The sequence below is a fragment of the Melanotaenia boesemani genome, chromosome 8 (assembly GCF_017639745.1).
Source record: "Melanotaenia boesemani isolate fMelBoe1 chromosome 8, fMelBoe1.pri, whole genome shotgun sequence".
NCBI lineage: Eukaryota > Metazoa > Chordata > Actinopteri > Atheriniformes > Melanotaeniidae > Melanotaenia > Melanotaenia boesemani.
In genome coordinates, this window is record NC_055689.1 from 23,622,015 (window position 1) to 23,694,103 (window position 72,089).

Here is a 72,089-nt window from a genome sequence, read left to right on the forward strand (position 1 = left end):
GATTAAAATGAGGGTAAAACATGGTTTTAAGAGATGTTAATAATAAATCTGGTAATAATAGATCTTCAACCTTGTCAGTACACAATCTTTCCATTCATATGGACCAGTACACAACTGCTGTACCAACCAGTTCATACACTGTATACCTATGTTGACACGTCACCAAAGCAACAACAAAATAGCAGACTGTGATGTAACCACAGAGTTGACATGATGGGATCTTTTCCTAACCTTAACAAGGTAGGTTTAATTTCTGCAAATAGGTGACAATACAAAGGTGGTACTACAGCAGAGAGGATACCTGCTGGCTCATATGTATGGGAAGAATATGCCTTAATAACCCCTATACAGTGGTATGATAAGTTTAATACATAATGTGTTACCCTCAAAATTAAAAAAGGCAGATGTAAAATCCATCATACCCTTTTTCTTCAGCAAAGTCTTTATTTGCCATCAGAGCAATTAAATGTTTTGAACTAAGAACCGGTTTTCTCTTGAGCAGTGATTTGCAGGTTTTCTTTGCCTCTGGTTTTTAGCTTCTGTAAGGAAAACTCCCCCCTCACATTGCTATATGCTCTAATCAGAGCAAGACAAACAATCTCCTTTAGAAATAAACTCAGTATTTTCTGAGGTCACTCAGCAGTGTGTGAACAAACATACAGAGTGGGACAATAAGAAAAGCCAGAGCCTTGCCACAAATTCACCTTGCTACATTATTTACAGCACTATTTTTATTTGATCTTGACATGGTGGGCAGACATTTTAAGCAGAAGATGCCAAACACTCTTCCTCCCAGGCATCGCATTGTAAAAAACCAAGTGCTGTTTGGTTGATCATGAGTCCAAAAAAAAAGCTATTTGATATGATTTTCTGGATTAGAAAAAATAAACATAAGAGACTAACATGTAAAAACATTATCTAACCGGAAATACCTCAAGAATGACAACATATCGACTATTTACAAAAACATCCATATAATATTTATATATATCTTTATATTTCTTATCTTCTATACCCACTAAAATATACCAATGAAGCAGCTATTGGTCAATCTGATGAACCTGTTTGCCAACATGTTTCTGAAAACAGTTTAAATATCCTTCAGCTGTAAATGTGAAAAAAAAGAAAAGGGATAGCAAAGAGAGGAACAGAAAAAAAACCAAGTAAATAAAAAAAAAAAAAAAATGTAACCCATTAAAAGTCCCGTGTTTATCCTGTGTGCCATTCTGGAATACTGCAGTGTGAGGAGGTTAGCCACTTCAATCAGCTTCTCCAGTGGATAAGAGTTTGTTCAAGGATGGACGTGTCTGACCATCCAACAGAGTTCTGTCTATTTTTTTTTTTTTTCATTTTCATCCACTAGTGTACAAAGATTTAAACACAGTTCCAAGACAACTGGTGTAGGCCACAGAAAAGAGAGAAGGGCACTTTTTTTTTTGTTGTTGTTTTTCAAAACGTAGGAACCCAGGGATGAAATCTTGATGAATTCAGGGGAAAGGGACATGGCCTGGACCTGGGGAGGGACAGTGGGTTTAGCAGCCTTCTTGTTTATCAAGAGTTTGTTTCACAGATGAATCCAATATCCACCCAGTCAAGCACAAACTTGGCAATATATATATTATATACAGTATATAAACTACAATCATGAACAACAGAGATGCAGGAGACTTGTCCTCAAATACAAAAAGTGTCTTGTGTCGTCCGTATGTGGACTTACTGTAGTGTGTGTTTGTGGCATTTGGAGAGAAAAATAAGGTCCTGAGATATGCATTGAAGGGCTTCCAAGTGATAAAAGTGTGATCTATATAAAATGACAAAAACAAAAAACAAAAATAGAATTATATCTATCTCATCACTGGGTTTATGAGTCCCATATGTTAGGAGGGGCTGGACCGTGGCAGGGCAAGTATTCGTCCATTCGTCTTTCCTCCGTTCATGTGTGTGAACGGGATGTGGTGCTCCTCGTAACTGCCTCTCAGGCCCATGGAGGAGGACTCATCCCTGTCCAAACACTGCTCCCTCTGGGAGTATGACGAAGGGTCCAGCGGGATGCTCTCCATGTTTTCCATGTCCAGGTCAAAATCCTCGCTCTCTGGCGGCTTGTTTTCCTCACTGTAGAAGAAAGAGACCTCCTGGAAGGTGGGATGCAGGTCCTCCCGAAGCATCTCGATGATCTCCTGGAAGGTGGGACGCAACTTGGGATTGTACTGCCAGCACATCTGCATGAGGTTGTGTCTGAGTGAAGAGATGGGAAGATAAAAAAACTCAGTGAAACCTCAGATATAAATTATTTCTTTTCTTCACAGTCTACTGAAATTTGGTTATCTTCTATTAAATTCTATTTAATAATAATTCAATTTAAATTGATCAATAATCAGTTTAATATGAATGAAATAATAATTTAAATGGGCAATAAGTGGAAATTCATCATTTCTAGATTGAAGGAATTAAAATATGGCTATGTGAAGAACTAGTTGTGTAATTTCATCTAGACCAGAGGTCACTAACAAGCGGACCGCGATCCGGACCCAGACCCAGAACCTGTACCTTATGGACCCGGACCTAAATTCTAAAATCTGGCGGGGTGCTTTTATTTTAACTGCTGCAACTTTTGCAGTCTTCACGGTAGTGGTCATGAAACATGCAGACCAATTGCATGTAACTTAAGCTATCCCACATGATACACTTAGCCAATTAAGTCTGTGAGGCTCCCGGCAGCAAACTTTACGGCACGAAAGCTTAGACAGACGAGAGTTTAAGAGGCAGGTAACAAGTCGGCAGGAGAAAGAAAGCCAGCTACATAAAACAAAGGGAGAGATATAAACGAGTACGCCAGAGAAAAGCAGCAGCGTTGCTAAGTCTTCCTGTTATAAGCAACATTGGGGTTGTTTTTCTGTGAAGTTGCTTGCATTTATCGTCAGTGGCAGGTTTTTGGGCTTGTTTTCCTGAGTGTAGTTGCTCCTGATTAAAATAAGACATAGGCTACTCCTGATTTTCTTACAGCTTTCCACAATGAATTAAACGGGAAACATGAGTAGTCTCTCTTTTTTGTTTTTTCTTTCTTCATGAAGTAGTGTCAACAGCCGTTTAATTGGTACCGTGGCCATCCGAATAATAAAGAGTATGAAAGAGGGTGTCATACAGCCCCTCAAAAAAAAAACTTCTTATCTGTGAGGCTGATGGACATCAGTTTCACTGTCTCATAACAACATGAGGAGGAGACAGTTTCTATTTGTTTTAGGTTTTACCCCAAGTCTTTTTGAGTTGAGTCATGTATGTCTTATTTTAATTAAAGTTTAAAAGTAAATACAGAAAATAGTTATTATGATCTCCTGGACCTTGGCTCCAAAGATTTTTCTCTAACTGGACCTCTTTAAACTTTAGTTGAACACTTCTGATCTAGAGTACACCATGACATGACACCCTGTCTCTTGATGTCTAGCCCCGTGTTTACCAGCCGGTCCGGCTGCATATTCATGTACGTTCATGTGAATTGCCGCCTCCTCTCTCCTCTCGGAGCCCTCTGCCCTCCCTCACTATAAAAAGGCTACAGCCAGCAAGGAATGGCAGCAAGTATTTTTTAAGCAAAATGGTGGAGAGTGGAACAAAACATTCACCTGAGGACATCCAGGGTCTGACATTACCACTTAAGAAACTACTGTCTTTGCCGAAGAAGTTGTTGGATTAAGAAAGGGACATAACTCTAATTAACACTGGCCATGTACTTCCAAGGAGGAGAGCATTGCGATAGCTAAAGAGGCTACAGTTTGACTTGGCTCGAGCTCTTCTCCTGTACGGGTAAGTAACAGCATGAAAGTTAGAAGTTACTTTAACATGTTACACAAAATGTTGATATTGTTTTGCTCAGTGTGTTTGCACTTTGCACATTCATTCGCAGATGAGGCGAGTAGGGGGTGGTGGTGGGGGGATTTTGCTTTTTGCCCCTTTAAATCGTGAGCTTAACAAAACTGATCCAGCTATCTCGTATAGAGTGAAGGTATGGATCTATATTAGTGTTTCAGTGTAGCCGAATGGAACAAGACACAGATTCATGGGTTTGTAATAGTTATTTTTTTTCTTTGTGATCAGCTATTTATTATCATCATTAACCAGCAAACTGGTCAATAAGTTTTCAGAAATGTGCAATGAAAACTAAATGAGAGGCCTTTACATGTCTTGTTTTGTCTGGCAAATGCAGTAAAACTCAAAGACCTTCAGTTAATAAGCAGAACATGTAAATAGATGTAATAGAACTTATTACACAAACAGTTTCAAATCCTGCCCCTTTTAGTCACATCTCATTTTTGGTTCATATCCAAAACAGCCCTTATACTTACAGTCTGTCTGCACAGTTGTCAGGCCGATCCAGGTAGCCTCCGTCCATTACAAACTTGAGGACTTGCTCGTTGGACAGGCCCTGGTATGGCTGCTCGGCCAGGGTGCTGATCTCCCACAGCACAACCCCAAATGACCTGGTAAACAGAAAGGTAGAATGAGGACATGCCAATTAGACACCTGACAGAGTAAATCTGTAAACACCCCGGCAGTGAGCAGGGAGGCTGAGGACAGAGGCACCGATGATGCTGACAATGACGTCAGGTGAAAAAGCTCATCCCTAATATGTTTACTGTTTATTATTCTGGTCTGTTTTCATGGGCCCTGCTGTGCCACAAATGACCTGAAAAAACATCCAAGTTGAAAACAAGAGGTATCTTTTTTTCTTTTTTTTTATTTGACAAGAACATATTTATATATATATATATATATATATATATATATATATATATATATATATATATATATATATATATATATATATATAAAACAAAAAACAAAAGAACACTTCTAAATTTGCCAGATTTAGCCAAAGGGCTAATTTTCACTGACCAGCAGTCTGAATGTGCAGTGAAGACGCCGTCCTTCAAGGACTCAGGTGCCATCCACCTGACAGGCAGCAGGCCTTTCCCTCCCTTCCTGTAGTAGTCGGTCTCATAGATATCTCTGGTCATGCCAAAGTCTGGAAGGGAACATGACCATCATTATTTAATTACAGCAAAGCTTGCACAGATATTTTTTACCTGGACTTCATCCACTTTACACCAACGTTTTTCAAATTCACTTGTGTTTCATGTACTCATTAAACTTTCTGTTGCTATATTTAGCACCTATAAATTAGTTTTTATAGGGGCATCTACTAAAACAGTGCACAGAAATAAGCACAAATTAAACTTCTTCCATTTCTGTGGCTCCTTGATTACTTGCCAATCAAGGCCCGTCACTGATTAATGAAAGAATCTGTTATAACTGGCCACAGATATCCAGTAGCTCAGTTCTCACCTAAAACTTTAAATTAACATACAATCAAATAATAAACTTACAAAGTACAACAACAATAGCAATACCCTAAAAAGAGATTACTTTTAGGGCCCAAAAAATGGAAGTCTGGGCAGCTCTAGTAAATAGTTGTTCAAAATTAGATGGTGTCCTCATGTGACCTCCAGGGGGAGACAAAGTCAAAATATTTCTAATTGTGCATACGCACTTCAACCTAATACTAAACTCTTTAGTGACTTGATCTGGTTCATGAAAACTTACCCCCTATTTTGACCGTCAGATCGTGAGCTACCATGCAGTTTCTGGCTGCCAGGTCCCTGTGGACAAACTTCTTGGCGTTAAGGTAAGCCATGCCATCTGCAATCTCAACGGCCATTTGGATCATCTCCTTCAGAGTGGGCGGTGGACGTCCGGGGTTATTCTGACGGACACAGGACAAATTTTTCATTTCTAATGTGCTAATGCAGAATTCCATCCATGATTACTTATGATTTAGTGGTGATTTTGATTGACTGTATTTGAATAGTGCCATGTTTTTAGTTGGCTTTAGCGCTGACTGCTTAAACTGTCTTCAAACATCCAGCAGCTCAGTCCTTGTTCCAATCAAAGTCTGAATGTTTACTCCAAAAGGTAACACATGTAGGTAATCTCTGCATATTTACACAGTAAACCACAGGAAAAGGTAAAGGAGCTTGGATAGTGGGGTGACATTAATCTAACAGATCCACAGAGCTCTTTGTCTAGTGAAATCACATTTAGTAGATATAATTTAGTCCAGACCTCAACAATCTAGCTGGGAAAAAAACAGATGGAGAGAAAGGGTACATCAGAAAAGCCCCTATGTTTCCTTATTGTTTTATCATCTGAATTTGAACATCTGTGGTGTATCTGCACATGCACTGTACATGCAAACCAGACCGCAGGCCCCAAATGATCAAATCACAGCCTAATTTGTTAATAAAGTCAGTAAATGCTGCTAGTTTAGTAAAAAAAAAAAGTGCAGTCAATAAAGGGTGGACCAATTCCCTTCAATAAAAGCAGAAGTGAAAAGAAGAAAAGAAAAACAGAAGTTCACTTCAAGCTAAAACAGGTGTAAATTTGATTTAAACAAATCTCAATACCTCAGCGTCAGGCCGTAGCGAGCGCAGGTAGCTCTTTAGGTCTCCGTGGGTCATCAGCTCCATCACCACCAGTGTGGGCTGACCCTTCGACACAACGCCGAGCAGACGCACCTGAGACACAAAATCAAAGGGATTCAGGATCCGTACATGAGCATTATTTCTCCGAGTATTTCTCATTCTAAATTAATTCTAAATAACAACAAAGAGCAGCTCAAGCAAATGGTTGTGGTCCACTGATTAAAACCCCACCCTGCATTTTTACCCATCAGCAGTAACCAAATACCACAATATCCTCAGTTTATCTACAAGACAGGAAAAAAAGGAATCTCCCTTTACCACATGGTGACAGCTGAAGGCCTTCATGACCGAGGCCTCGTTCAGGAACTCAATTCTCTCCCTTAGGCTGGCTGACTCATTCACCGTCTTCACAGCTACACGTGTTTCCCCTTCGCCCTTTATGATGTCCTTAGCGATGCCTTCGTAGACCATGCCAAAGGAGCCCTGACCCAGTTCCCTCAAAATGCTGATCTTGTCCCGGGGCACCTCCCACTCGTCCTCTTCATACACTGCAAACATATTTTCCATTTTACAGCACTGAGTTGAGAACTCCAACATCTGAAACCCAAACTTAAATCATGGTCCAATTTTAGTTTGTTTTTTAAAAGCAAAGTGAATAACTGGATCTGTAAAAGACATGACATATACAGTATTTTAATTACAATGTTTAGGTTATTGCTGAAATCCAGAAACAGTCAGGTTCTGTAAGTTACTGATTACCAGTGGATTGCATTAAATCTTTGGCTGCTTCAGATAATACAGACAGAGCAGACCAATAACAGTTGTGGTAAGGACTATAAACCTCCTTAACTACTGTAAATGTGCTGTAGTCACAAAATTTAATGAGGTGCTATAATCCCTTCTTAAATCCAGCCTCTATGAAATTCATGAAAGGGATTAAATTCCCTGCTTACCGTCATTAGCACTGAGATACTCTGGGTTGGAAGAGGCATAGATGGGACCACTAGGCCCTTGGGTTTGACTACATGGGAAAAAAAACAATAAAATGTAATAACACTGACAGAAATGATAAGTAAGTATTTAAAAGAGTTTGATAATTGCATACTTTTTCTTGAACATGAAGAATCCCACCCCAGCCACCAACAGCAGCAGGAAAAAGCAGATGACTGGCCCGATGATGATCTTCACAACATACAGATGATCACCTGTTCAACACATTCATCCGAAGAGTGCGTCACATTTCAGGTGAAGAACAAAGATAATCTCCTAACAGCCAGCCAGTCCCCCACCCCCATCCGTACGGTGCTCAGTAAACATTATCTCTTAATAGCATCCTATGACTAAGTGATTAAAAGGTGTTTGTATGCTTCTAATGTTCTACTTTATTATATGTTATATTTTAAATTCTAGCCTGCGTCCAACAACCTTTGACAGCAACAGATCACTGTAAAAATAACTGAAATATTGTAAGATTAATTTGAGTACTGTGATTTTAAAAGTATGTAAAATCATGACTGTGCACTAATTCCAGCAGACTTTGACTGGTGGTACTACAGCAGAGAGGAATGTAGACGGCTACATTGTTAGCACCACACCTTCAAAATGCCGAGAATTTAATCGTTTCACATGGACGTCAAAATGTCTTAATTAAACCTGCGTTGCCGCCTCCAGAAGCACAGCAGCGGTGGGCTACTCTGGTGTCGGCGAGAGAGGCGGAGCCCAATTAAACTTCGTTTGTTAGACCCACAGGCAAGGTAAATTTCAAGAGTATCTGACAAGCTTATTAGTCCGGTGAGAGGGAATGTAGCTGCTGATAAGTTGCTTTAGATTTTACAAGACAAATAGATTTTGCAATACAGATATTGATGGTAAACAGCAAACACAATGCTATATAACATTAAGTAATCAGTCGTAACAATTCCGACACTGGTTAGCTTAAACAATGTAGGCTATCATCTATACACCGTAATGTAATAACCACTAGTTGCAATTTCACCAACAAAATTTTGAAGAACACTGGATGTATGATCTGGCAAACAAAAATATTGAATGGACATTTAGAAGTCTCAAAAACGTGAGTCATGAGCTATTTTCCAACTAAACCTTTTCAAAAAACCATCAGAGAGACTTACTCGCATCCTGGATGTAAAAAAATGTGGGTTCGGTCCACGATCCATTCCCAGCTAGTGAGGTTGCTCGGATCCTCACGGTGTAGTTCCCAGGATGCATCACTTTCAGCAGGCCGCCACGCTGCTCTTTGTACAGCTTCCTTGACACACAAGAGTGCAGCTCCTACAGAAAGCAAACATCAATGTTCAGTGAGTTGTTTTAATTTATTTCCAAATGTTAAAATAACATGAACATGGTTTCATCTCAAAGTGCTGAGTAGAATAAAAATTGAAAAGAATATCAGGCATCCATCATCTAGACTAAATAGATGTTTGATTGACTATGGCGATTACATAGCCCAGTGTTCAATTACTCTGTCATTAGGTTTAAGCAAGCAAATTATTGAGCAAAATTTTAAAATATAAATCCCTTAATAAGAATTGTCTCTCCGTGCAGCGCAGAATGGTCAGTTTTATGATGGACAAATTAAAGCTGCTGCTTATAAATTGCCTTTCATAAGCTGAACCAGACAGCCTTTAAAGAAAAGAAAAACAAAACCAGTACATAACATTTTCTCTCTGTATCTGTGATCCTGCAGTGAACTCTTGGCTGCAACTCAAGATTTAAATCACAACATCTACTAAATCAATAAAGCCATGATAAATAAGGTATGTGTGTTTGTGTGTGGAAGTGTGTCTTCACCTCACTGTCTCCCACTCTCTTGTAGTTCACTTCATACAGGATGATTATACCATTTGGGGCTGTAGGTTCCAGCCAGTATGCGTGCACATTATATCCTGTCACCTCATAAGTAATGGGACCCAAAATGTCATCAGCTTTATCTGTGGAGAACAAAGCAGCACACATTCATATTTCTAATAAATCTCTTGTTTGTCTGGAGTAAAACATAGGTAAGCTGCATTTAGTGTCCTAAATAAATATGAAATATAAAAAAAACTTATAATGAGAAAAGGGTTTCTTGAGGTACCCTTTTTGCAGCAATCTAAATGATAAATTATTCCAGATATTTAGAGATAAAAATAAATTCTTCTGCCTAAATTCTCCTCTTGTGGATGTCAACGGTAGTATTTTAACCCCAACCCACCCAAAGGTTTCTACTGCGATAGTGTTGATAGACACTAAAACCAATGTAGCTTCTTTACCGCCACCCTCTGGGAGCAAAAAGCAGCAAAGTTTAACCTTTCTAAATAAGTCATGGAAACATATCTAACTGAAATATCTTTTCTTAAGATTGTTTCAGATTTGCTTCAATACTGAATGGAAATCTTACTACTGTTTTTTTTAATAACTGAATTATAATGGAGTTGACCTGAGACAGGAAAATGTCATGCCATATGGGATGGAAAGGTAGTGAGAAATCCCAGCCTTTAGTGTTTTCTTACCTTCAGGCAATGTGCGGGCACTGACATATGCTGCCATGCTGCAGCGGGCTGGGTCAGTCGGGTGGTTGCAGGCATGGATCTCAATCTGGTAACTGGTGAAGTGGCGCAGGTTGGAGATGACGGCAGACTCTTTGGCATGGACTGTGACTACAGTCTTCGTGCTTTCGAAAGTTTCTTCCTCCACTTCATCGGGGATGCCTGTTCCTCCAGGCGGGCTGGGAGATGTAGTAAGGAAGAGGTGCGTTCTGTTGGCGATGCCCATCACAGAGCGCCGTTGCCTGGAGCGTCTAGACATAGCAAAGGATGCTTTAAATGTTTTACTGAATTCATAGACTGCAAATTGGATAAATTCTACCATAGGATGTATTTACATATGCATTTGGTTGTACATGAATGGTTCTTAATAAATTTTTAGCTGAATCCCTGGAACAATGCAATACAACACAATAGTAGAAACATAGTAAGATTCAAACTCTTTGTGAGAGGAATCATGAAATTTTACTGGATTGACTTCAATAATGTGAGGATGAGAAAAAAAGTCTCTCATTCGGTCCAACTCCACTTAAACTGTCAGAAATAGTTCTCCTGACAACTATGATCAGAAATAGTAGAGCACAAAAACAATTCATATTTGACCAGAGTCTCACTTTATCTCAAAGACTTCATTGTGGAGGTAATTCTCAAAGGTTTTGCGGTATTCTGAGTCCTCCTTCTCCTTCTTGAGCTCCTTGTCAGTTTTTGGGCAGGCGCAGCATCGCATCCCCTGGCCCTGCTCCTCCGTCTGGTTCCACTTCTGTTCCTCATCACTGTCCACCTGAGTGGGCACCCGTGATGGCAGCTTCATCCCTGGTGACATGGAAGCAGACATGGCAATCAAAGAAGGGGGGATGAAAAAAAGAAGGAAATGGCATGACAGGTGCAACAAACATAGATATGCTACAGACTTATACACAGGATGAAATCACACACACACGTACATATACCTGCAGGGCATGTCTGTCATTGTCATCCCCAGGTCTTCAACCCCTCTAGTGGAGATAAATTACCACTGACACAATCTCCCTGCAGATTCCCATCCCTCTAGATGTGAAGGCATTATGGGTGTTCAAAATAGGAACGTCTGATTTTGTGTTAACAATGATGGGCACTGATGGCTAGACACAGAGGCTGTGTCCAAAATAATTTAATCAAAATAAACATGTGAACTTTGCCTGAACCTGGGGCAAAAAGAAGGAAAGAGCTTGACTGTTTCAGGGCCAAGTTTCACACGCTTTCAGCTCCTCAATGCTCCCAAAGAAGAGAATTAGATTTATCTCACTTGCTCAGTGTGTAACTTTATCACTGTTACTGATAAGTTTAAATAGAGGTTATGCAGACTGCAGCACTAGTTGGTATACAGTCTTCTCAGAAACATTATGCCAACACTAGCTGCTCTCATCAACCTTTTTTAGACATGCAAAGTTAATTTTTCAATCATTTGAATGTGTCTGCTTCACCTCTTAATAAGGACTCTATTAATTTCTCTTCAAGTTCAATGTGAGACAAGTCCATACAATAAGGCAAGGATAAGTTTTGGCAATCCGACTGAGAAAATGGGCGACATGACAACACACGTTTCTAAACAGCAGTATCAAGCCTGATACCAGGGACTGGAGTTTATGTAAAATGGGATTAGTGGGATTAGTGGGTGGCCTTTTGTGTGCTTTATCTGAACGGGTGCATGAGAGAAAATGAATGACTAGGTGTTTTTTTTTTTGGTCAGGTTATATGCTTGGGTATTTGAAGGCTTATTTGTAATTTTCAATTTGATGTTGAAATTATTTTAATAGGATATCTAAAATTGTTATTGTTATGTAAAGCACTTGGTGTTGCTCTTTGGCATGAAAAGTGCTACATAAATAAAAATAGTTTTGATTAGATGAAAAGCTACTTGTGGGTTTGCAATGAATAATTACTTAGCTGAACTCCTGCAAAAAATTATCTGTAAAAATATCTGGAACGAGAAGAGAAGCAGCTTCTCTTGTTCGGCCCAACCTGGACTGCATGTCAAATAGCCGTTCACAGCTAGGAACTTCAAAGAGATTGTAATTTGCTTTTGGGATTTTCCTCTTCATGTTTTAATTTGTGAAAACATATTATTTATTGTATAGTGCTGCAGCACTTCTTGTTTTTCAACGCTTAGTTTTCACTCCGATTATCTGTTGCTTGTCTATAAAAGATCAGTCTGCTCTCATGGTTACAGCTAATAACAGTGTAGAGCGTAGGGAAGCTGCCCATTTCTTTGTGTCTACTCATCACTTGACTAAAAGTGATAATGAGTGGCTGGAAGAAGCGTATTTCTAATATGCAGGGAAACACGTTTGCCAGCTTAAAGAGGCATCACCTTAAAAACAGCCAACATTTGTGAGAGCTAAAAAGGTCTATTGTGTTTTCAACTATAATAAATGTGCCCCAAAGTAAAGAAGGACTAGAAGAAGAAATTTGCTCAGTAATGTACAACTGGAAACGATGTATTCAGCAGGGTTAATAGCTTTACTCTTTCATTTAAGACTGACTTTTGTTTGGAACCCAAAATACTCTGGTGGGCGCTGTGTGACTGGGACATTTGGCTTATGTGCTAGCTGATATGATTTTTAAATGGTCTGCAGACTTAGCCTACTCAGTGCTCCACTGATGTGTAACATGAAGAAAAACCTCTGTGCAAATAACACATTTCAACCCTTTGTACTGCTGCATGAGGCAATAACTCCTGGCAATATGAACTTCTGGCTTTATATTGCTGCAGACATTTTGTATGCATAAAAAGCTACTTGACATAATACTTATAATAGTAGATTGTCCCCAAAAATGTCTGAACATGTATGTGAACATTATGTTGGCTTGAATAACTGAATGCTGTCACTTTAACAAATTAATCCAGCAATGCCGTATCTAAAAGGCTACTTAAGGCATTTTTTAACATTTAGTTTGATTATATCAAAATGTGAAAAATATATTGTCAGAATAACATTGAACCCACTGCTCCTTTGAATAGCATCAAGAGTCAAAATAACCTAATTTTAATAAATCAGTTTTCTACAAGTAAAGAGCTGTTGAGTAAGAGAAGCTCTCAGGCTAATGCAAACATCCTAAAATAAACTTTGGCTTGCATTCGACCACTCAGACACACAAATACAGAAGCAGACACAATAAAGACAAGTCCAAACAATGTGGCTTACCCTTCTGGCAGTAGTCAAACTTATAGAGCTCGCTGGCCTCTGGCTGGCGCTGGTAGAAGACCAGGTAGTGAGTGATATTGCCGTTGGGGTCATTGGGAGGTTTCCACTTGAGAATGATGGAGGAGGAGGAGTTAGACGAGGAGATGGGGTCCAGTGGGACAGAAGGTTCTGGGGAAATATGATATAATTCTTCAGAATGAAGCAGGGTGTGCAGTGATGTATAATATGTGGCCAAAGGAGTAATGGACATGTTGATTTATCAGTTGGGGTAGTAGATCTCATGACTTCATTTTATTGGAGTCATTAAATCAACACTGTCCAAAAATAACACAATTAGGATGCTGCTGACTTGATGCACTGCACATCTTATGGGTGCAAATTAATGTGAAAAATACCATTAATGTACTAAATACATATCTTGTACAGTGTTTTGCCATGTACTAGAAGACACTTTGTTTTTGTTGCATGAAATTCTGGTTCTATTCTATTCTACAGTCTTTTGGCAGACGCTTTTCTCCCAAAAACAAAACCAAGAATTCAAACAGGATGTGACATCAAGTCAATCTGCTCTGAGTCCAGTTGGATCCAGGTGTTGCACTGCTAGAGGCAGAGCTTTTTCTTTCTTTCTCTATAATAGTCTTTTGCTTAATTACAAGGTCATCATGCAAAAGCTTTGTCCATTGCCTGTTTTTTTTTTTATAACTTAAAAGATATTTTTAGTGATTTTGTGTATTTTTTGTGTCCTCCAGCATAATCCGCATGTTTCCACAAATGAATCACTGACCTTTGCTTGTTAAATTTAACAAAGGAGAAGTGCTGTTTCTGTCCACTTTGCATGTCAGGCTGCGGTAAAACAACACAGCACAGTTGCTGTTATAAAATTGGCCTTTGACCAGCAGCTGCCTGCTCTGGGTATTCCCCAATCAGTTTTATCTTTTGGTTTTCACACTCTTTGATGCATGTAATGTGTGCAGATTGAGGAGGTGGTGTTTCTGTTTGTGGTCAGATGTAATTGTGCTACAAATGAATGAAGACCAAATGAAGAGATAAGTATACTTTCGTAGTGTCTAACACAACGAATAAAATATGTTTTTGCGTTTGTTGATTGGTACAATTATATTTTTGGTTCAGCTGTGTTTCAGTTTATAGTGATTTTCAACTACATGATGGAGTAATTGCATGGTACGGCTCCCTATTTATTTATTTATTTTCATACTGTAGGTGGTACCATGTAACTGATACTATCCTATATTTTTTGGCACCATCTCGGCTGAGGGAGCCGAGGCGATACTGAAGAGTGATGTTAAAACATTGCAGAGCGTTGATTAGTCAGAGATGTGAGTGTAAACAACTCCATAGCTGCACACACCAATACATTTCCTTGCTCCGTGAAGTTGTTTGAAAGTCCAGCAGAACACTTACAAGGTAAATTGTGGATATTTGTGGGCATGGATTACATGCTGTGAGCAAGACTAATCAAAACATGAGTGTATTTATTGACTGCAAATCTGGATTTATGGATCGATCTTTGTTTGTCCTCTGATCAAGTGAAGCTCTGCAACGCACAGAATGATCACTTCAAGCAGATATTCAACCTCCTCTGAACTAAAAAGCCTATCATTCAGTTCAATTAAGACTCAGTATTTCTCTATACGCCTTACTTTTAATTCACTTTTAATGCTTTTGCATCTGCTGAATTAATGTAATGAAATAAACACACACTAAACTTGTGTGTTATAAACACTGCACCAATGAGCTACCGAGCTTATAGTGAGAGGGTTTTAATTGAATAATCTACAAAATGTGCGTTTTTTAGGTGTTAATAACTAGTTTCTGCTTTGGTAAAGGTTTTCTATATGGCTCTTAAAAGTCACCGGGTCTGAAATAGAGCAACATTTCCAAGAATCAAAGATTCACATACACAAACTGATGGGATGTGTGTGGGAGGCAGAATATATGTGAGGAACAAGAGTGTGTGGATGTGAAATTGAACCCTAAGGCCTATGCTTCATTGTCACAGTGTGATTATGTTGTCCTTGATTCATGACGAAGCAACACACTAGTCCAACCGCATTGTCAGACCAAGTTTCACCAGCAACAGCTTATGTATAATGACAGCTTTGCCCTTCTGATGAGGTATGCTGGCAATACATGACACAAACCAGAAACCCGAAGCGGTTGCCAGACGGGTAGAAACCCCTCCCTTGACACAGCTGGTTGGCTGTCTGAAGCTGGAAGACTGTTCTGTGCGAGCGAAGGATGTTTTTTGCGGTTTATCAGAAAGGAAACATTTTTTGTCTAAAAGGAAGCCAGTTAGACAAGCCAACATGATTATGATTAACCCAAACTGCACACGACACACTCCGTAGAAGGCAGAGTACATCAAGTACTGAAAATGGCAGTGTGACTGACTGATGCAGACATCTTGCAGGGGTTGGGGTGCTGTAGGTCGGAGGTACCCAAAGGAAATCATGCCATCTGTCCTCATCTTCCCTGCTCTTGTGCCAAGGACATGTTGGCAGTGGTCAGACTGACAATCACAGCACTGACTCCGCCAGTCAATGATAGTAACACCACAGGATGACACTATAAATAGCCTAATTTCATTACAGAACGAGGCCCTGACCTTTTTCTCTATGGGAACATATTGCCCCCTAATCTGCAGCTGGGTGTAACCTAGAGTTTTTTTAGCTTCTGTAAAACTTCTTTCACCAGGTGTGAACATGGTAAACACCAGCATGATCGTTAAGGTGGCAACAGACGTTTTTCTACAAAATCATCCCTTTTGTTCTGTCTTTACAGTTTAAAAGATCAACAGGAGTGTTCCAGTAGCAGACAAATTCAATGCAGTTAAATTACTTTGTAACCTGATTTTTGCCTGGTGGTACTATAATATTCATGCACTCATAAGACCTAAAATCAGGAGATATTTTGATAATCTGAACCGATTCTTTGGATGGTCATGGATATTTTCACTTCTTTAGTAGTGCTCTTTAAATTAAATCATATCCAAGCCACACGTAGAAAAATACCAGCGAGGGCTGTTGAACCTGTAGGTTTAGCTATATTTTCTATTTTTTCTTGCTGTTTTCTTTAGTGACATTTAAAAAATCAGAGAGCACAAGACATATTTATACAACTAATAGTTGCAACAATGCATTATTTGAAATAATTTGGAGTTGGACCTGGATCTTTATCACATGAATACTCATTGACCAGTTACTGCTGGTTGCTGGACCGGTAGGTTTAACTCAATGTTTTCATAAAAGCTGCAACATGAAGATCACAGGCTACCAACATATTGGATGCATCCACATCTTTCTAGAAAAAAAAAGATAGGCTGTAATGTTCTTGTAGCTGAACATGCTCTCATCACTTGATTTAAATCTAATCCACCATTATGAATTAACACCACATTAATTGACTAGATCAAGAGATCCTTTGATAGCAGAACCAGCTAGCAATACAAATTTCCATCAGTCTTACTAGTGGCGTTTGTGCGGACATAGACGATCTTGCTCTTGGCTCCGTGGACCTGGTGCTCGTCAGATGCTGAGAGCTGGGTTTTCACCATGATGGCGTACTGTGTCCAGGGCTTCAGAGGCATGATGAGATATCCTGGTTCTATTTGCTCTTTTTCTAAGTCTGTGGCTCGACGTGGAGGGTCCACATCAGCGATCACCCAGCTGTTGGAGCCACAGGCGTCTTGCCCATCGAACTCTGTTACGTTCTGGAAAGGACTATTGTGGGGAAAAACAAGAACAATTCAGACACGAAGGAATAGAAAAAGAAAGGGAAACTGAGTTTCAGTTTAAAACATTTTCCAGATATTTATCATTTGATTTATCTAACCTGGCGGAAGAAGAAATTAGCTAAAACATTACTAAGGTTAAAAAGACTCACAGTAATGCTGGCTATGACAAAAGGAGGATGCCTCAGGATATTATCAATGATTTTAAGACTAAGTGGCTGTGAAGAAAGACTTATTTATGCTTGTTTTCTTTCAAACTTTCATTGTCACTCAAGCATCATTACTGCAATGCCAGCTTTTTGGTGTCTCACAGAGATTAGTTGTTATTTTAGTTGTAAGTAAAAAACATGTTAGTTTCAAATTAAACAAAAGGACAATGACGTTATTTACATTAAAAATGTAAACTAAAATCAATATACCAAACTCACCACACACTTAAATGCAAAAATTTTTTTTGCATTATTCCTGCATTTTTCTAAATGATAATTGAAAGTTTAGTTTTATTAATCTAAATATAAATTTCTCCAATTATACTGTGTTAAATAAGCAAATATGGCTTTGCTATCCATATATCTGGTCCATGTTTGTTGCTTATTTAGGAGACACAATTCTTAAATGGTTCTACGCAGCGATCGTTCTTGTCTTTTAAGAATCAGTGAAGCAGGAATTGATGTTACTACTGATCGATTCAGTTTTTTTTCACATCTGCAAGACAGCTAAGAAAAATATTTGTCCAGCAGAGATCCAGGTCACTTGTTTTAGATAAACTTACGCTTCTTTATAGAGCACCATGAACCCCAGCAGATCTCTGAAGTCTGGTGGCCAGAAGGGGTCCCACTTGATCATAATCTTGTCGCTGGAAGTTCGGATGTGGGTGAAATTCAATATGTGGTTCTCACCTGAATGTGCATAAGAAAAGACATGGCTCAAATAAAACAATTATATGTTGAAAAAATAAAAGAGAAAGGGAATCATTATTCAAGCTTTTAAATGTCTGTTATCAGGTGAAATCAGGGGTGGGGTTGGGGGTAGATATGAAAATATCTTTATGTCCTGAAGCAGCTGTGCTCCTTTATCTACAACACTTTGATTTAAAATCAATCAAAGTACACTTTTGCTGACACTGCAAACTATATTTCACCACTTCTTTATGGACATGTTTGTCTTTGCCTTGAGTATAATTGTACAGAATTACATAAGAGTGGTAAGAGGTGTGTCTGAATGAAGAAACAGCACAAAAGTATTTACATATGATAAAAGTCTTCCTGTAGATGTATAAGGTGCAGCTATTTTCCCTAAAGGTCCCCTATGGTTCAGCATTCTGCAACTGTGCTTTTACATGTCAATGTACATGATAGAGACACTAACAATAGAAGCTTTAATGTCTCTGTAAACAAAGACTAGCTTGGCATGCTGCATCTTGGTGGATTCATTTGCTAAGCAGTGTCCTGGTGTACAAATCTGGCTTGTGACCTTTACATTTAAAGTAATTATAGGGCAATTGGAAACATACCTGGACTAGAAATGCAAATATTAACTGAAAAATTAAACTTGTGATCCCAAAGTGACTTGAGTACCATTGGTCTCATAAAAGACCCAAAATGCACTGAGGCAACAACAATTACCAACCAATATCTATAATATATAGAATATAAAAGACATAGACAGTGGTGAAGTTCCTGAGTTTCAAGATTAAGGAACAGATACTCCGTAAAGCATGGCAGAAGAAGGGGTTCACCTGGAACGGTAAACAGATAACGTTGGATAATGACTACCCTCCCCTTATTCTGAAGAAACGAAGAGAATACGCAGAGGTGCGCAAAGTCTTAAAAGAAAACCAGATAGCGTTTCAAACACTCTTCCCGGCGAGGCTGAAAGTGAAATACTCGGATGGGGACAAAACTTACGCCACCGCGGCCGAAGCGACTGAAGATATGTCTAGAAGAGGCTACAGCGTCAAGATCATCAAACACCCCAAAACGATCCTGGAGCGACTCAAACAACAAACCTGGACGAGAGTGACCAGAAGAGGTGCCGGCAGCGCGGTGAACCCGGGAAATGACCCAGGCTACAAAGAAAAGCTCCGTGCATTCAGAAGAACTGCAGCTGAAGCTACAGGAAATTAAGGTCTTACTCCACTTGTTTTTAGAGGCTCACTTGTTTTATACTATAGACGTTTCTCTGAATATAAACAGGTAAAATATGGTCCTGAGGGATTTTTTTTTCTCCCCCAAGTGAAGCCCTAGCCATTAAGGGCCCCCCCCTTCATTGTACTGATGTGGACGCTGCCCCTGGAGGCTTCGCAGGGTCTATCTAAAAGACCCCAGCCTTGGAAGTTCTCATTTTTCAAGTTTATATATAGTCATTTTTTTCTGTTAGGTTCTACATTTGTTCTGTGTTCAGTGTTCATTGTGGAGAGTGAGGCACAAATCAAGCAGCAAAAAGTCCTATATAAATGTCTGTTGATTCAGTGAAATTGGTAACAGTTAATATTAACGGTTTGCATAACCCAGTTAAAAGATGGAAAACCCTATCTAAACTCAAAAGAGATAAAGTACAAATTGCCATGATCCAAGAAACACATCTTTCAGATGAAGAGCACTCAAAGTTGAACAAGCTTGGTTTTAAGCATGTGTTTTATTCATCCCACAGCTCAGGGAGGCGTAGAGGAGTGGCAATATTGATAGCTGGATCACTAACTTATGAACATTTATCCAAATGTGTAGACAAAGAGGGGCGATTTATAATGATCACAGGCAACCTTGAGGGTTCTCTTATAACCATACTAAATGTTTATGTTCCTCCTGGCAGCAACTGGTCCACTTATAAACAAATACTAGAAATGATGACGACTAAAAGTCAAGGAACCTTAATATGCGGTGGGGATTTCAATGTTACACTAGATGCAAGAGTAGATTCTTCTAATGGGAAAGGTGACTTAAGAAATATAGGGAAAAGGATGACCCACTTCATGGAGGAAACAGGTCTATTTGATGTGTGGAGAGATAGTAATGCAACCAAAAGAGAATACACCCATTATTCCCATGCTCATAACGTATACTCCCGTTTAGATTATTTTTTTATGTTCAAAAATGACCTGTTTAAAATTCAGAAATGTGAAATCGGACCATGTACAATCTCTGACCATAACCCTGTTTATGTGCAAGTTTCCCTTATGAAAAATAAGAGATCCACTCTTTGAAAGTTGAACACAAACATCTTAAATTATTCACCTGTGAAAGAAAACTTAGCAGTGGCTATCAGGGAATATTTTGAACACAATGATAATGATGAAGTTAACCCAGGAATCCTCTGGGATGCATTTAAGGCTGTAATCAGAGGTAAAATAATTAGTATTTCTTCCCACCAAAAAAAAGCTGCTGCTCGCAAAACTGTGAATTTAGAGGAAAAATTGTTGAAACTTGAACGAGAACATTCCAAACATATGAAAGAAGAGACTAAATCTGAAATAAAACAACTGAAAAGAGAAATAGATGACATTAACACATTGGATGTACAAAAAAAACTAATTTTTACTAAACAACTACATTATGACTCTGGAGGGAAATCTCTTAAATTACTTTCCTATAAATTAAGGAAACAACAAGCAGAAAGAACCATTCACAAAATTAAGAACCCTTTGAACAATAATGTTGAAAATGAGCATGATAAAATTAAACAGTGCTTCCAAAATTATTATCGAAACCTTTACTCTCAGACTTATATAGACAACGACCGAGACATAGACGCATTTCTCCTGCAGCTAAATTTACCGACATTGACAGATGAGCAAAACGATAAGCTCACTTCACCAATAACCAAAGAAGAAATCCATGTAGCAATTAAAAGATTGAAGAAAGGAAAGATGGCAGGAACAGATGGATTTAGCCCAGAGTGGTACAAAACAATGGAGAATTATCTGACCCCTTCCTTGCTGAAGACATTTAATTGGGTGATGGAAAAAAAAGTGGTCCCTGCCTCGTGGAGTGAAGCAATAATTTCTGTCATTCCAAAAGAAGGTAGGGACAGACTGGAATGTCACAACTATCGCCCAATCAGTGTCCTGAATATTGATTACAAATTATTTACGTCTATTATATCAAGAAGAATGGAGGCCATCTTACCATTACTGATCCATAATGACCAGACCGGATTCATTAAACAGAGGCAGACACAAGACAGTATAAGGAGGGTCCTTCATATAATGCAATATGCTACACGGGAAAAACAAGAGACCTTGATGATGAGTTTGGATGCAGAAAAGGCGTTTGACTCTGTGAGGTGGTCTTTCTTATTTAAAGTACTAAAGAAATTTGGCTTCAATGACTCTATGATAGAGGTTATTGCAGGATTATACACCAAACCAGTGGCCAGAATTAAGATTAATGGGGACCTCACTGGGCCGTTCACCCCAGAAAGAGGTGTGAGACAAGGATGCAATTTATCAGCTCTCCTTTTCGTTTTATATATTGAACCACTAAGTCAATGGATCAGGCAGAGACAAGATATTTCAGGGGTAACTATTGCTGGGAAGGAGCAGAAATTGGCCTTATTTGCTGATGATTTATTACTAACCATATCTAACCCAACTCAGACCCTACCAAAAATTATACAGCTGCTGGAGGATTACGGTTCTTTTTCAGGTTACAAAATCAATGTGAATAAAACCCAAGTACTACCTCTAAATTATGAACCCTCTCCAAATATAAGAGACCACTACAATTGGAAATGGGATGCAGACTCTATTAAATATTTGGGAGTTCTACTGCATAAAGACTTTACAAAGATGTACGATGTTAATTATGGACCATTAAATCTGAAAATCAAATCTGACATAGAGAGGTGGAAGGCCCTGCCCTTCTTAGATCTGCACTCCCGAGTTGTGTCTATTAGAATGAACATCCTTCCCCAGCTGTTATACCTATTTCAGTGTTTGCCATCTCCTATTCCCCAAAAACAATTCTCAGAATGGAATAAAACTTTTTCAAGATTTATATGGAAAGATAGTAAACCCAGAGTGAAATTCAAAACCCTACAAATAAAGAAGGAACGGGGTGGTGCAAGCCTCCCCTGCTTACGAGAATATTACTATGCTGCCCAACTGAGGCCACTGGTCTGTATGTGCTCCCCAGTCTACAAGGCTGGATGGAAGGATATTGAAGGGGAACTATTTAAAGATACACCACTTGCCGCCCTGATGGCGGATGCCAAATTGCAATCTGAGGTCAACTTTCCAACTGAATCCATAACCCACACAACTTTAATGGCTTGGCAGGAAGTAACCAAACTATTGAACTTAGAGATGGAATCTAAAGTCCTCCGTTGGTGTGCATATGACTCAGATTTCACCCCTAACAGACATGATCACCGCTTCAAAGCATGGATCTCTAAGGGATTGTTTGACTATAATTCATTTGTCCACAAGGGTGCTTTCCAAACATTTGAAGCTCTTAAACATAAACACGACCTAGACTCTCATGATTTCTTTAGATACCTGCAGATTAGACACTACTTTAATCACAACATTAAGATACTCCCATCCAACCAAGGACTAATACCAACATTTATTTTATTAACAAAATTGATGTCCCCTTCAAAAATTGTTTCTAAATTATATAACAACATGTTGCAAAATAAACAGGACAACACATATTATGTGAAAGAAAAATGGGAGAGAGAAGGAAATTTCACAATAACTGGAGATGACTGGGAATACATTTGTAAAATTCAATGGATGTCCACTGGGTCAAATACTTGGCGTGAATTCTGCTGGAAAAATATCATTAGATTTTTTATCACACCAGCCCAAAAGAAATACTGGGGATTGGGAGATACCTGTTGGAGGTGTGGTTCTGAGAGGGCAAATCATTTTCATGTTTTCTGGAGCTGCTCCACTGTTCAAAAATACTGGTTGGAGATTCATCAGCATGTACAGAATGTATTTTCTATTGTCTTCCCCTTTTCTTTTGAGACGTTATACCTCTGTAATATAGATGGACTCAACAGCAGTGACAAAAAACTGCTCTACATACTACTAGCAGCAAGCAAAAAGGCCATCACCCGAAAGTGGCTCAAACCTGAACAACCAACAAGTGAAGACTGGATAAACATTACTCAAGAAATTTTTAAAATGGAGAAAGTGTCATCTCGGTTGAAACTACTGATGGACTCATTCTATAAAACCTGGTCAAAATGGACAGAATATGTCAAACCAACAAGATCAGACTTTATATAAAGTTGTGACGTTGCCATAGAGAGAATACTAACAACGATATGATGTGAATTAGAATAGTGCCTCCTCATGCCAATTGTTCCTGTTTGTAAACTTTTATTTACTTGTTTTTCTTTTTTTTTATATATTTAAAAAAAAAAAAACTGTGAGAGAAGTGGATCTGTTTTCAAATTGTAGATTGCATTTCTTCAATAAAAAGTAAATATTAAAAAAAAAAAAAAAAAAGACATAGACAGAGCTCCCTAAAGCCCAACTGGCAAATGTATAATCACACCATCACTTTCTTTAGGCCCCGATTTGCCTGAAACATTTCAGGGAAAGATCATGTTTTTACAGTTGCTCCACTTCTTCCACAAGGAAGAAATTAAAACTGTGGTTTGATGTTGAGTGGATGATGTGCAGTGGGATTTCAGAGCAATCCTGATCTTGTAGTCATGGTGACAGTGAATCAAAATACTAAACATACAGGACAGGAAGTTAAACTTTAGCTTGAAACTTCCTTTAAAGCTCTTTAAAGGCCAAAAGAGCTGCTGATTTCAAGAATATTTCTCTAGATTTTCGTTTTTCAATTTCTCATTTGTTATTTTATCATTGTAAAAAATCGCAATTACACTACAACTATGTAAACATTTAAATAAGATCTAAAAGAAAGAGATTCCCAGTTCTTTCATTTCTTACATTAATTAATTATTCTCTACATCTTATCACTTCTTAAAACTCCCACTTTTAGATTAAAATGGAAAAAACAAATTTATCTACATCACTGTTACCATGTTTCACAGTTGTGAGAACTTTGCCCTGTTGGTTGTGCCTAGTGTAACAACAGCAGGATAAACGTCTCTAGGAAGTTATCTGCAAACACTGGACAGTAAAATGGCCATCATAACAATAACTATGACCATGTTTGCCTCCCGACTCTGTGTTGTCTGTTACCATAGTAACTCTGAAACAACTGGCATGTCTGCAGAGCTGAGGTTCTTACATGAGGCCTGGTCTCCGTTGGTCTTGGAAGCGATGTAGTTCTTTACTTGCCGGTCTTTGGTTCCTGTCACCTCCTCCATCTTGCGGATCTCAGACATGCAGAGTTTGGAGTTGTAGTGGAAAAACATGCCCCCCTGCAGGATAGTTAGCTTGTGTTTGGACCAGTCCCAGAGCTGTCGCAGATTCTGGTTATCCAGGGCATAGAAGGAGTAATTCCTGGAAAACAACACACAAGTCTGCATAAACATCTTTATGATTATATGTGACATTTGGCCACTGGCGTAAAAGGCTTCTACAGTAGTGTGTAGGAGCATGGTTAGTCTTCACTTTGAATGTATGGATTTGAATCTTTGATATTTCCAGTGTAGCCTTTTATGCAGAAAGCATCTTCCACCATGTCTGAAAGAAGCCTGGTCAGATGAACTAAAAACAGTTACCACATAAAAACCTTTTAGAAAAGGTCAGGCCTTCTGCTTTTAACTCATAATTACAGGCGGAGGAATGACAGGGAACCAAGAAGATGGAACCTTACCCATTCTCCTGCTCTTCTCCACGAATAATGCGGAGTTTGCGGAAAAATGAGAGGGACACAAGGGCGTAGGAACGTCGCACTTTAAGGTAGCCAGTGATCTCCTCCAGCTGGCCCAGGCTGGCCTCCAGTTCCGCTGCGATGTTGTCTACAGAAAACCACAAGGCAGTAGTTTTTAAAGCAATTCCTGATTCAGCAGAATCCTGAGTGAAAAGATGGTTTTCAGTTTTTCACCTCTTTTTTAAATCTTCATTCATCTAACAGCTCGTTCACAAGTTGGATGATTGTAATTTATTTTATTATGTCACACAACAATTCCATTGTTGACTTCTTTTAAAGTTTCCAGGTTTGCAAATCTTGCTTTTATATTAATGAGAGAGTCATGCTATAATGCATTTATTGAATACAAGTCTGACAACTTCTGTTTTATTTCTTTTTAAACTGGAGTTGTCTGGTTGTATGCTCTCCATTTATCGTCCTGATTTTGTGTCAAAAGCTCTTTGTTTATCATTCTGCTGATTAGTTATGCACTGTAATCTGATTTAACCACAGCTACTCACTTCCTCCTCGCAGGTTGATGACCATGCTCCCATTGAGAATGGTGCACCCTCTCAAAGCCTGGGCAGCGGTCACGGAGTCTATGGTTTTCAGACCCATACACACCCTGGGGCAAAGCCCTGCACAGGGAGTGCAGTTGAGACTATGAAACAAATGAAACAGAAACAGATTTCAGAGAAGCTCAGGATAGATCAAAATAGATTCTCAAGTTGCATTAAATCCAAAAATTTGCACTAAACCTTGAATGAAATATCTGTCACGAGTTCCTCTGTTTAATATGAATCAGCTAATCACTAATGTCGGCTGGCTTTCCTTTTGTTGTAAAACTACTTTACAGCAATAAACACCTTCAACCACAAATTAAATTTTTTTTAAAAATCACATGATATATATTTACATTCAGGTGTTGACTGCAACTGCTTTAAATTGCTTACTAGTAGCACTGAGACAAAAACGTTAGCACAAGAGTTTGTTTTTTAAAACTGAACTAATGTCAACCTTTGAATGAGACGAGCTTCAGTTGGGTTGACGATGGGCTGTTTGCACGAGGTCCCCTTCCAGAGTATGCCTTCTCATTGGCTGTTATATGAGATGAGAACAAGTTCGCTAAGCAGCAATAACTGGCTGGAAAACTCCAGAAGAGTTTGGTGTTTTTTTAATAGGACTCAGTGACAAATACTGAACTATAATTTTCATAGCTTAGACTAATCTGAAATGCACTATAAGCTGTAACTGTGGATGAGACTAACAATAGCGAAACAAGCAACTCGTGACAGAAAAATTTAAATACTCAAATGGCTGAAAAAGTGCATGCAAATAAAATGCTATGTGCATCATTTCCATACTTGGTTCAAAACTTCCCTGAACCATTTTGACCTTTTTCCCACTCTAGTGCCACATCTGCATTTTTAGCCCAGACACTCATAAGTCTGAGGAGTGCACTGCTTTTCCTAAAAGCACTTTCATTTCCACAGCTTAGTTTAAAGCCACCGATGGGAGGGAGATGCCAAAGAGAAAAGATGAGCCAAAACGGGGAACAGAGAGAGAGCCAGTGTGAAAAGCCTGAGATATGAGTACAAATGGGTTCACCATAGGTCAGCAGTTGCCTGAGGGTTTATATGCCTAGGACTGTTGATTCATTTCCCTGGCAAGATGAGATAAAATCTGAACACTGAATGACTGAAACTACAGAGCTTTTGATCTGGAAATATAACCTTCACATCTCCACATAAAGGCAAAAATAAATGAAATACATTATTATGATTCTTTAAATGTCCAAAATATAAGTATATGATAGCAATCAGCTTAAAAAAATAAACATTTCTTTGCTTTGCTAAACATACATGCTCTATTATTACTTCTTTATCCTCTTTATCTTCTTTATCTTATACATCACTTAGGACAGTATTATAAAAACGTAACTACACACTATATATATATATATATATATATATATATATATATATATATATATATATATATATATATATATATATATTGCAGCCAACACCTGAATGTAAAACTAAGAGAAAAATCAGAAGCAGGCTTCTTTTATCTTGGCCACAGTGCACCTAAGCAGTGCACCTAAGCAAGGCTCTCTACCGTGAGCTGCTCCACTAGAGCACCATCTGCTCTCTTGTAGCCTGTCAGGTGTAAATGCAGTGCATGTGACTCTATGAATGTGAAGCTGCATGTTGTTCAAATGGAGATTACGTACTTAGCAAATCCTCTGTGGATTAATAAAGGTTAAATACACATAACGCCACAAATACCACAGCAATAGCAGAACTGCTTTTCCTAGTCATAACTGTTGACAATGACAGACTGTCTGGACTCTGCTGCTGTAGTTGCACGCCAGAAAAACTCTCTTTGTTTGCAGCAGACCAGGACCAATGAGGCCCAGCACCCCAGAGAACTAGCAATCTGTGCAGAATGCCTCTCACATCTCCCCAGTTTTTAACTACTGGTCACTCCACTGGCCAGTTCTGGTGTCATATAAAAACCCTCCCCAAAGATACAACTGCATATTCAACCTCTGTCTGAGCAGAATGATCATGGCTGTCTGGACTTTGTGCTTGCAGGCACGCTCATCAACAGTCCTGTCATAGTCAGAGAAGGTATCAGAGAGGGAGGTGGTGAAGGTCACTGGCAGGTCAGGATATGGTTTTGTAAATTACACATCTAGAACAAGTGAAGGCACATTTAATGTCTGACTGCCTACATTCACCTACATTCACCAACAACACTCCCTGCAATGCAAGCTGCAGCACCTGGTGAACAACCAAGTGGCATTAAAATGTGTGACACTGAGTCAAACATAGAGCTACATATGTGCCAGGCTTCTTACTGTGCTGCGCAACTTTGACATAGCTGTCTGTGGTTTCACACACACATACACAGAGAATAAAGAGTTTTGTTTGGGCACACATACAAAGCAATGTCTGAGCTCAGCAGACCATCAGTTCCTGCGCCACCATTCTGTGCTTCAGTCACTAAGAACAGAACTGAAGCTGCAAACTATGCAAGATTCTGCATACTTCAAGACTGACTGTGCATGTTTTTAATACCCTCCTACAATTGTCTATGATCTTTTTTTTTAAGTTTTGTGTAGTTTGTTCTGTCTGCAAATTGTGTCATTAGGAGGGAAGATACCAGATTCTGGGTTGCATCTTTTTTACATATTTAACTGCTGAATCTTTCAGCTGCGACCTTGTATTGCTTGTCAATCCTTTATTATTTATCACATCCCTGAAACAACTTTCCATTTAAACCATATAAAAAGTAAATGTGCAAAACATTGTTTTAGTTGGAGTATATGCAGAACTGAGAATTCAAAGAGATTTTGTAATTGAATCAATAAATCAACAAGCTCCTGTGTAAAAAGACTGGGATTAAACCCACTGAGTGTTTTCATACTAAATATTAAGCACGCTTCACTGATCAAACATCTTCCCCGCAGGCCATCAAGAGCCCATCAGACCAACTCGAGTGTCCACTTACGAGGAGGAGCTGACGGTTGTGTAGCCAGAGGGACACTCAGGGATGCAGGCACCGTTGTGGATGACGTACTCGTGGCAGTCAGCGTTCTTGTTGCGCTCCTTCTCCCTCTTACATCTGTTGTGCAGATCCTGGCAGAAGGCAAAGGAGACGCAGCGCCAGTCCTTATAAGTGAAGTTGTTTTTTGGGCAACGTTCCACACAGTTGCCCTCATGCTGGAGGCCACGGCAGGCCACACAGTGACTGGCTGAGTTGGGCTTCAGGCAGCCACCCAGACACTGGTCGTGGCAGCACTCGCCAGCTTTAGTGCACGGCCGGTGTTTGCACTGAGCAGGGCACACTGCAGGGAAAGGAAAAGGTCAGTTTAATGACTGTAGTCGGCAGATGAAATGAAAGTGACACAAATCAATCAAAGGTTTATGTCCAGGAGGTAACAAGAACAGGGAGCAGAAGCTTTTCATCATGCAAATACCTACATATCGTTAGCCTCAAAGCCTAATTGCCTAAGTCACATTTTGACCAACTTGTGATACGTGCCCTGTACATCATTCCCTATGAAAGCTTAAAATATGACTTAGGTAATTATGCTATTAGGCTAACATTATTTATTTCAGTTTCCCAAATAATAGGTCAGGGCTTGACAAAAATTCTATTACAATATAAATCGAACAATAAAAGTGTAGTGCAATAGCAATAAAAAAGAGAGTCGATATAAAGTTCAATAGAAAAACACAGTTTCCATTCCTTTTTCATTATAGCAGATCATATAGCTTAATACTATTAGTAATTACTCCTCCCAACCAATAACAAAGGCAGACCCAGGCACGCTCTGTTAAAAAAAAAATAAAAAAGGAGAAAAATCCAGGACAAATGTCTCCTCGTCCATGATGAAACACTGAGACCGCCTGACCATTAATGACATAATGTTTAAATAACTCTGTACGGGGCTTTTATTTTGAAATTTATAGTATGTTTTATACTTTTTCCATGTCTGACTTCCTGTCTGGCTCTATCTGGACTACTGAGCTTGACGTCTTCTGGACGTGCTGAAAGTCGTAACGAAACCGTGGTGCTGCCAGAACGCGCACACACCCAGTGGAAATAATACACTACCACACTGGTAGTGTATTATAGTGTATTATTTCCACTAAAAGAATCTATTCTATTCTATTCTATTTATTTATCTATTTATTTATTATTTTAAACAAAAAGTTATTTAAATATTGCTTTATAGGATTTTCTGGTCACTTTAGTCTATGCTTTATGTTCGTCAGTAGTTACTGACGTCACTCCGGTCTCTTAGGGTGATTTCTTTTTCCTTTTTAAAAACTTTGTTATATGGTTGAATATGAATTTAGTGTTTGTGTGCTCTTTATTAAAAGTATGTCATTAAGCAATAGCATAAAATGGCCAGGACTGCACTTAAAATATATATTTTTATTTAGTTTTAGAATTATCAATAATTATCTATATCTATCATTATGATTTTTTTAATGTTGTCCAGCCCTATAACAGGTTATTTTAATCTGGACCAAATTATAGTACATCCTAATCTCTTGAATTCCTCATAAATTTGCTCTGTTCAAATGACACTGTCAGCAGGAGAGAAATCCCTCTTCACTGCCAACAGTCCAGAAGACCATATGCCACTGGCCAACAAAGTAAATGCAAACAGCAGGGGTCCAATACTGGTTGACAAAAGGCAGACAGTTACCTCCAGAAGGCCTGGTAACTGTAACACAGATGGAAATAATGGCATTTAAAAAAACAAAAGAATAAAATGCACATTTTTGTTCATATGAAGGCTTTTTAGAGTACAAGCTAATGCTGAGAAACAGCGAAATAGCAACTAATCACAGGTTTCTAAACGTTTTTTTAACCACAGCAGCTTCTTTATATGGATTATGTTATGGCATTCATCTAGCACACTTTTTTTTTTTTGTTTTTATTCCCTGCTTGATGAGACAGACAAATCTCTCCATTGTGGTTGGGACAGGTTTTTTTTTTTTTGTAACTATTTTGGAAACTGTAAACTAAAATAAAATGCTTAAATGACTTGAGAGCAGTTTAAGACAGGATTCACTTTGATTTCTTGGAAACATTCAGGTGTTTTGTAGCTACTGTCATTTGCAGATTTTAAAATATAATCTGAACAAATATGGCTTCTAGTTGAAGCTTTATGGTTCTTTAACAGATTTTACAGCACTGTGTAAAACAATTCACAGCATAAAAATAATTGAATAACATTACAATTGATGTTTTCTGTATATGCATGCATATTTAAGCTCTGAGCTGCAAAAGCCACACAAAAAATGAGCCCCAAATTATCCAAAGTGGATCAAACAAGAGGCAACTCAGTCCTGGTGAACCATCCTGGGTAATCTGACCACAAGTTAAAAAGTGCTATATATAGGTGTGAACAGGTTTGGGATGGACAGATATGCATTCAGACAATTGTATCAGCATTATTTTAGATAATCTTAAAACAGAAGTAGTATACCAACAGGATCTAAGCATGATTTTCTGGTTCCCAGAAAAAATACATTGTGCAGACTCACAGAATGAATTAACCACAGAAAGCCTCCTAATTTCTGAAGAAACAAAGGACAAAGCAGCTGCAAGCCCAGGTCCAAACCTTTAGATCTGTCCTGGTAGTCCCTTCAACCCAAACAAACTAGTTTACAGTTGGCTGTAAAGATACAGCAGTGTCAAATTAAATATAAATGATGCTCGCTATAGTTTAAAATGACTGTATGAAGAATATTTACATACAAACCAAATGTATAAGTGAGAACATTTCAAAGATAAGGCAAACTTGTGGGAATGAATTTTGGGCAAAAAGTTGTTGATATTGCAAAAATATCGACTAGTTGTTTTTATACTAAGATGATTTGCATGTAATTTATTTATTGGAGGCCCTGCCATGGACTGATGACCTGTCCAGGATGTACCCTACCTCGTGCCTAGTAGCCCATGAGAAAGGCTTTGGCAATCCTGCACTGGAATAACCAGGGATATAAAATGGATGGATAAACAATTATTTGAGCCACCTGTGGTTACCTTATCATAAAATGCTTTTCATCTAATCAATTTACAAGAATCACAGTTTTCCAACATTCGCCGCATGTGCGACTACTTATACACAACACTTGTGTGTGCACAGCTATGTTGCTGACAACATACTACTGAATGGATTGTAATGTTCCATGTAAGCCTTTGCAATTGGGATCGTTCAGGATGTATGTTAACATCAAGTGTGAAAAGCCACGGCTTTTAATGGTGCCTCACGTCTTAGCAAAACAGAAATATCAACTCTTTGATAACACATAAAAGAAATAAAACACTGAGAAATACAAAGTCCTAATCAAAAACAAGTTCAGCGATGTTCTTTAGCATGAATGCAATCAACTCCAGACAAAGACACAAATAAAAGGGTTGGGTGTTTACACATGCAACTGCAGATGCCCCTAAAATAGCTTGTTACATGGCATCAGGCTGTGCTGAATCACAGGTGTGAGTGTACCAGAGTTTATATGTATGTGTTGTTATGGCCTGAATGCAGGTGCAAGGACAAATGATGCAAACATAGATGGAAAATTCGTAGAGGTAAAAACAGCAGACTAATTTGCAAACTGAAAGCCAAATTAAAATTCAATCCCAATTTCTCCCTTTATCAAACCCCTTCATCTGTCTCTTAGCTTTTGGAAATCAAGGAGTGTCCATCTAGCCTTTCAACTATGGTGTTGGGGGATGGATGGTAAGATGACCACTACTCCTTGATTCAGAAAAAGAAAGAGGAACCCTAAATGTAAGAATAAAGAACAGAAGAGTTGGACCACGGGAAGAAATTTGGACTAACTTCATTCCACATAAGAGGCCAAAATGAGCCAGTAAGGCTGGAAAGAGCTCTCAGATTAGACCATTTTAGTGAGTATATGTCTTTTTGTAGATGGTCATAGAAACAAAATATATAGAGTAGGGAAACAGTTTGGCAAAAAATGAGTAGATGGTAGTTTTTTGCAATAATTTCCATTTAACCAAAGATTGCACAGCCTGTACCCAAAAGGACCTGGCTTCTTTAGTGTCATGCGGTCAACCATTAAATGAAGAAAACAACATGGACCCGCTGTCCTCTCACATTAACTGAGGTGAGCATGAAGTGCAAGAGGAGTGTGTGTTTGGGGAGGGCAGCAGCAATATGAGAATGGCAGTGTGAGAGGGAAGCAAAAGGGGCACAGTGCTTCAAAAATAAATGATATAACCCCCTTTCACTTGCGTCAGTACGCTGCATAAAAAGGATCATCGTAGAGAGTGATTTGTGCCGAGCAAAATGTGACACTTGCTCATATTTTCAGTGTTTAAAGCTAGTTTGACAAGCTATTTTTCAACATCAAATGCATGTTCACACACATACAGTAGACACACATGTACACAAAAGCTTTGCTTGTTGCCCTCAGTGAGTCCTGATCCTCTAGAAGGACTCCAGGCCGTATCACAGACCCAGCACCAGATCCACCCTCAGCCTTAGCCAATGTATTGGCTAGCTGCTAGAGCTAGCCATTCAACTGGCCTCTCCCATTTCCAAGGAAGACAGGCGAACAGTTTAACCCTTTGTGTCTCTCTCCTCCTTTATAGACAGACAGCAGTAAAGAGGAGGGAGGGTTTATGGAAAGAAACCGACCACGAGAGTTACACAGAAAAAAGCAAGAGAAAAGTGAGCTGCCTAGCTCCAATTTTTCTTCTCACTACTAAGATGCAGCTGCCTTTGCTAATATGAATTACAAGCTGCTCTTTTGCTAGTTTAAGATGTTTGTTAAAAAAGGCACATTAATGCTAAAAAAGAAGATAGTACTTGCTGAAACGAGGTGCATTCTGTAATACCGGGGTCGACCTCGACGGGGGTAATACTGACACAATCATGCTTTGTTAATGTGGTGCTGAACAGCCTCCAGAGATCGATCATGTCTCGTCACGTCTACCAGCCATCAGGATTTCATACAGATGCAAACTGCTTTGGAAACGCCTCCATTCACAGCAAAATATCTGAACAACTCACAGCTCTTCTTTCAGATGCAATACCCACCCAAGTGAATCCATTTTTCCTCCTGAAAAGCTGTGTTATACTTACTAAAGTCACAGCCATTTAACACACTGAATGACAACAACATTAACACGTGGTATGTCAAAACTTACAATGCACTAAAACCAGTCCTCTTAAGACATTTTGTGTATTGGAGCTGAAACATTTGTGTGGTAGATTATAAAATTATTAGCAACAAGTTTTAAAAGGATTTATCATTTCAACAAAATATAAGTTGAGACTGCAAAAATCACATTTTGCACATTTTTTAAATTAAACAACTGATAAATATATAATAAAATCAACTGTTAGTAACAGTCAAACATACCACTTCTTTACAATTTAAATTGCAGCTATAATCACTTTGTAAAATATCAAAATGCACATATTGACAACTGTTTTTCCAAATGCTTTGTGTTGGTAATTAAACATGAATTGTATTCCTCTGTCACCCACTTTCATAACTGGAAAAAAATGCAGCTTTCTTATTTGAAATCATTCCTATATACAGTTGCAAAGATGTTATCTTGGACTTGCAGAACTCTGATGAAATTAGTGAACGTTTTATTTGCTATTTATTAACAGCATTTTAACAGCTTCAAAGAAAAATAATTAATCAGAATAGTATCAAATTAGTTGAGGACCGACATCGTTCCAGTTACTTCGCCAGCAGCTGGCTTGGTTGTGGTTACTGTGTTGGGATCAGCGCTACTAACTCATACTGAATAATGATTCATATCCAGGCATCATAAAGGTTGAAAATGACAACACTGAAGGTAATAGACTTGTTTCTATTATGCCTGTCAAAAATATTTTCAAGGCTGAGAATTGGAAACCTGTGAAAGTGCAGCTCAACCACGCCACCTTTGATCTCCCAGGAAGAGGACGCCAAGGAGCCATTAGGAGTTTGTTATTCTTTCCTTAAGATATGCTAATCTCCTAACACATGCCCATTTTCTTTATCATCCCTATTATTAAGCCTCAAAGTGGAACAGTTTATGAGGAGCAGAGGTAATTATTCAGTTTAGTCTGTGTCAATCTTTTCAGTATCTTGACGCTTTGTCTTCCATTTGTATATTTGTTTAATAAATAAATGGTTTTTTTTTTAAAGAACTTAGGTCTGTTAGTAGCTAGCTACACCTTGAAAAAAAAGTCTCTGAACTCCTTTACCTATTAGTCTGCTTCCGCTGACACCGCTCAGGTCATGACTGATCTCTTGTCATGCGGTTTGTGCAAAGTACAGCAGGATCACATGAAGGCTGAAGAACAATGCTGCAGAAATGTCTGGCTCTTTATCTCATTAGCTGAGGTTTCACTCGGATGAGGGGGCAGCGCTGTACAATGAGACCCTGAATCCCTGAGGCCCAAAACAGACAGCAACAACAAACTAACACCGCTCCAGGCCCCAGTATAACTGAGATGAATAGAATCCTGTCAGGATGGTGGCAACTTGGAAAATAGAGGTGTAGAAAAAGATCTGTGCAGCGTGCCAGCCAAAACCGAGCTTCAACAATACGGGGTGTAAAAAGGGCAGAAAGAATCTCCTGCAAGGACTGACTGTCACAGTTCATAAGAGGTCCCTGCCTGCTGTCCTAAACTGCTCTGTAGCCAAATGAAAACCACATGAAGAGCTTTTTTTGTGTGGTTTCTAGCAACATTTAAATGGAGTAAACGATTAGTATTCCAATTACATAAAAATAGAGGATGATACCTGACTTCACTGCACAATAAAACACTGATTTCTGCCTAAAGGTAAAAAAGTCTGCATGCTTCATTAACCAAAAACCTCTATAAAAATAATTTTGTGGGCAGTTTTTCCAGTTTCCTTTTAGGGCAAAGATGAAACAACAGCATATTCAGGACTTCTGTGTTTAGATCACATTGGACCAGAAAACATGCCAAACAGGGACGTGGTGGTGTGCTGGTTGGTAATTAAAATTCCACGGTCATGACAAGGGTAGTATTTAGTTTCTTATGAAAGAAAGTTTTTGCTGAAGGTCCAGAAGAAAGGAGCTGAGGAAGTACAAAGTGCTTTTGAAAATGGTGATCTTATGTTTCCTGACTTCTGATCATTTAAAAACAATAGTAATAAAAGGCACGACTTCGGTAATAAAGGCATAGTAGACTGAGTTAGGTTTTAAAATATGATCAGTTTACTATTACGCACTACCTTAGGTGGCAAGACAATGAAGGAAGGTTGCTGTTAAAAAAGAAAAAAGACAATTACATGGTCTATACACAACAACTTCTATGTTGATTCAAAACATGCAAATTTAGGCTTAGCACGTTATACACCATCTATTCCTCTCTGGCCAATAAAGCCTCTTCGGCTGACCGAGCATCAAGTTTTTAAAAACTGACTTGCTGGTGCATGTCTAAACAGTACACAGGACTGTGCCTGTACTCCACTCACTGCAACCCTATCTTTGAATGTTTTCAGTTAACCATCAGAAGTAACAGCTCCTTCATTGTCCTTGCTCCTGCATGCTGTGTTTCTCTGGCATGCGGTTCTGGAAACTTAAATAAATTGAATAATGAACTTTTTGGATGTAAAATATGCATAAATAATGTGTCAAGCTGGGCATGTTTATTGGAAGTATGATACATACTGAATGAGATCCTTTGTGCAGTTTTAGTACGATAACTAAAATCAGCCTACAACACCGTCAACAAGTTCTGAAACAGAATACAACCCAGGTAGAGCCCTCAGCACATTAGATTTCACCTCACCTAAGGCAGCGATGACTGGTGTCTCTGCCCCCGATACATACTAATGGCTGTCGTTAATATAGAGTTGCCTACTTTCTTTTTTAATAGTGAAGAACAGATGTGATTGTAGTCCCCTTTCTATATTCAAACACCTCTAAAGCTATTGTAGCTCCTTCTATAGCACCAATGAGATCCTGATATAAGGATGAATATTGGAAGGAGATAAACTTAATAATTAATTGTGATATTTGAGCTTTGATGATAAAATAAAGTGCTGTAAAGAAACATTGGGTGTTCTGATAACATTTTGTTTACAACAACATGATGTCAGTCACTGGGAATCAATAGTGGGCCAGTTTGGACAGTGTAAAAAAAAAAGAACAATGAAAAGTTAAAATAGTCTAAAAATGATTGATTTATAACCTATTTGCCCATTTAGTAGTAAACATTACAATACTAAAGATCAACAAATGAGATTTTTTTTAACCAGAGCAGAAACATGAATAAACCCTTAAAATCCTGTAATTTTTTACCTAAAATGGATTTCTATGAATAAAAGACTTGTTGTGGACCAACTATTTTACTGGGCTACTTCTACTGGACCCTTGCTGATGTAACTGGAGCATTTTTGTTGCAGTATCATCTGCTACTGCAGTAAAGTATGGCTTTAAAAACGGTTTTGCATTTTCAACTGGTCTGAAATAAGTGTGTATTGAATGTACAGTTATGATTGTAGCCTGGAAAACGTGATATACATCACTCAAATCTAAATAATCTCAGCTTTGCAATGGTGTATTACGTGCAGGTACTTGAAATGGCAACTGAATAAAATACATTTATATGTCACGTCCCATCTAAGACATGTCTGGTACCAAGGGGTTAAATGTAACTGAGTTCTTTTACATTTTAATAAATTAATTATGTCCAAGAGAAAACAAAATCATGCACCAAAAAATGAATTATAAGTATCAACACCATGCAACAGGTCTAATCCCAACTTTGTCCAAATTAAACACACCACACAAAAATATCTGAACAGTTTTGCAGACGTGACTTCATAAAAAAGCAGCATTGGATGATCAGGTTTATTTGTCTCATTTTTCCTGGTAACCACGTGTCTGACTAAACAGCAGCAGGGCTCGGTTAAGACGGCTCACTTGGGAGCAACAGGAACCGTAAACAATTTCATTAACCAGCTCCAGCCTCCGTTAATAGAACAAAAACACATCAACAACATGGAAAAGCACTTTTTGTTTTTAATGTCATCCTGCCACCACTGTCATCCAAAGGCAGGATATCCAGTTTGTTCGTGACTGGAATAGAAATGATAAACACTGTGCTCCCATTGATGGGCAATTACACCGCCTGTTTGACAGGCAAATGACGCACAGCAGAGCCTTGAATCTTCATTTCCTTCCAGCGCTCTGTGCAAGGTAGAAATCATCACTACCACAAAGGTTGAATTTGGCTACCTGTTATGACATCAAAAGCATTTATGTCTTTGACAGCACTGTTTGTCTTTTGATTATTAACCAGCGCTTCTGACTTTAGCAGCAGTAAAAAGTAGAGACATAAAGAGAATAAACATTATACCAGAGATACACTGAGACAGGGCTGGGCGACATGAAGCAAACTTGATATTTTTTACCTGCATCACGATATACGATATATCTCGTTAGAATTCTTTTCTATTTTTTTTCTATGTTGAGTGTGAAAGTCTCTAAATATTTGAAAATCTCAATATATCTCCAAGCATTACACTGAGAGGTTGATTTACTTTTAGAACATTAAACTGCCTTAATTTGGGAAATGGTATGGGCTCTTCAAGCAGGCAGACATTTATGGGAAATGCAACTTACAAATAAAGTAAATTCCAAATTAGTAAACCATTAAAATGTACATTTTTACTTCAACATTTCACAGTTGATATGTCCATTTTAGTTCTGCAAAAAAGTCCAAAACAACATAAAAACACAAGAGCTTGGATATGATGCATCAGTCCTATTTTCTGTAGTGAGGTCTTTTGTTTTTGACATAATCCACATTGATTTAAAAAAGAAAAAACAACCTGATCAGGCGTAAGTACAAAGAACTGCCAAAACACAGCAAAAAAAGAGTATTTACCCAAATTGTACAGATCTTATTTAACAGGAAAAATGGGAGATATTTACAAACAACTGGATAAAAGCTCCATGAAACTTGTGAGAGCAGATAAAAAGCATGTGATTAAGCTCACAGTTAAACAGCAAATAGTTGTTTGAAGCAGAATAGCTTTGGTGAATTTGAGTGTGTACAGCGGCTAAGAAACGCCTGTCGGCCCAGCTTTAACAAATGCCTGAAATGTCTGGGATTCCATGGGAATGGCTCCAGTAGCTGAATGAAGAGGGTTTGCAGGGTGCAGCTCCACAAGACCGAGTGCCAGAGCAGTTAAGTCAGCTGAAAGAAAAGGACTCTGTGTGTGTGTGCGAGGGGCTGAGAGGCTAGCTTAAGGGTTGTAGAATAGCACTCTGCATAAATAACCATGAGCAGAGCCGACTGTGGAAGCAGAAGTATAAGCAAGAAAGCCCATTTTTACAACTTGTAAACATTTGTCAGATCTTGTCTGGCTTCTTTTTTCACCCCAACTCAATTTTAAACCAAAGTTGTGCCACAGTAATTGGGTCAAACAAGCAAGAATCTAAACTACAGAGTATGTCTAATTGGGTTATGGAGGTCCTTAATATAACTGCACAGCAGTGTACATAGTATGACAATTAAATAATAGACTTATGTCAAATAAACAGCAATTTCAGCTCAGAGGCTTTGATCATTTGTTTTGAATTGATGCAGCTTCGATGGTTATAAATCCAATCTCAAAACCATGTTTTTGAGTGTATCTTGCTTTGATTTGACCCATTTCTTAACTATTTTGTGGAGTTTTATCCAACTTTTTTTTCTTTTTAATGACACTGCAGACCATTTTTTTTATTAAAATGTACTGAATTAATTAAGTTTAATTTCATTTTAATTTTCTGCAGTAAATGTAAAAAAGAAGAGGACTCTCTGTGGTGAGAAAAAAAGAAAAACAAATAGCTCTCAGATGAGTTGAACACGGCTCCAGCAGCACAGCAGAAACAAAAAAAGAAAGGAATTCAGACGTGATGCCGGACCGGTATCCATCTTTATACAGAGTAAAAGTGTTAGCTGTTTAACCAAATCTATATCCCATACATTGTAGGAAACGCATTGGCCATATGTGTGTGCACAGTACGAACTGTAGTGGATGACGTTTGGCCTTGGTGATGTGAAATTACAGAACAGGGGTTGCAGGCGGTGAAACAGACTCATGACTGCAAATATATCAAACATAAAGTTATAGAAGGGTAAAGTTTGTTCCAGCTGCTGGTATAAAGTTGTTTTCTCCCAGTCGAGCAGCTGTTTAGGCTTAGCAAGGGCATAATTTCTTCCACACATGGAAGTCCAGACTGTTTAGTTCGAACACAATTTAATTCACCTTTCATGACTGTGAAGGGCAGCAAACTTGGGATTTAAGCATTATGGTTTCATTTTCAATAGAACATAGGGAGTGAACTGCAGCAACGAACAACTATAATGTGACCAAGGAAGAAATACAACTGGCTTGGCATTTGAATCAATTTTATTTTTAGAGGCAATGCAACAGGCAATGAATCCATAAACCTCATCAGGATATTGAAATTGGCTGCAACATAAACTTCATGCAGCCACAAAGACACCTACAGTCACAGTTTGCTAAATATAATTGCTAATAAGGAACACAATTCATGAGGTTAATATACAAAGCCACAATTTTATAAAGGTTTTTGTCACACCAGGGTTCACTTCTATCTCCAAATAAAAAAAACTTTGCAAAAATATCCTTTTTTTCCCCAAAGACAACTTTACTAGCAGCTAAGTTTGACTTCCTTCCTGCCTTGCTGACCTTCACCGGTCACCCTTCAGTATTTTGGTCTCATAAAATCACTGTGCCTTGGTGTCCATTCATAACTTCAGACAGGAAGTAGATCAACAAAGACAGGAAACAATTGGGAACAACACTCCTTGAACTTCTACAACTGCTATTGTTTGGCATGGAAAAGGATCATGGCGTCAGCTCTGACAGTTGCGTCAGGAGTGTGCAAGGTCAACAGAGGATAGATGAGGTGTAGGCGGTTTAATCCTTTCACCCCCTTAGTGACCGGCGACCTCGCTTTTCCTTCCGATACAGCCAGAATAAAAGATTTATGTGTTCATATTTACGATTACACCACAATGTTACTCTCCTGTTTCCTAGCAGCAAGACTAAACAAAGGCCGTTCACTGTCTGCACACACGCAGAGGTTATGTCCCAGAGTGATTTACAGTCTGTCTGCGTTACTGTCCCACACATACACACTGACCCTGACAAATCTCTCGAAGTTCATCTTGTGATTGGTGGACAAACATGTGACATGAGTTCAGGGTAAATTTGGACTCTCCATATCAAGACAGGTCTGGCACCCAGTCCTCACTCGACCTGACTGATTCATAGCAACGCCCCAACTTTGAAAGTGTGCTTGAACCCAACAGCACATGCTCTCAACCTGCAGACATACTCAGAGTATAAATCCAGTCAGAGGATGGTGTCTCTGTTGAGAGATGTACGGCATCATATGGGAGCTTATTAAAAATGTAACAGACCTTGCAAACCCAAACAGCAGTGGCTGAAAAGGCAGATCATTGCCCCCCTTGAGGGTAGATAATTAAGATCTCTTTTAATAATGTGCGTAAAATACTGGCCACCTGGGATAGGAAGGCTAATTTACTGTGTGGTGCAGTGAGTTTGATGGAGGGCTTGCACTAGAAGCATTTTCACATAGAGCGGAAACATAGGCTACGCTTTATTATGGGCAAAAATGTATATATTGAAAGGCTTTATGTTCAGCTGATGCTTTATGGTGAAAAAAAAACTTTTCAGTTATAGTAAAAATCTACTGATCGGTGTCAAAAGAATCTATGTCTTGTTTTTTTCATTATAACAATCATTCATGATAGAAAATAGTATAAGAAAATATAACACTGAATTACTTTATGCATGTGCACACACATTAGGGAATTTAGAGCATGAATTAATTCCTGTTATATAATTAATTGATCCAGCAGTGGATGGGAGGATGGATTGGATTGATGGATTGTGCCATGAAAATTAATTACTCTAAATGTTAGAAGCAATAAATGCTAGTCCATAATGAAAAATGAACTTCCTGCCTGTTGATCAAAGCAGTAGTAACAGTCTTGAAGTCTAGAGTGAGTGAGCAGCCTTCCTGAGCCCAATATCTACTACCAAAACAATCATACTTCTTATTTATAGGCAATGTCTTAAAAGTCTATGTAAAGATGCAAAATTATCTAACAAGTAAAACAGGCTTTGATGAGCAACAGAAGATGTTTAATGATTTATTTTTTTAATTTTAATACAAGGCTTTTAAAATATTCTGTAATATTTAAGTAATGCCAAAACGTCTGGACCTGCAGATACCCAATCCAAATGTCTTCAACAGATGGGGGCAAGTTCAAAGTAATCATCCTTTAACATGGTTTCACTAAATGTGACTAATAAGATTTCCAATCTGCACCAGGGAGACATCTCCCAGACCTCAATAGGCTCTGGGAGTATTTATCATTCCATAAGACCTGTTGCCACTGATTTCCAGCCCAGTTCATGTATAATTTATCCTATCTTTTCTTGTTTTCTTTAAAAAGGCTTCTTGAAAGCCACCCTTCCATGGAAATGATTTCTGATGAAGCTTCAGCGAACAGTAGATGTTCATCTTTCAGGTCTGGCGTCACATCTTTGCAGGACTTTTATTGATTTCTAAGGAAATCCCTTTCAGATACTATTTATCTGCTCAAGATATTCATTTTTTCTTTACTTATCCAGCTTCCACAGTTTTTTTAAGACACACTTTACACCATGTCATGCAAAAAAAGATGCAAAGATACTTGTTCATATGTCAGTGTTGAGTGGCTCAACAACAACAAAAACAAACAAACAAACAAACAAACAAAAAAATCCCATTCCTCTGAAAATGAGGACCTAGTACTGAGGTGAGGTATTAGGATTGGACTAATAATTGGAGTATACGATTGACCACGTTAAAAGATTCCAAGAACGTTTGGCTTCTTGAAAGCAAAATATAAAAGTGGAAAAAGTACTGTAGGTGTGTCATTTTCCTTTTCTAAGTTTACATGTATTGTGTGACCTTTTCTTTGATCAACAACAAGTTATATTGTGCTGTAAAATAGAAAGGGAATCACAGACATTTGACAAACACACAATTCTGCTTAGAATGAACTGTATGGACATAATTTATCTAGCATGAGTTTACAAACTAAATGGTGGTAAATAGTATTAACCACTGGTTTAACTAATTTACAGTATGACATATTGGGTATTGGTCTATTATTTCCCAGTTTCACCCCCCATTATTATCTGCTACCACATCTGCAGACAGTTTTATCCGTGAATTGGACGACTACTTGGCTATGTGCAGGTGATAATAACAGTTTTAAACAAATGTTTGTGTAAGTTTTGTGTCCCATTTTTTATAATGAAATATATCTACTTCAAAAAACACAAAAAACAGAGATGCAAAAAGTTATAGTAAAATCCTAATTTATTTTTAATAAAACATTCAAATCATAATAAGACTATTTCATTTACAAACAAGCAAGATTCTGTCTTTTTTTTGTTGTTGTTGTTGCTTGTTTTGTTTTTACTGTTAAAATCTTACATGTTTGTCTGTGTGCTTTCAGCTAACTCTAATAAACGGAAGTTCACAATTTGGTGTAAAAACAAGGTTGGAAATTAGCAGCGGCTACTCTAGGAGAAGCTTAATTTCTCTGTTATAGAAGCAGGGAAGGGAAATGGGTTGTTACTATGAACATGGGACTTCAGCCAAACCGCATGGTTGTGCAGCTTTGTTTTCTGTTGGTGTACACACACACACACAACAGAAAGAGTGTGACCCACAGTCACCTCTGACACTTAACCACAGCAGATTCCCAGCAGTGCAAAGCTTCCTTTTAACGCGACAATATCACAAATTGTGGTTTTTCTTTAATAAAAACATTTTAAAAAATACTCTGACTCAGTCTGCATTAACCATAAAAATTAAGTATCTACTTTTGGATGCAGTTCAAACATTTAGATTTTGTTATGTTACAAACTCATTATCAGCAGATTTGATAAGATGATAGAAATAAAGAAATCCAGCAAGTTCAGAAAAAGTAACTTGTAGCACCACAGAGGTCTGTAAAAAGTACAGTGTAGATCAGGAGCACATTGAATGCAATGCACTCTGTCCTGTGGTTCTAGCTGGTGCTTAACGGGTCTTTTCAAGCATTAGTGAAAGGAGACAAAAAAAAACCCACAAGTCTCAGACCACAGGACCACAGGCCTGGCCTGTGCAAAAATCTTTCTCCTGGTTGGCGATTAGTTTTTCCCTGCCAGCATCTGGTCTTAATTCATCATCACAAGCTGGCACACAATTAGGAAATCATTGCTGCTATAAGGCTGATTATGCAACAACAGTTTGACATTATCATATCTCAGCTTATTTTGCCCATATGTAGGTTTTTTCTGGTAACTATGAATGAGCAACCATGAGCAAAAAAAAAAGTTATTAGAGGAAAAGCTATAAAATATTACTTAGTGACAAGGGGGCTGATAAACATCCTAACAGACGGCTGGCTCTGCAATAACCAGTATTGCTCAAAACAAACATTGGTAAGGGAGCTGGAAAAAGCAGACACTTTTTAAAAAAAACACTGGTTTATAAAAAGTAGCTTGGCTAATATGAGCAGTGTTGTGTAATAGTGCAAGCTAAGGTGTTGATCCAGCACCCATGCAAAAAATTCTTCTTGGCACTTGAACTTTTGGGCAGTGTGATATGTATGAGATTCTTGTTTTACATTAAAAAAAAGGAATAATTACTAATTTCTCTTTACTCCCTCCACACAACATAAGAAAAGAGAAAACTACAGTCTTATGGTAGTAAACATTCAGACTGGTTTGGATGTTGCAACATGGACTTCAGCTCCAGCTGCACTGACACACAACTAAACGTTTCACATGACACAGATCTGATGTTTTAACATCAAAGGGCCCAACTATCTTCTGTCAAATCAACTTGTGATCATAAATGATCACATTTACTCTGACACAGTTAAGTATAAACAGTGGCCTTTGTCTGTTTCATTCTGAATCAAATGGAGCTGAACTCGGTAAATGTGGCAAAAGCATAGAGGAAAGGAAACGCATCGACAGAAAGAAACCGGGCGGAAAAATGCATATATGGTGCCAGTAAACACTGGGGGAAAAAATTGTATATCACAAGAAAGTAATAATAGATCAAAAGGGGATAATCATTTCAGTCAAACACAATAGAGGGAATATTTTAGATGTAATGACCTGCCTTTCATTTGCATAACAAGATACATAATGGGTAAATGGCTGGAGGTTTGGACTTTGAATCTGTAGAAACTATGATGATCTCAGAGAGTCTGTATATCCTATCTAAATTATTGGAGGCAGAAACCAAACTCTGGTGTTTTGTGCATCGAAATAAAGAAAAAAAAATCATTCAAGGTATTCAGTAATTTAAAAAGTCTTAGCATGTTGTCTTTAACACTATATATTGTACAGTGTCATACAGAGCATGGCTGACATATCATGGAGCCATATTAAGAGCTGCCATAGACCTTCTCATGATGACCTAGAGAGGCACTTCAAACATCCAAACAGCCACTGCGTTCATAAAATTTAATGTGCGGGGAAAAAAAAGCAAAAATAAGATGTGACAAAAGTAAAGAAAACCTTCTTTAAATAATAGATTATGTAGGAAATATGTTAAGTAGTATTAATAAAGACTATCTTGACTGATTCGCTCCATACAGGAGTCTCCACTGCTTTGTACCTAATGTCTGTAACAAAGAGGGGAGGCAATAAAACATGACTTTTATTGGAGGGAAGTTCTATTTTACTTTATTAGTTTTTACCAGGTGTACTACATAATTTGCTAGTTGTATGTCTCATACCTTCAACATGTCTTCCACTCAGTAAATTTGTATGTTTAACACTGATTTCTAAAAGAAATTTTTAGGATCGACTATCTTAAATGTTCAGATTTGCTGTGAGAGTCTTCATTCTAGTCCATGACATGAATCTTGTTAGCCTTGCATTAAGCTGGGGTGGATTCACAGACACAAAGACTCCAGTTCTCTCATGAACAGGTCTGCACCAATTGATCGGTCGTTTATCTGACCCAGTCAATGTTGTCTTTTCTCCAATCATTAAATGCTTCATGCACAAAGTACTGACAAAAAAACTTTGATTTTGTCTTCCTGACCAGTAAACCATTTATGAAGCTACATGCCTGCAAAGAATTACAAATAAATTAACTGTACTAGGTAAACAGTAGTTAACAACAATTAAAAAGATAAATTTCTTTATCCTTGTTATCTGTTTTCATTTGCAAACTTATGACTTTGCCATGTTTTCTGATGTATTTTTATAATTGAGATAATCAAGGAGGGGGATTAACTGTAATTTGTTTGCTAGATTTTGAACAAATACCGATATCAAGGACCTTTTTTTTTTCCAGTGAGACACAGAGAGGGCCCGCTACCCCACTGTGCAGTTTGGAGAAAATGTAAAGTATTCCTTATTGACAATGTGTTTTTCTAGGTGAACATTCAATATTTTGTATAGAGTTGATTGTAGTTATTAAAAATATCCAAATCTTTCTAAATTGGCACTAGTACAGTAGTTCATTCATGAGGAATCCAAAAGATCAGTTAGTTTAGTTTTAGTGTAGAGAACAAGAAAAAAATGCCTTACTTCTTTGGCAGTGGTTTTGTGTCCAGCAGCGTTCGCTGAAGTGTCCGTTAATGGTCGTCGTCTGGCACGTTGTCTTTCCAGCCGCCGTTCCTGGGCAGACATCACCACACTCTCTTTCATTCTTGTTGGCCATGATGTAGTTGTCCTCCACTGAGTCAAGGATCTTGGACCAGTCCAGAGTGGAGAGATAGCAAAGCTCTGGGTTCTTCTCAAGTCTCACAGCTCCTCTGGTGATATTCATCAAGCTGTGGAGGCCAAGCTCTCGCAGCTGGAGCATCTCGAACACCACTAGAGCATAGTTGAAGAACAGGTTGTTGCCTCTGATGACCGTCAGGTTGGGGAAGAGATCGCTGAGGCTCTCCAGGCCATAAACCCTGAATAGCAACAGATAGTCGGTCACCACCATCAGCTTGGGGAAACTGAGGCCTCGGAAATCCTCTGGCTTGGTCCTGAACATGAGTAAGATCTTCAGGTGGCCTTCGATCACAGTACAATTCTCGAGTGTCTGCAGGTTGGTCACATTGTTGCGAATGTCCTTACTTGGACAAACTGAAAAGAAAAGCATGGAAAGACTTAGATTATTCAAAGAGTTAGAGTCAGTTATTAGTAGTGAATCATTAAATCCTTAAATGACAGTTAAAACAATAATATAAGGAAAGATTAAAATACACAGCCCAGTGGTCAGCGGATCACAGCCGCTGATTATGACTGATGCATGACACAAGACGTCTGCTCTACAAAGGACAAAACCAAGATTGATGAAATCAGACATTGACCTAAGAATAAAAAATAATCAACCTCCTAATAATCAGAGGGGATATTTTACAGACAAATGTGGTCTCTGGCTTTGAGGAGAAACAAACCATCTTCAATGACACCTCATTTAGCAACCACATATCTGGCTGTGAGCCACAGTCAAATATGGAGTGCTGTCATCAACAAGAGGCTGTGCTCATCCTTGGTTACACTCTTGATTTGTGGAGCTGCTTCTGAAACTCTAGACAATAAAAAATATTAGCAATGTATTAAAAATATTTGTCTGTGAGGGCAAAGGAAAGACTAATGGTCATGTATTGCACCAGTAGTAGATTTGTGGCTTTGTCAGAAATAACCCAGACACAAACACATCCCAAAGCAGAAATACCTCAACTATGCTCATTACGCAGCATGGTTGCAATTTTTTTTTTTCTGTCTGGACTATTTTAAACTGTACTTTGCCACAATGATGCAATACAAGAGATGAATGTGAGGCAGCAACTAACCTTTATTATTCTGACAATTACCTCTACACAAATGGAGAGTTTAGAGTCCTAGAAGATATTTTAAATTGATTTATTTAGCCAAGCGTCCAAACCTCAATATGTTTAAAGTAGAAAGTCATCATGTATTAATGGGTATGCGCCAACATGGCAACATAATGCAGAAAAAGATGCTCTGTTGTTCACAACAGTTTGTGCCACATGTAACAGACATGCCGAGTATCAAAATTGAACAGATGGTGGTGAGGAATCAAGTTGTGTTTTCACAGAAAGCTGCCAACTATTATGTGAAATGTATTGGTAAAAATTAATAAAACACCTCCATCATTATTTCTTTCCATTACTCTGGGCATTTGTCTACCATTGTGATTCCAGTCTTGGTTCAGTAGTGACTATTTTTTTTGTTGTTTTTTTTTCTCATTTTAATCACAAAAAACGTTGGAGCCACCACTGAAATAAGATTTGTGTTTTTGTATAAATTGAAAGTTACATTTAGCTTATTTGACTTTTATTTAGTGTGGGTTTGATGTAGATGTACGCTGTAGCAGCAGCTATGTTGTAGGATGAATATCAGAAATGTTTTACACAATCAGACATTTGTCTCTGGCTGGCTTTAATGAAATACCATTACAAAGGTTGTCTTTTAGCTTCTTACACTACACTTTCATATTTACTAAACTAGAGCCAATTTAGTATCTAACCTGCGTCATTCAAGACAGAAAGTTGAAGCAGCAATGTTAGCATGAGCTCACTGAGCCTCTCATTTTCCTGTTTATTCATTTATTATTAGCAAATTGTAAATCAGTCATCAATGTTTTCAAATATTTTCACACTGAGAGCTAGTGCTTTTAGATCCCACTCAAAATAGCATGTAAGACTCATATTTGTAGCAAATATCATAACTGCTGTTTAACATTTGGGAAAACCAGTCAAAAGGGGCAAAAACAGGTCCCAATCTCTTACTGCTGTTTAAAACATATTAAAGACTATACCGGTGATATTAAGACATCGGTTTAAAAAGAAAACAGTAGTCATTGTGATCAGTGTAGGGCTGATTATTATGTAATTGTTTGATTATTTGAGATGACTGCAGTTAATTTTCATGGTTAGCTTTCATCATTTGTCAAAAAACATTTGAGTGAAATAAAATGTCAAATTTTCACATCATTTTATAGCATATGATTAAGTGGCACTCAGTGATGTCTAGGACATTAACTTTGAAAAGTCAGTTTGATGGATTTGCATCAGAAAGATGGTGATCATATGTGCTAATCTGAAAAATGATCTCCAAATTCACCACCCCACCCAACTAGCAAATCTTAGAATAAAAGCCAGAGGTCCTGCTCAGCAGCTAGCTGCTGCCAAAACTTTTGTCTTTCAAAACTTTATACTGTAACAGTCCTGGATGTTTGTAAATAAACTGTCTTGCTGCACCGTGGTCCTCTACAGAGATTCAGAATACACTAGAGGAAGGTTCAAAGAGTTAAGCTAAAACAGTCAAGATGTTGTTAAAGACATTTTAACTGGTGTAATGGTGTAGCACTGTGGTGGCTCTCTGACTGGAGAACCACACCAGTATGAGTCGGGCTTTTTACAGAACCAGCTCAGAACTGACTCTAAACCAGCCCCAAAACATCATTAGAACTGTGTTGGCTAAAAAGTGGTATTTAATGTTTTGCATCACTTAATGTTTCAAATTTAAGTTATGTAAATCTAAGATAAGCAGCTGATTGATCCAACAGAACTTATAGACTTTTTTTTATCAAGTTATTGGTGAATTTTTACTGAACAACAACAGCTGATTTTCCAGCATTGGCTTGAAATTTTCCACTAAATCTGAACGAATGTGAGGATTCATCCACTGTCTCTGCTGTGTACAGAAGTCAATCTCTTAAGCATACGCTCTGTGACATAACATAAATAATGACGGTAATAAAGACATTTTCCTTCACAGATGGAATGAGGGACATTCCAGCCAATTTTCCAGTTCACAAGTCATGGGCACAGCTGGAAGTGTGCGGTCTGGTGAGAGGAGTATTTGTTTACTGTCTGACCCACCACTGAGCTGGACACATTAGGCTAACTGGTCAGTCATGTGGAGAAGAATAATAACAGCTAGGCGTGCACCTCTTTATGGCAGCAGCTCATTTTTACACCTGCTGGATAAAAGTACAAAGAACTATGAGCACCTCAGTGCTTAACCTTAACTAGAAAACTGATTCTGTAGCAATGATTTTCAGTCCAGATGACAACTTTGAGGCTTCAGCTATAGAAATGGAGCTCACTAAAAAAAAGTACATTTTTATTTTTAATCCACACATAAATCAACAATTCTTTTGGGCATGTGTGGCAAGCTATTATCCTTTTAATTCAAGTAGCGGTATCTGCAGCAAATACAGCCTTGTTAAATTTATCAATATTTACAACAAAGAGCCTCTCTTCATCTCGTACAAGGCCCCACACACAGTCAAACAAAACCGTAAAAAGAACAAACAAGACTGAAGTGCACAATATGCAGCGACAGTGTTTCTATAGTCACAGTAAAGTCCAACAGCAGAACATTAAGTGACCCTGTGGAAAAGACGAATCATCACAGGGCGGCGAGTCCACTCTCCTATCAGTGTACACTTTCAGCCAGGCCAGTATTTTTAGCACCACATTCCCAATAGAGAATCTAATACACTCCAGTCGTACCAACAGTGGCTCACATTGGAAACTGGAACATAGCAGTCCTGATGTGTAAGTGAGGAATTTCAGAGGGGCAGTAGAGGAAGAACTATCAGAGCTGTCTTCTCTACATGTGAACAAAACTTTGGCAGATGAGCTGAAACCACTCTGGTTTTGTTATTTTTATTATTATTTTCTTTTTTTTAAAGAAGTCAAACTTGGCCCATGACAACAATACACAACTCAAGCAAAACAAACTGGCTGCATCCCAGAAATTGAAATGCTCCTTGTATCAAGATGAAGCAAAAAAAAGAAAGAAAAAAAACAAACAAAACAAAAAAAACTGACAGACATTACAAAGGTTACTATGGTGACAAGGCAAGCTCTCCATACAAGCCCTACATAATCCATACAAGACTAAAACCGCTGAAGTTCTCCAAATCATCAGATTTGTGCCTGAGTGGAGTTCTACTCCATTGACCACATACATCACAACTTAATTATTCTAAGGTTAAGTCTAACAGCATTATAATGATTTCCTCGTTTAGCAAGGCAGCATGTTGGCAAGCAAAACAAACAAGGAAACAAAAGAAAACCACATTAGCCCAATCAAAACGGATTTTAAAATGCATACAGACATTTTTGTCTGACAGAAATAACAAGGTTGGGGGACAAATCAAAGCTGCATGTATTTGTTCAATTAGACCTCAAATGGATTGCTCTGTACAAGCTCTTTTTATAAAAAGCAGTCAGTGTATATTCATAAAGCATAATAGAGCCGTTCTTGTTCACCTTTTTTTCTTTTTTAAGGTGGAAAATGCATCAAAATTGTGACTAAAAAACAGACTGTTGCTCTTTCTCTAATAAAATCCTGTTTTTCATGTAAAGTTTTTTTTTATTCCTAATGGACAATAAATTTTTATAATAGCCCACAATCCAAATTTATATCAGCATAAATCCTCTTATGTCTGATCAATTGTACAAAACACAATATCTGTCTTACTGTTATGTCAAAACAAAGGAAAGCAACTAAACTGCTATTTTTACACAAAATAATCTCACTTTAATTCATTCTCTCTTTAACAACTTATTTTTCTAAAAGCTCCTCATCACTGTTAAGTCCTGCTGATGTTCAAAGGTGGTCTGGTTCACATTAATCAGACTACAATCAAAGTCAATGAGCCATAAAGGAAATCCATAGAGCTTGATCACATTTTAGAGAGACAGAGAGAAATAAACTCACCCACAAGATCTGACAGCTGACCTCTTTGACCCTACTTAGACAAACTTCATGTCTCAATTCAGAGTATTTCAAAAAGAGGGTTTACTGGTTTAGCTGGCTGTGTTAGCCTAAAAGGTAATTTTGGGTTTTCTGTTTCAAAATGGCTCATCTAGGTAAGTAAATACATATATGCTGTGAACATAGCCTGGTAGGGAGTGGGTTTTGTTCAGGATATGCCCAACTTATCTCCAACATAATGATTTAAAGGAAGGTCACCAGATGTGTGATCAAATCAGTCAACCACTTTGTTTTAAAGACATGAACAAACAACTCCATTATCAGCATTTTTTTTATTTCAATTTTATTTTTCTGGCAACTTCCTCATTGCATGCTTCATTGCTTGAAAAGAGAAACACTTTGTTATGCTATAGTATATTTCATTTTGGCCTATGTCTCCATGGATTTCTTATCTTCAGCGTTAAGTAATCCATTTCTAGGTCTGCTTTTGCAATCTAGCACTGTAGGTGGACTAGTTACTCTGCAGTCATCTAGGCCTGGTTCAGATGATGTAACCCTACGGTAAAGCCCCTCATCATCAGGTGGTACCAGTTGATGCTCATCGCGAGCTCCTCCACAGGATTGAGGGGTTGTTGCGGCCGCCCCAAGCCTGTCTTCAACCCCTCTGACGTCTTCTTATTGGCGGTGAAATAGGTATACCTCTTTGCACTGAGCCTACAGCAATATTCATGGAAATTATTGGCTACCAGAGGAATTTTTTCTAAGGTGCAGATGAGAATGTTTTTATAGTTTACTTTTACTTGAACGCTAGAGGGCTGGTGGGTTTATAATATAATATAATATAATATAATATGTTATAATATGTTATAATATAATATAATATGTCAGAGGCTTTAGCAAACTCGAGCACAGGCTTTATTACAGGATTTGTTGAACCTTTCTGAAATATCCCCCCACACAATAATGCAGACATGCTGCAAACACAGCCACTTGTGACACATTATTCATACTATGTGTAAATACAACTGTAAAAACTTGCCATTTTGCACATATGCCACAAAGCTGACCTAAATGATACCAACATGATTTTAAGTTGAAGCATCAGTGGACAACAGTGTAGTTATCTGTACCAAAGTGTGTTGAGCTTGACCTACAATACTCTCACAGCTGCAAACATCAACAGGTACAAATGGCTTCTGATCTTGAGAGGTAAGTGTTGTATGGGGGGTGGGGGGGTAAGAAAGTTAAAAGTGGTGGTGTATATTATTGCTGGTCTTCTAGAGAACTGAGGCCTCAGTATGCATGCAAGAACAAAAACACTATGATTGCAACACTTCCCTTTTCAAGGTTTCACTGTTCTGTTGTTGTTCCACCTAGGCTTAGTATAGATCAACAAAATGCCACTGAAAAACACACTCGCACTTTCCAAAAGACAAGTGGTACACCTAATTATGTACCATTTTTAATTTGGAACATAAAAAGACTACTCAAAATAACTTATTATCCTCATCAAAACAGCTTAATGATTTCAATGAAGAAAAAAAAAACATTTAGTGTTACATAATGTGCAAACAAGCTTAAATTATTAACGTTTCAGCTCAATAAGCAAGCATTAAACTATTTTAACTTTGAAAGGCTCTCAGGAGGAATAACACTGAGACAAAGCTCAACCCAGATTTTCAAATGGCAGATAAACAGCACAGGTCTGAGGGAAATCCGAGTTTGACTAGCAAGTCTTCAATCGCATCTGTGATTGCTTCAAAGACATGATTTAAGAGGCTTGCAGAAATATCCCAGTCACCAGTGGAAAAGAAAAATCTGACAAAATATGATTTAGAAACCAGGCTGCTCAAGAAACAAAATACTTTGGTTAAACCTCAAGGACACCAATGTCTTCTGAGTCCCTTTCACGTGTCATTTCCAGTGGGGATCAGTGTGATTTGTGAAAGGGCAGAAGCGGAATGAAGGGTCGAAGTTGACTAATTTCTTATACGCCTCTAAACCGCCACAGGATGTAGAAACAGAGGCAGAACAAACCTGCCTTTTGTGTGCTTTCACACATCTAGCTGGCATTGCGGCATGAGACGGCAACGTTGTGGTGAAGCACGATGAATAACGGTGAATACTGCGTCACAGGATTCAAGAGCGCAAACTATCACCATGGAATCGTAGATATTACAACACAATGATTTTAAATATTCTAACATTATGTGATCATCGTGTGTGACACTATGTGCTACTTAGGGCTGACTGGGGAGATTATATGAGGGATAAATCAGATACACCTCTGATACGTAACTCTACAGGTGTGTTACAGACAATAATTAATCATACTTTTTCATCAGCAAGATGCTGCCATAGCTTCAAAGCCTCCAAGTAAGACGCTAAGTCTGTGTCCACTATTGCGGCTAAGAGTGCAGGACTCTCATTGCAGCCTTGCCTTCCAACCGAGGAGATCAGAGCTGAAGCCGAATAATACCCTTGATTAATCCAGTCGCATTTTATGGATTTAACACATTCCTATTGCACACAAAAGCAAAGGGTATAAGCGTGTTTTCTAACTGGTATAAAAATGGGTTTAGACATTACAATGAGCCGAAAGTGGCAGTGCTATGACTAACATATAAAACCTGTTTCGGCCTAGAGTAAAGGCCATCCTCAACAATAAAAGCTCTTCTTTGAAATGTGTCAGCCTTTGGATATTGATGAATACTAACAATTTAGTACAGAAAAAAAACACACTAGATAAGTTTAAACCAAGATTAAATAAATACATTAATAAATAAATCCCCTGGTCTTTAAATAGGTTGGCACTGTGTAAAAGAGAGACCACAAAGTTCCCTCTGGGAATCTGTTGTCTGTGTAATGTGGCTCTGGACCAAAGATCATTTGGTGATTCAGTTGCTCACTTACTGTCTGGTTGTTAGAAAGAGACATCCTTTTTATGTAAACACAATAACCAGAACCCAATCATTCTTTGTTTTTCTCAGATGAACACCACCTGTTAATCTGAGAACACAGTCAGTTCAGTAATTGGACACTAAAATGCCAAGTGCTGAAACAGCTAATGTCAAGGTAACCATCCAGACTCATAATGACCATTCAGAGAACTTTGATTTCATGTGGGTGTTGAGGACAACACTAGCAGTGAGGTAATTATTACCTCCTAAGTGTAAGAGGACAATAACAAGCATATTTCTTTCCAACAGAGGCACTGTGTCAAGGGTAAAGATCTGATAAAACAAGGTTAACTTGTCAGATGTATGTGTGGACAAAGTGAAAGATTACTGGTGTGCTGCATAACTCAATTTTCAAGCCATATATAATTTGAAATATGAACCTGTCAAACTACATTTAACAGTCATTGTTGAGTTTGACAAGTGTAAAAATCAGTCTTTTATATACATGTCAAACACACTTGTGAATTTGGTATTTGAGACCACAGTGGCTGCTTGTGTGTAGAGATGAGAGAGGATGACAGTTTCATCACATTACAATTGCTCTCCTTGTTGGGAGGCATAAATCAAGGCTGCCAGGTCGTGGATTGCTTGTCCTGACCAGTGCAGTGCACATCAACAGGGTGCCGGAGGCTTCATGGCGAGTCCCTGCTGTTTGACACTCTTGCTTAAGTGATGTGCTATCATAGCAAAACAAAACCACAACCCGACCACCTGAGACTTTTTTTTGTCCACAGAAAACAATCTAAATAAAATATGACCATGAATTTGTGATTTCTGCTCATTCTCATTGATAGAGAGATGCGGCACAAATGGCATACATACAGCTAAGTGTTGCAGTTCACCTTTAATGTTAAGTTAGATTAAAGGGGCAACTAATACTACGAATTTATGAGGTAAAAAGTAGGACATTTGCAGTAAACTGGATTAAATGGCTCAGAAATGTTAACCCAGTCGATGCTTAGTAAATTAAATCAACCCACACAATCACTAAATATAAGCTTCCATTATTAAGTAAAATTTTCCATCAAGCTGAGCTGGACAGCGACCAACAAGTAGCTCAGAAGATTTCCTGACTTCAGCGCTGGTCAGCCCAGCTTATGAAATCTGTCAGTGTGAGGCCCAGGTTGCACTTTTTCCCATCTGTGGTTCCTTCAAGTCTGAGAGGAGCAAGAGGGGGGCAGCAAAGCAATTACACAACTTGCTCTTCTTTTAAGTATTTAGGTTCTTGCTCAAACTGGTTTGATGACGTCGCTCCATTTAGCCCTCACTAAAATCTGAGAAAAGGTGAGAGTATCTTAGGTAAAACTACCATCATATTGTCAAGAGTGAGTTTCAAAACAAAGTCAGGCTATGCTCTTACTGCATGTAGTCACAGCGTGCATACAGTACGTCTTACACTGTACTGAGAACAATTAAAATATCTTTTTGTGTATATGTGTGTATACCTGCTGATCATATTTTGCTAAATGTTCTCCAAAACTAAAACCTTTAGAATAATTTAATCAGTGTTTAATTGTTTTGGGTTTATAATCACTTTATACTCAGAGAGTACTAATAAAAATCTATCGAACAACTGAAGCCTTATTACACCACCAAACTGATTTCAGTGTAGCTTAATTACCTTTCCTTTCATATATATATATATATATATATATATATAAAAAAGGGCTGCAACTAATGACTATTCTGATAGTCGATTAGTCACAACTATTAAAACAACTAGTCGACCAATCGGATTACGTATCATACTTATTAAATGGCTCTTATTTCCTTTTCAGCTTTGAAATCTTGCATGAGGTTGTTATGTAAGTCAGACATGCCTTAAATCACATTAAATATTCAAGCATTGCAGATGTGCAGATGTAGGTCCTCTTTACAAATCTCACATTTATTAATTCATTTTATAGGTTTAACGTGAAATTATCCCAGACTTTTGACGTCCACCGTCTGCCACCATTTTGTTCTGTGGTGGTCGGCAGCCATATTTTTCCCTGGCGGACTTTATTGCGTATGTGGAACTCTCAGCAGAGATAGGAAAAGAAGACGATGTTTCACTCTGTAGTTTGTTTCTTTACGCATGTGAAACTCTCAAAGATAGGGAAGAAGATGATGTCTCTAGTTTGTTTTTTTTTTTTTGCTGACAACAGTCGACCATAAATATAGTCGACAACGAATTTACAATTTACAATGTCGACTAATCGTTGCAGCCATATATATACACACACACAAATATATAATGATTAAAAAAATCAAACTGAACACAAGTCAGTTTTCTCCCAACCAAGCAAAGCCAAGTACCAATTCAACAAGTTACACAGGCTTGGCAGTGGAAGCACCACATGAGGAGTTGTTAACAGTAAATCTTTAAATTCTTCATCTGACCTACAAATCAACAAAAACATCCAATGAATCATCACTTAGATAAAAATCACATTGGTGTGTGCAACAATGAATGATGTGTAACATGACATTTACAGTGCTGCTATCTGTTGAAAGCACTGTTCAGAGGATTGCAAAAGCAAGTCCCACAGTTTTGCTACACATTTCCTCTTAAATATAACTAATATTTGCTTTGTGTACCGAGTCAAACAGTGCAAAGCGACAGATGTGTAGTCTTTGAGAAATGTAAAATGTCTTCAGGCGATTGTAAACGCATTCACTCATTCTTATCACCTGTACTGGTAAATATATAGGGGTTGTCGGGATTGTTGGCACTGACCACAACAAAGAGGCAAAGTTTTCCTTCTGCAACAACAAGCAACTAATTCTACTACATTCTCAGACAACTTACTTAATTGGGACAAAACATTTTGTTTACAGTTTCTACAGACTCAAACAGCCGATAAGTGTTAACCTTTGTCCCTTCAATGCAGTCACTGTCTACAACACCACTGCTGCTGCTAGCATGCCTTTATCAACCCACCATCACTAACAAAACAAAAAAATCTGTACATGCCAATACTGCAGCAGAGTATCAGCAATAATCAGCAGCATGTCTAGTATTTCTTTGCATGTGACTTTTTTGTCAAAGACAAAGAATGTCTCCTTTCAGATGAGTGGAAAAAAACACTCCAAATACAGATTTAGGTGTTTACTACACTTGTCAAGTCACCTTATAAAATCATGTCATATTTAATTAAATAAGGCTAATTTGTATGTTGGAAATTAGATGTAAAAAAAACAGAAAAAAATCTAAATTTAAGCAAAATGAGTAAATCAGTGATATATTTTATTTCAGTTTTTTTCAATCCATTTTGCCACTTATTCTCTAACTCAAATATCTGTAATTTGAATAGCACCTATAAGGTTTAGAGTTTTCAGTGTCATTCCTATCTATGATCGTAAAGCTGACAGAAAAATGTGTTTAGAAATCATTTTAGCATTTTTATCTTCAAAATTTGTTTTTTTTTTCTGTAAAACATATTCAGATTAAAGAATTGCTTAAATCAGAAATATAATCCCCTCTTTAAGATATGACTTAATGCTTAAAAAATTTAAGAAGAAATTTTTAACATAGCTTGTTCAGATTCCTATCATTTAGAAGATCAAACTTAATACCTTCTTTTCTCATTTAAGCAAACAATTTTAGTGGAATATATGCAGCTCAGAACAATTTCTTAATGTAAGAATGTTTTTGTTTTTCACATTTAAACTGAGTTTCAGTGTGTATATAAAATATTATTATTCATCTACCGTTTATGTAAACGTAATTAATAATAATTGTTACTGCTACTATTATTTAGATGACGAATAAAAGTAACATTCACAACTTTAAGTAATTTTTTTAAATTCTATTTTCTATTGTCTTTGCACAATTCATGTACTGAATTTCTAATTTGCAGCAACAAAAAAAAACTGAGTAAATCATTTCTCAAAGTTTTCAATATTGCACAACTCTTGTCATCTTCGATACTGTTACAACAAAATTTAACTACGCAAAGCAGCCATGTTTTGAGATAATTAAACACAAATTAAAAGGTTAATATTAACGAAGTTCAATGTTACAATTGGTGTTACTTACTCTCTCCATAAGCTCGATGACAGCTCATCACAACGCAGATAGCGGTCAAAACAAAACACAAAGTCCGGAGCCACATAACTGACACCATCCACCACTACTCCGCCTAAAATACACAATAGTCCTTGGCGAGGAGGACAGTTCAAATGCAGAAGATATGCGTTCAGGAAACTGGTTTTGTTTTGCGGCGGAGGCCAACAGGTAAACAAAAATAAATAAAAGACATCCCGGAAGATGGGCGGAGGAACGTGTCCAACGTGTTCAGTCAAACACCAGCTAGCGCTGATGCTGCTAAAGTTAGCCACTTCACGCAAAACCTCCACTAACAAACACCAACAGTGTGCAAGAGTGCTGTTGCTGTGACTTTAAACGTTTGGTTTAATAAAAACAGGTCTAGTTCAGTTGACGTGTGTCCGTAAAAAAAAAGCAAAAACAGACTTCTTGGTTGAGCAGAAGCTAGCCTTAGCGCTAGTAGTTAAGCTAGCTCGCCAGTTGGCCTGGCTCTTCCACTCCGGTCCAGGCCACAAGTTTAGTTTGCGCTGCTTTCTAGCAGCCTTCTCAAAATATAACTTTAAAGAAACGTCTCGAATAGCCAGTTATCCGCAATGCACCTTTTTGTTAAAAAGCGTAAAGATGCATGCATGAACACCTTGGTAAAAGCCACATATAATTGAATTCGGAGGGAAGTTGGAGCTGCTGACTCGATGTTTGTGGCATGCGTGGCGTAACGTTGGCGTGTCTTTCGTAAAGAAAAAAAAAGTGGAAAAATCCGCTGAAGTCCCACACGGTACACAAAACAGGTTTCACTAACTTGTGAAACTGTTTTTAGGGGCAGCTTTAAAACTCCTCTTCAGTCAGTGCAGAGATTTAAGAGGGACCTCCACTCTCTGAAAGGCTGACAGGCAGACTTCGACGAGGCTCAGCAGCTCTCCACTTTCCTTTTTTGTTTGGGAATTAAAAATAGGAAGAAAAAAAATGATATGCTCCAACTTGTGTTAATGCTCTTGACGGTTGTTTGCAGCGAAAAAAAACTTTGCATTGGTATGAGGGGGGAAAATGCAGAGTTTCGACTTATTTTTTTATTTTTATTTTTCCCCCTTTTATAATTCCACAGACAGAGGTAGATTGAAGAGTCCCCCAGCTCCTGTAGGATCCCCCTTCTTCCCAGTCTCTCCGCCAGTAAACAAACCCTGCCAGCGAGCCAGATGGGCTTGAGGGGAAATGCGGACTGGAGCTTATTGGATTACACAACAAACTGATCCCACTGTCAGGTGGTAACGCGTTAAAATGTAACCCAGTTACTTCTTCAAGTGATTTCCAGAGCAAATAACTTGATATATTAATGGTCATGTTTGTGTAGTAACGAAATTACATGTAATTGAGATTGTGTACCCAAATTACAAAAATAATCAGCTGTAAAAGATTAGTTACATCGTCAAGGATACTTAATTTATTTTACTTTTTAGAATATGGCAAAATGAGTAAATGATTTTAAAAATTAGTGTGACCAAGATTAAATTCTAAATATGTTTAACTGTGTTACAGTTCTCAAGTTTTATTATTCGACCTAATGTTAACACTAAAGATTATTAAAATTTCATATTTCTTTAAATATATAAAATACTGAATGAGTTTTTTGGTATGGATAACAATTTTTATATTTTATAAGTTTTTTTTTTTTTTTTAAAGAAACACTATCAAGTAATTGAACCATTGAGAAAATAATTCCCCCCAAAATTGCAAATCCATATTTCTGAATATAAATACTGTTGATCTTATTTTATTAACATGTTATAAAAGTAATTAGTACAACAGCTAATCACCAGACTGAGCTTTTTCCTCCATCAATGCTCAATACAACCAAAGATCCCTCCTCTATGCCCACTTCACCCTGAGCTGCAGGAGGTTGGAGCTCATCCCCAGCTCATGTTGTTAGGATGTGCATTTTCACATCTACAGCCAGTTTACCAGCTAACCTACCATTCCAAATCTTTGGACAGTGAAGTAGCCTCTGGATGAAACAGGAAGCTCACAGGTAAAAGATGCAAACTGCACACTGTAGAGTACATGCTAAGCAGCTGGTTTAAACTCAAACCTTTTCTTTTTTATTGCTTTACACAAGGCCACAGGAAACTTTCTGGATGTGGACAGCACCAACCAAACTGTGTAATTGTTTGCATACATTACATTTTTCCTTAGGCCTCTACACTGTCTTGCAACACTATTTGACTTGCCCCCATTACTAAATCTCTGAACATCCGAGATAGACGTTAAAGTGTGCACCCAACTTGTTCATTGTGGCTGTCTCATTTGAAGCAGTTACTCTTTAAATTGTCTTCTTAATTCAGCTGATAGGCTCAATTATAGATATTACTTTTCTAAATATTGGGTGAAAAACAAGTAGAAATCCAAGAAATCTTGGAGGTGAGTGTACACTTTAGGAGTGTACATTTTAGGATTAGGAAAAAAAAAAAATATATTATATGCACTGCCTCTAGCACACTTATATAACATCACTGCACAAGCAGATTTTAGAAGATGTGTGGATACTGGGTGAAATATCACACCACACATAATGCAGTAACTGGAAAACCAGTAGCCTGATGTGATTGAAAAAAGTGCAAAGATACACAATGAAAACTTAAATCTGAGCAATAATTTTGAAGTTGTAGATGCTCATTTTGAATTTGATGCCAAAGAGGATTTTTTTGTTGTTGTTGTAACAGGGCAACAACAGATAGGACCGTTAAGTAATAAATGATTATTTAAAGTGCATCCAAAGAGGCTGATGCTTTCAGAAAATTAATTTCTGCAGAGTAGGGACGTTACAATTTTTATCTTACACATGAACCCAGTTAAAAGGGGGCAACTGCACCAAACCTTGAACTTTAAATTCTTAATAAACCTGTTTTGTTTCATCCAGTAGAATTCTAGATCAGATACCAGTAAGAGAAGAACAAGTCACATCCCAACTTTTATTTATTTTTTTATTTTTTTGGGGTTGTTCTTGAAAGTAGTTATTTTAGGAAGCCACGGGAAAAAGACAAGGAAGAAAAATACGTGCGCAAACCAGCCATTGTATAAAAGAACTTGATCCTCTGATGTTCTCACACCCAGACAAAGTGATGGAAAAACACCAGCATTACGTATTTCACACCGTGCTCTTAACTGAGTTCCCAGAGGCTGAAAATATCCAAGCGTGTTCTTCCTGACATGATTGTATGCGCCGCAATTGTGCCACAGCACCATCTCCATCACCGCTGTTAATTCTGTTTACATCCTCCATCAAAGCAGAAGAGTGTTTGATGCAAGCTAATCACGCTCTGTTGTTTACAGACCCAAAATTGTTTAGATTTATTTGTAAAAAGGCAGAGTGATGCTTGCATTGATTCTTGTAGTTTATTTATCACATTTTGCAATGAAAAACCGCCACATATGAGCAATAACATGCCTGAAATGGTGGAAGGAAAGTCGAAGCAGCAGGGTCAGGAGGTCACACTTAAGCGAAAACTTTCCCGCTTCATCAGAGTAATTAACCATTAAGCTGACTGGACTATCATGCAATGCAGGAACATGATTCCTGTAATAAATGAAGCAAAGCTAAATTGCACTGCTGTGAATTTTATATCTTAAGCGTAATCCAGTATTGAGTGTGCTGTCTGTAGGAGTAAGATACTTTAATTAGATTAAATCCTATAGTGAGTGATGGGATAAAGCCATGTCCCACTTCCCATTCATGTGCTGTCCTCTATTAGACAATGTTTTATATTTGACTCTCAAAACAAATACCAGAGATATGTTTAGCTTTTCCAGGCTCCTAATGGATACTCTGCAGAGGAAAACCTTTCCCAGAAGAAGAATGCACATTTTGATATTTGTTTTGTTTGCATGTAAATTCTAAAGACATTTAATCAGATGAGATTAATTATAGTTCATTACGTTTTATCTCATTATGACTCAAACCTGTTGATGTGCTGCTGAGGGTGAGATGAACAAAAACAAATGACTCATGAACACATGATTTGAATGTGACAGCCTGTTGCTGGGGACTAAAACGATTGTTTTTGAGCTGTGGAAAGTTTCATAACCCCCTAATCCCGACCCCTGGGGTCAAATCAGAGGGAGGCAGCATACCATGCATAACATGGCTGCAGTAGGCTGCAGGGTCCTAGTGTCTATTAACCTGTTCCAGGTAGCAGGTCAGTCAATGTGACGGCTTGAGTTGACCAGAAAAATCTGCAAGATGCTGCCTTTGAACGGATTTGTGTTCAAATGTCACTCCTGTCACAGTCCTCAGAAGAAATATCAGATCCACAATGAAAAGTTGAGAGCTTCTCTGATTTCTCAGGTTCTACAAAACATAGAGATTCCAAAAGCAACCATTGCCTTCCATCATTCTCTGTGGGAACAGAAACTACTTTTTCTAAGTTTGTCTGAGTTGAAAATCCTCAAACCCAGTCCCAAATGGGGTTATTTCATACAAATAAAGCTCACAACTAACCTACAGTGCTGTCATCACAAAGCTGATTTTGTGACACCAGCTTGATATGAGATTTTTAAACACCTACAAGGTGGGTTTAGTATGTGAAGGGGCTAGGCCTGCGCAGAAGTGGACCTCTCCCCGAGAAGTGTTACGGATTAAAGGTAGCAAGAGTTAGCCTAGTTAAGTCGAACAGAGCGTTTTTAAGTAATAAAGCATGAAAAATCACCCAATAACTAGAATATAGGCTGTTTTTGAAGTTAATATGTGTAGTTTTATGAGTGGGGTTGTGTGAACAGTCAGTGTTTCACCTGCAGTGGACAGCTCTCAGTTTGGAAAATCAGGGAGGATTTCTGAGCTTTCTTAAACCGTCTCCATCTAAAACAACTTAAACCTAAAATATTCCATAGGCATTTGCTAAATATACTGAATTTTACACCGACTCACTTTTGCAATAGACATTTATTTTGTCACTTTTTTCAGGTGACACTACAGAGCGTCCATGTTGCTGCACCACATTGCTTACAGAGTGGATGATCTTTGTATTCTCCAAACTGAGAGTGTTCCGATCGCTGTCTGCTGCAGGTCCTGATTGCTCAAAAGCCCTTCACACATCCCTATTCCATGAATAAATAAACGTAAAATATCTCGTTAAGTTCATGCCCCATCCATCAATAATTTATCTAATAGGTAGTGATTAAAAAAGAGTAAATCATTTCTGATAAAGTTTTTAAACATTACAAAAACTAAAGGAAAACACATGCTGGGAGGAGGCACAACACAGAAAAATGAGGATTTTGATTTTTAATGTTCAGGTTTTTTTATACTGTAGATTAAACTTGTAACCCATAACCAAATTACAGTTAATACTTCATATCTTAAGTTAGCATTTTACTTCTATTGAAAAATTTTTCCCCCAGTAATTTCCTCAAAGTATAAAAATAGATTTTAATGACTTAAAAAAAAAAAACTCCCACCACTGGATTTCCTGACAGAGAGACTTGTACTTGTCCTGCTGTTGTAATCTCTTGTGGCAGTAAGTCTTCCTTTGAGGCGCCTTCAAGGAAATTTAGACATCCGATATTTATATGTTGGCTGTCAAAAAAGCAGTGCTACATTGTCTGGAAATCGGACCCGGAAAGCAAACAATAAGCAAACATGGATTTCCTGGAAAAGCCTATGAATTTGTCTCTGGGCTTGGAAAAAAAAAAAAAAACAGACATGATGAAAGGCACATAACACTGTTAACATTTGGACACTGTGTTTCGTAAAGAGACTGAGCGTTGAAATGGTTTAAACAATATTGCTGATTTGTTAACATTCATTATATTATGACGTTATCTGGATGTTTTTGTAGCATCATTTTCACTTTTCAATCCTTCATTTTTCCCATAATTCCTAGCTAATAAAACTAATTTAAAAAGAATAAATCTAGAAATAGACAGTGAATAAGACCGTTTACAGACTTGTATTTTTACTAAATAGTGTACACACTACAAGATAAAAACAAGTTTTTTGTTACTTGATTGAAAAAAATGTAAAAGAAACTAAAGAGCTTTCCCAAAACCATTCCACACCTATATTTCCTTGGCAGGATGGTCAGACAGTTGTCTTGTTGAAATGTAAACTTTCACCTCAGCCTGAGATCCTGAGAACTCTAAAAAGGGTTTTCACTCAGAATTGCATGTTTTTCAGCATCCATCTTCCCCATACTTGGATGAGTCTTCCTGCTCCTCATGGCCATGCTAGACTGTGGTGATAATGCTAAAGAGGTAATGTAAAATTCTTGGATTCATTGACCACTGCTGTTTTGCTTCTCATGGCTGAGTGTAACAGTCTTCTGTGTCAGGTCATCACATGCCTTTTAGTTCAGAATTACTCTAGGTCCTTCCATCTCCACAAAGGAAACCTTAATCTTAGTCATAATGACTTTTGTTTTTTGTGGTTCCCTGCCTGACCAAAGCCCTTTGTCCCTGAGTGTTAGTTTGTAGACTGACCCAGTCCAGTGTTACATGAGACTTAAGCCTCAGAGTAAATAAGCAGTTAGGCATTAAAACACCATGTGAAGCTGCAAAGTCAGATGATGTCTGTGGGTTCATTATTATAAGATAATTTGAAGACATTACAATTATCCAACTCTCTCTCTCTAGAACAGAATAACTTTATTGTCATTGTACATTATACAACAAAATCTAATATTACATATATATGTATATGTATATAATGATGATAGTGAAGATGATAGCCCTTGAAGTGTATTGAACATCTAACTATGCATTGAAATCGGCTGTGGTGCACTGTGAAAAATCGTAGGAGGTTAACAGTGTGATGTGATTTGTGGCTAAAAACCTCATGGATGTGGCACTTTAAAAGGTGCATTAGCCTATGTTCTGTCTCTCAGTAATTATATAAATCTGTTAAATGATCAAAACTCTGCAGGGAGGGGATTAGAGTGTTCTTGCATAAAAGCTAAAGCTGATCTGTCTGCCACTTTACCTTTTTCCAACATATGGTTATGTAGGGAGCACTCAACAGCAACAACAAACAGGGTCAGAGTTCAGAATGATAAGGCTCACTTGGTCCCTGCTGTCTTTAAGTGATGCAGGAGGTATCTGAAAGGGGTGTAGAATGCTTTCTGAATGTTGTAGCCCTGAAGATAAGAAAATCAAGGTTGTGTCCATTTATGCTGAACCTTAGGGGTGAAACATCCAGTTTAAAGAGGTCTACAGCTCCTGTATCCCAGAGTTAATCATCAAACTCAAATGCCAGGCAGTCCGGAGAGAATACATAGCTGGTCTGCTTATAGAACATGGGAAAGCAAGCAAAGGTCAGCCACAAGCATACAAAACTGACTGGAGGAACAATGAGGTTCATGCATGTTTCATCCTGGGGCTCTTCCTAGACGCCAGCATGTACTGCATCTACCGCAGGAAAAGATGCTGCCCTGTCACAGAACATCCATCACCGCTTCCCCTTCCCAGTACGTATGTTGGTATATAAAGTGTGCACCTTTGAAGAAAGATTTCCTCCTGCTACCATTTACAGGGCTTTCAAGTTACGAGGCACTGTTTGATGAATGCACTACTTTTTGAGGTTAATGGGCACTCACATGTACAGCAGTGGTTCTGTGGACTGCTTGTGGCCTGTATGCTTTTAAACATGTAAGTGCTCTTCCACTTGCATGCACCCAACTGAAAACTGGAAAGAAAATGTGGTATGACAGCAACTCTGCATCACAATACATTCCCCCAAATAGCCACATGGGCTCTTTTCATCTATAGCAGGAGGTTATATACACAACAAGAGACTCAAGAGGTTCTCTTGCACTCACTTATGCCAAGGAGGTCATCTAAGACGCTTCTTTAAAGTGCTCAGTAAAGTTGCTCTTGTTAAAACATGCCCAATCCTTTCCCTGCCATAGAGCTGTTAATCCTGACAAGACTTTGCACCCCTAATTCTCAGAGAGCTGGAACCTGCCGTTTGTTGATGTGCTTTGCAGCTACAGGCACTGGAGGCATCAAGTTAAAACACAACCCCCCTTCTTTTCTCTACCACAGGAATTTTCATATGAAAAAAGGAAAAGCTGTATGTCAATCTTGTAATGGTAACTACTCATTGTGCCATATTAAACAGCTGTGAGGTTGTTGATGTGTCTCTCACTATCCACTTGTTTACTGAAGCCCACATGTCACAGCCTGTACAGTGATTATCAATGCTCGATATGAGACCTCATTTTGCTGATGAGTCCATCGTAACTAAATCCACTGCAGTGCCCAGTGCTGCTAGAGGGCTTGTCAGGAAACAATGGGCATGGATTATGGTTAAGAGTCTTATTATTATCTCTTTTATCCCAGGTTAAGACCACGTAACACCTGTTGTTCCACTTGGACACTTTTGCGTACATCATCATATTTCTGCAGACAGTGAAAAACACCAGTACGGAACGGTGCACAGACATGCAGAAATTATTCTGTAGATGTAGCAGGAAATGTACCACTAAACTGACATGTTCTCACAGCTTGTCCAAGCAAGCTCATCTCTGAAATGCATGAGCAAAAACAATGCAATAACGACATCCATCTCATGCAGGGACATGTTGGCACATTTGGAGTGTGTTAGGACAGGGTTGCATTGTTGGTCCGCCTCTTACTGATGCAAGAAAAATATGAAAGTAATATGTCTCAGTGGAAGTAGTGTTAAATCAATCCTCATTTAATATTCTGTTGTGCTGCTGTTAATGAAAAATGGCCAAATTATCAGCAGAGGCACAAAATGAATAAAGATATGCCTCAATAACATGACAAACTAGAAAATTTCAAGAAATTTTGATGGGTGCCAATGCACCTGTTGCACCGCCACCCCTTGGCATGCCAGCCGTGCGGCCACGGTGGTGCCAAAAGGTACCAACCAGCGCGAGTGAGACGGCGCAAAATGGAGGCAAACCTGCACGTGAATTTAATTCCATGAAAATCCCATATGGCCACTAGGTGGCGCTGTAGTCATTGTGCATGTACAAGCATGCTCTCAGATTGGGAGTCAGAGTAAAACTACCAAACATCAGCATGATATGAAAATCTGCAGAAAGCAGGTGGCCACTAGGTGGCGCTGTAGTCATTTTTCATGTGCAAAAAATGTTCAGATGTGGACTTTCATTAAAACTGGCAAATTTCAAGTTCTTTGCTCAACTGAGTCCAGAGTTAGAGTCACTTCGTGTTTCCAGGGGGCGGGGCTAAGGTGTAGACAACACCTGGACATCTAGATGTGCTCAGGATGAAAAGTGAGAGAGAAAAAAATGGCAAATCTCAGCATGATTGCAAAATCTGCAGAATGACAGGTATGAAAGGGTTAAAAAATGGGAGTTGCTGTTTTCAGGGAGAGGGGCTGACAGCTAAGAGTGCTCCATGGCCACCTTTGCTCACAAGGCAGCTGAACTGACACATCCAGAAGGAGACCCTACAGAGAGAGAAAGCTGTGGAGGAGAAGTGTGAATTCACTGTGTGCAACCCTCCGAACTTCTTTCTGTTGAAAGCAAACCGTAATACATATCAAAATAATTCTTTCACCGTTAGTTGCAGGAGGCTTTCATGAACACGAGGAAATAAGTCTTTTCACCGTACTGCGAACAGAAATGAAATGCCAGCAGTTTTAAAACACGTGGTTACATCTCAGTCTGACTGAATGGGGAGAAAAGACTTTGTGACTTTCTGAGCCCTGTAGCTCCAAATCTGTACATCCTAGCCCAAAATGAGTTGGTGTCAATTTGAAGCCAACTTAATAAGCTACGTTTTGATGTATAAATTGTGTCTGTAGACCAAAAACTCAGGCCGTGGAAGCAAAAGCTATTGACGGAAGAGTGGACCAGAGGGAGAGGAGCTGGTGACTTTTTTGCTAAAACTTAAACAGCGATTGTGATGAAACTTTAAAAGATATGAAAATTTTCTTCCGACCAGTGATAGATTTATCTTTCGTGACCCGTTTAAACTTTGAATGGTGTTTCTAGGTGAACGTATGACTGAGCTGTAGGCTTCCAAAATGACCTATGTTTTTGGGCTGATCTGAGCCAAATCATATGGATTCCAATGGGACCAAAAAAACGCAGTTTATTGCGATTTACTCGAGAACCGCCAGACTTTTGTACAAGATAAGTCTTTCCACTCTTGTCCAGATCGAGACGCACTGTTTGATATAACTTTTGTAGGGGTAGAGGCAAAACTGTAGAAGATAGCCGCCAAAGTAGCGAGCGGGAACGGAATAATAATAAGCGGAATAAACGGAGAGCGATAGTAATGTGTGCCTCAATGCTTTCAGCATTTGCACCCATAATAATCATGCTATTCATTTTGGTTGAAGGTAATAACGAAATTAACTTGTGGACTCAGTAAGTGTCTAAGTAAGTAATGAATTAAAGACAGTAAACATTTCTGTTTAGTAAGAGTTAAAGGGAGTCACCTCTTTAGCCTGGAGGATGCTGTGTTCATGATTTTCAAATGAAGTTTCATTTAACAAACCACAGGACAGTTTTCAGGGAAGTTGATACCAATTGTAAGGTCGGTGGTTTGATCCCTGCATCCTGTACACAAATAGGTGTGTGACTTGAATGAATGCATCCATTTTCCAGGTGGTGGTGTTTCTGGACCTTGTTTGTGTTTTACCTGCTTTTGTGAATGCAGCAGCAAATTCTATCCAACCCCTTTAGCTTTTGAAAGCAGTTGCCATCACAAACATTGCACGTAAGCTCGTGCAAACGACCCTACACCAAAGTGCAGGACAAATATCTGGTAATTACAATTCTGAAGTAAACAATAAGCAAGGCTTTAAGCTAATCAGGCATTTCATTCTCCTACCTATCACAGCTTTTATAATAAAAATAATCATGCTATTCATTCTGGTTGAAGGTAATAACTGAATTAACTTGTGGACTCAACAACAAAAAGTGCCTAAGTAAGTAATGAATTGAAGACAGTAAACATTTCTGTTTAGTAAGAGTTAAAGGGATTCTCCCCTTATAAACCTGGGTAAAACCAAGCATCACTGCTTAGACACCTATAGTTCATCACTATCAAAACTGTCTCAAAAACATGACATCCACTCAAAAAAAGAGACACACATTTCATTGTAAAATAAATCTTTAATAAATAGTTCATCATTAGTTTCCCATATTTACATAATAACCACCATTTACTTATGTTGCCATACTCATTTCTGGGCTAATTTTAGGCACACAGAGAAGGGGTTCAGGCCACAAACCACATTGTACTGAAAACAAGAGTGGCTAGCAGGTAAGTCTTGAGAAATATAGATAATTGCACCATACAACCGAATAGACCTAGAGGCAGCCATCTCCTTGAGTAATAAATGTATACATTTGCTGTATGCACAGGAGATTTTTGTACATTTTACAGTCATCTGCTTAGAGGCTGTATGAGTGCACATGGGGGCTGGTGCAGAATCTAACCAATTTATTTACGTTCTGAACTGATGATTTTGCCTCAGTGTTGGTCTAATAAATGATAAAGGGAGAATCAAATGCAGAAAATAATCTAACTTTAAATGGCCTCCTGTGTAGTAACCCCTAAAGAATAAAAAACTATGACAGATTAAGTCAGAATATTGAGGGTATTGTGTGGTGTTGTAGAAAAATTAACAAGAGAGCTGAGCAGAGGTAGGCAGATCCTTCCCATAGATCAGAGCATTCAGGTGTGCCTCGAGCAGAGAATAATTAGGGATGAAATTACGACAGTATGATGCCATACCAAGGAAAGAGTGAAGCTGTTTCTTCGTTGTGGGACGAGGGATATTCTGAATGGCGGACACACGCTTTGATGAGAGAGCATGCCCCTCTGCAGAAATCACTGGACCCAAGAATGTGACCTTTTCCTGGACAAACTGTAATTTTTTTAAACTTACTTTGTGGCCCTGAGATGACAGATGATGAAGTAGGGCCACAGTAGCCTCCTCACATTATTCTCTGGTGGGAGCGGAGATAAGCAGGTCATCCACGTAAGTCATGAGTAAAGTGCCGACAGGGAGGGTCAGGGAGTCCAAGCTGTTCTGGAGAGCTGCATGAAAGATGGTTGGAGCTTCACAGTAACCCTGACACATCTGTGTAAACGTCCACCTTTTTCCCAAAAACCCAAATGCAAACCAAAACCTGCTGCCCGGATCAATTTCAATGCTGTAGAAAGCGTTCTTTAGATCGACTACAGACCAGAAGCGGGCATCTGGAGGGATTTGAGAAAGGATGGTGTTTGGATTAGGAACAGTTGGAGCACGGGCCTGAACAGCGGCGTTTACAGCCTTCAAGTCCTGAACAAAACGCCAATCCTCTGGCTCTCCGGAACCGGTGGGTTGGAAAGATTGGCGTTCTGACAGGAGAATCTGGACATTCCACAATTATACCAGCATAGTGAGCGATTTAAACACTGGCATAATACCTCGAATCGCTTCCGGTTTCAAAGGATATTGTTTTTGACACCGTCTGAAATCCGAAAGAGGCGTGATGACCACCGGTGGACAGTTCTTTATCAGGCCGACGTCATGTGGGCCCTTGGTCCAGAGAGAGTCTGGCACACCTGCCAAGGCTGGGATGTTGGCCAATTCTGCTGTTGACAGGAATGCAGCCTCTGATTGACAGTTATCGGGACAAAGCTGGACCGTCTTCTCGCAGTGAATAGTCGAATGGTTTTTTAAAAGCCTGCTGACAACGCCAGTTGTTGTAGAAAAATTACCAAGAGTCTGGAATAAGTAAAATTATATAAGGTTTATTACAGGAGAAGTATAAAATACAGTCAATACTTGCAAGTTCGAGAGCTATCTTGTCGACTCCGGAAGCCGGCAAGAGGACTCTGCCTTGCTGCATTTTCGGAATCAGTTTTTTTCAGCCTGACCCTAGCTGAAGGCCAGTCTCTAAACTGATAAAAAGGAGAAAGGAGACTAGAAGGCGTTGCTTTCTTACTGTCTCATCCAAACAGGCTGCTATTTTCTAAACAACTGTTTGTATCTAGCAGCTGCCCATCAGTCTCAACTTTTCCCTATATCACGAGTCTGGAAGAAAAGTGGTCAGCCTGACCTCACACAAGAACCCAACAGGAGAATAATAACTTCAATGTTCTATATAAGGAAAATACACATTATGAAATGTAATTGAGGGTAATAAATGAATAAATGTATTATATGAATAAAAGAAGGTTTACACTTGTGACTATTATATGAGTAAATATGACTGATTACCATATGCATTAAAATTACTTCCACAGTGGCCAACATGTACATCTCTGCTTGGAACCTTCAGAGACAAATCTGGGGGGAAAAAAATGCTTAACAAAGGCCAAAATGTAAATGCTTGTTATTAAATGAAAACCCAGACTGAAAAGAGATAGGTGGTGATTTGATAGGTTATCATGTAAGAATAAAATTGAAAAAGTTTTTTAAAAAAGCTATAAAAAAGCATTAAACCTTAAATCTTCTGGCAGAGAAATTAAGAAAAGTGAAAAAAAAACAAACAAACAAACAAAAAAAACACTCATATCACTCACACGCACAAGCACACATACACAAAGTACAACAAGATAAAAGTAAAAAAAAAAAAAAAAGGCAGAACAAACTATTTTGGCACAGCCCCAGAAATCTTAGTTGAAACAGATGTTAAACAGTATGAAATCCACTGCATGCTAGTAGAAGCATTTGTAAATTCACTGCTGAACATTGGGATTTTGTGGTTGCTAACGCATGTGAACAATTAAAAAGAACAAAAACTCATTGGCAGCTGAACCATCTAAAGGCAAAACAAAAAGCAAAAACAAACAAACAAAAAAACAAACAAACAACAACAAAAAAATCTTTCAGCTGCGACCTTGTATTGCTTGTCAATCCTTTATTATTGATCACATCCCTGAAACAACTTTCCATTTAAACCATATAAAAAGTAAATGTGCAAAACATTGTTTTAGTTTGAGTATATGCAGAACTGAGAGTTCAAAGAGATTTTGTAATTGAATCAATAAATCAACAAGCTCCTGTGTAAAAAGACTGGGATTAAACCCAATGTA

At 38.3% G+C, this 72,089-nt stretch overlaps 2 protein-coding genes across 2 annotated transcripts in view; both read right to left on the reverse strand.

The window, feature by feature from the left end:
• Positions 1 to 716: 716 nt before the first annotated feature.
• insra (insulin receptor a) lies at positions 717 to 59,249 on the reverse strand. Its single transcript, XM_041992373.1, has 22 exons — positions 58,187 to 59,249; positions 58,065 to 58,156; positions 45,918 to 46,466; positions 28,255 to 28,591; positions 25,257 to 25,396; positions 24,700 to 24,844; positions 24,169 to 24,383; positions 17,727 to 17,853; positions 16,690 to 16,943; positions 13,204 to 13,371; positions 10,633 to 10,831; positions 9,986 to 10,272; positions 9,285 to 9,424; positions 8,606 to 8,765; positions 7,579 to 7,678; positions 7,427 to 7,494; positions 6,792 to 7,021; positions 6,456 to 6,566; positions 5,596 to 5,755; positions 4,888 to 5,017; positions 4,338 to 4,472; positions 717 to 2,235 (listed from the first exon to the last, which is right to left on the reverse strand). The coding sequence occupies exons 2-22, from the start codon at positions 58,150 to 58,152 to the stop codon at positions 1,878 to 1,880; spliced, it is 4,101 nt and encodes a 1,366-aa protein (XP_041848307.1). The 5' UTR covers positions 58,153 to 58,156; positions 58,187 to 59,249; the 3' UTR covers positions 717 to 1,877.
• Positions 59,250 to 70,784: 11,535 nt separating this feature from the next.
• LOC121644455 (insulin receptor-like) overlaps positions 70,785 to 72,089 on the reverse strand; it is a 10,401-nt gene continuing 9,096 nt past the window's right edge. Inside the window, exon 3 of the mRNA XM_041992375.1 lies at positions 70,785 to 72,089. This exon is cut by the window's right edge and continues 406 nt beyond it. The gene's annotated coding sequence lies outside the window, so the exon portion shown is untranslated.

Bases quoted from the DNA above. Each gene is read 5' to 3' on its own strand.
- insra (XM_041992373.1), bottom strand. From the start codon at position 58,152: ATGGTGTCAGTTATGTGGCTCCGGACTTTGTGTTTTGTTTTGACCGCT. The intron at 25,397-28,254 runs GTAAGTGGACAC...TTTGTTTCATAG, and splicing joins ACAACCGTCAGCTCCTCCTC to TCTCAACTGCACTCCCTGTG. The intron at 17,854-24,168 runs GTAAGAACCTCA...ATGCACATTCAG, and splicing joins CAACGGAGACCAGGCCTCAT to GTGAGAACCACATATTGAAT.